General features: G+C 39.0%; 1 protein-coding gene and 1 long non-coding RNA gene across 2 annotated transcripts; both read right to left on the bottom strand.

Annotated features, from left to right (window-relative positions):
• Positions 1–22,372: 22,372 nt before the first annotated feature.
• On the bottom strand, positions 22,373–27,685 carry LOC111899188 (uncharacterized). Its single transcript, XR_002852809.3, has 3 exons — positions 27,335–27,685; positions 26,276–26,344; positions 22,373–25,270 (listed from the first exon to the last, which is right to left on the bottom strand). It is a non-coding gene; the product is annotated as an uncharacterized LOC111899188 (long non-coding RNA).
• A 702-nt stretch (positions 27,686–28,387) lies between these two features.
• Positions 28,388–30,269, bottom strand: LOC128133671 (uncharacterized). The gene is made up of 7 exons (XM_052771189.1): positions 30,168–30,269; positions 29,904–30,078; positions 29,658–29,807; positions 29,167–29,360; positions 28,857–29,037; positions 28,568–28,772; positions 28,388–28,490 (listed from the first exon to the last, which is right to left on the bottom strand). Exons 1-7 carry the CDS (start codon positions 30,267–30,269, stop codon positions 28,388–28,390), a joined length of 1,110 nt encoding a protein of 369 aa, XP_052627149.1.
• Positions 30,270–72,089: the final 41,820 nt, after the last annotated feature.

Raw genomic sequence — 72,089 nt, forward strand, 5'->3', positions numbered from 1 at the left:
GCGAATGCACCTCCAAATCCAAAAAGCATCCCAAAAAATCCTTGACAAAGAAGGTTACAACGCAAGGAATCACGAGTGAGGATTTTATATCTGAAAGTGAAGATATGAAGTAGCCATGTAGATAGTACCACGTGGTGTAGCCTATTAGAGGCATAGTATAGGGTGAACTTGAATGCCTATGTAATCGTTTCAAGAAATAATATAAACCCTGGTTTTGTTATATGATGTATTAAAGGATTATATGAATTGTGACTTAGAAAAAACTTCGAGACAATACTTGGGACAAGTATGAGTAGGTGTGAATGGTAGTTGAGGCCTATACTACTGGAAGCACATGACTCACACTTGGATCAGTGAAGGTCACAAGGTTACCAAGAATAGTTTCCACTCGAGCATCAAGATGGCACCTTATCAAGCCTTGTACAGACAGAAGTTCCGTACGCCGTCTTGTTAGCTTGAGGCCAGAGAAAAGCAGTTTATGGGCCCCGAGATAGTCCATCAGATTGCTGAAAAGCTAAATGTGATTAGGGAAAAGATGTTAGCAGCTCAGGATCGTCAAAATAGTTATGCTGACAAGAAGAGACAACCGATGACATTCGAAATAGGAGATTCGGTTTTGCTTAAAGTCTCACCACAAAAGGGACTTATAAGATTTGGGAAGAGAGGAAAGTTGAGTCTAAGGTTTATTGGACCGTTCAAAGTTCTTCGGAAGATTAGAAACCAAGCTTACAAGCTCGAATTACCAGAAGAACTAAATGGTATTCATAACACTTTCCATGTGTGTTATTTGAGGAAGTTCATGGGAGAAGTTCCTGACATAATTACAATTTCATAGTTAAGAATGGATGAGAATAAGACGCTAATCGATGAGCCTGAAGCAATTATTAACCATAAGACAAAGAAGTTACGATGCAAGATGGTCGATGTGACAACCCAAAATTTCCATTTGTTTTATCTCCGTATTTAAGCACTTCAAAAATTAGCCAAATTTATCCCAAAATATTTTTAGCCAGATTTAAGCCTGTTGGAATATTTTAAATAATATTCGTCACGCGAAACAAAAATAAGGAGGTAGAACTTAAAATTTGTCGTGTTTAACGGAAGTCGCGAAAAACACCGTTTGTGGTTGATGTTGGGAGGACCCCACCAAGGCCATAAACTCGACTCTATATAAGGGTTGAGTGGGTTTCTTTCCAACCTTTTCACACCTTAGGAGCCTCCTCTCTCAAGATTCTCTCTCTACAAATCGGGTTTTGGTCAAAAATCGCCCCTTCGAGCTTGAAAACGGTAAGTTAACCTTCCTAGCTTGTTGTTTAGCTTATCACACTTGCAAATTTGTGGCTTAATCATCCAAAAACCCCAAGAACAAGAGTTTACGGTCTGGGAACATCCCAAAACCGTAAACACCTTGAAAGAGGGTTTTGATGCCCAAAAACCCTCCCAAAACCTTTACAATGCCTAGCTAATGGCCTAAGGGCTTGCATGAATGATCTAAGAACCCCAAAACATGAATTTAAGAGTGTAAAGATGAGTTTACGGTTTGGGAAGGTCTCCCAAAACCGTAAACACCTTCTAAGGGGGTTAAAGTGCCGTTAACACCTTCCAATGCTTGTATAAGTGACCAGAACCTTGCCTACATAGCCTAGAACCACCAAAGCACAAAAGAAATGGACTAACATGGGTTTAAGACCGTAAACTCGTGTGTTTACGGCCGTAAACTCCCAAGGGAGTGGTCCAAGGACCATAAACTCCAAAGAGTGTCCATTTTTTAGCCTTAATCACTTCCATAGCCCTTGAATCAACTCTAGAACCTTTATTTGTGAAGCATGAAGCCTTAAAGCACTCAAATGCACCATTCCCATGAGTTTATGGCCGTAAACTCATGGGGGGGATATGGTTCCAAAACCGTAAACACCCCTAGATACTACCATTTGAGGAGTAGACTCCAAAGTGAGACCATACTCTCCTTAGATGCAACCCTTAACACTCCTAGCACTTGAATCAAGGTGTTTTCATGCATTAGAGGGTCTTTACTTGCTTAATTAGTTATTAAATGACTAATTGGACACCTAAATGTATCATTACTCGCTAAATAGGATCCAGTTGTGTGTTTAAGACCTCAATTGACACATAGCATCCTATATCGTCCGACCATCCGAGTCACCCACGTCAGGTGAGTTCATACCCCTGAATCAACCTTTTAAACGTTTTTAAATGCTTTTATCGGGGGGGGGGGGGGAATACAAGTTGAAACATGCTAGTTATCATATCAATCATATGTGATTAATAACCCGCATACAAAAGGATTTATTACACTTTCATCTGTTTTACCAAGTATAATACTACAAATGGTTTTTCCAAAACGTCTTTACTTGTTTAGATCTTTTCTCAAACTGTCTCTCACGCTGTATGTTTTCCTTCAAAACCTGTTACAGCAGTGTTTTCAACAAAGATTTTCTTCACTTAAACTGTTTTATCAAATCATTCTCAAAGTTTGTTTATGAAATGTTTTTCAAAGGTTCTCCAAAGGTTTTCAAAGCTTGTTTTACCAAAAAGACATCAAGTCGTGAATTCTTATTTGTAAAGAGTTTCCAAAGGTTTTACCAAAGTTTTCTTCTATGCTTTTATTTCGTTAAATGCATGCCTATATTGTATAGTTATATAAATAATGTTTAAAGGACTTAGTACGGCTAGTTCGCCCTATTTCCTTTTCCTCGTTGGGATGTGGTCTGGTGGGTATCGGTTATCCGTCCGAAGGTCGTTTAAATATTAGTTATATATCATGTATACATGTATAGACATAAAGATTTCCATCAACCGGTACATTTCCTTTGGGTAGCAGACATCCTTCCATTCATCATTCATATACCTGAAACATTAGTAATTATTATAGGAATAGTTAGGAGATTCTATTTACTATTTCTAGTACGGAAAATTTCAAAGGAGTCAGTTCATTCGTGAGTCTATATCATTATTCCATTACCTATAACAGAATTCGAAATACGAGATACATCCTCAGGACACAGATTCCACCGTTGTCGAGTTGGTAACCAGAGTCTCCTGAAGGGAGAGCGGGAATTGTGTGTACAGATCTATACGGGACATACACTCCCACACCCTGACTGCTAGCTACAGTCCCGGCCGACCAAGCCAAGGGGTGACAAATGTCACATTCATTCCGACGCCAGCAGGTCGTCAATTATTCGATTGTCAATCAGTATGGTTACGCGTATCTTTATGTTTACCTTATAATTCATGGCTTTAAGGTAACAAGAATTATCACGGTATTTTTGAAACTATCTTAACCTATTTTCCTAGTTATATACTAGGCCACATTATAAACCTTTAAACCAACCCACTTAGGATTACCGGATATTTTAGACTTTGCTAGCTGTATCTTTCATTCGATATTGTCTGGAGTCTATATTTCCTTGTTTTAGACTTTGCTAGCTGTATCGTTCATTCGATACTGTCTGGAGTATGTATTTCCTTGTTTTAGACTTTGCTAGTTGTATCATTCATTCGATACTGTATGGAGTCTGTGCTTCCTTGTGTTAGACTGAGCCAAGCATATCATTCATTAGATACTCTCCTGGAGTCTATGTTTTCATTTGCTTTAGTCAGCAGTATTACTGCTGAGGTATATGTTATCTTCCCCTAGTATTTTTACTTGTGATTTTCTCATAATTCCTTTAAAGTCAATATTGTATTTTGGTAATGATAGTATTTTGGGGAAAATTACTCCTTAAAACATAAATCTGTCGGGTCTTGGTAGAAGACTGCTTTTATTTAGAAAATATAGGATTTTCTGGAAAGAATTCTAATACTCTGTAGATTCTAAACTACCATTTTCATGAGGTTATTTTGAATATCAATGTGTATTTATACTAACGTCATTAAATACTTATGAACTCACTAGCATTATAAAAATGCTGATAATCCCTTTCAAAATAACTTGTATTCTCAGGTCATCGATAGACAGGTACATCCCGGGAGCTTTCGTGAAGTCAGCCTAGTACCATGTTGCATCTATATTATTCTCTGTATTACTTTGATGTTGCTTTGAAATGTAACCTATGCAAAATTATTACTATTAATGCAATGGTTGTTGTACTTTGATTACTATACTGCATATGTTGTGATACTTGACATGACGTCATCCACCCCAGAACATTTCCGCCGTTCCGGTTTTAGGGTGTGACAGTCGACTTAGTGCTTGTGCGATGGAAACATACGACTGGGCCAAACCTCAGTTAGGAAATAGAGAGTGACATGATGAGTTTCTATCTGCATCTGTTTGCTGATGCATGATTTCGGGACGGAATCATCCTAAGGGGGTGAGAATTGTAATGTCTGTGTTTCAAGGCTAAGCATTGATACAATGATGTAATAGTTAGGGTCAACAAATGTAACTTATTTTGAATTAATAAAGAGGAATTACTTGAATATTATGTAGATCATGTGATATTATGTGCTTATATACTTGTCTATGAAGATATAATAAAAATAAGCGTCAAAAATAAAAATGTTAGATAAACCCGATATCTATGAAGAAATTTGTAGTGGTTGTGACAAGGATTCTGGAGATATAAAGAACGCCAAAATCCGAGTTATAACGAAGAAGTTATGACTTGTCGAAGTTTCGCGACAAAACCAGCATGACGCTCTGTGATGTAAAAAGTGAGTATACGATAATGTGTTTTTTAGCCTTAGCGATATAAATGAAAGTCATAGTATACGTCAAGTTTTAGACCGAGTGATTTTTAGCCGACACAAACTAAACGAGAATCAAAGATCTCGTCAATCAGAGCTCAACGATAAAAAAACAGACAAAAATGGACGTTGGGTGACAAAGTTATAAATTTTTAATGGACTTTTCCTGTCCCGGCCTGTTAAAAATGTAACTTTAAAAATAAATCAAATTTAGCCGACGTAGTCTAAACGAAAGTTGTAGAGTACGTCTCTGCCTACGCGTGGATATAAAGAATGTTAAAAACGGAGCTCGTATGCGAAAGTTATGAATTTTAGAAGTCGGGAATAGAATCTACGAGTTGTCCAAGGAACGGCCCGCCCAAGAGGAAGGAACACCCCATGTTCTCGCAACACTAGGTCCGAAGTTAGCCACGATGCACCATCCGATGATCGACACACCATTGTACAAACGCACTGTGTACCGATGTACACGTAGCGTACCAACGAATTTACACCTTGTGTAGACCGAGGCTTCGTCCCTATAAAAGGGGTGCGAGGCTAGCCATTCTTTTCACACCAAAGCTTATTCTTTCTCTCTCTAACCCTCCCAAACACCCCCAAGCCTAGGAAACTTCCCTAGCAGTAGAAGAAAGCCCCGGAGCGCCCAAAGGCTCCGAGAAAAAGAGCTTTTCGGCTGAGAAGCTCTTCCCACGCAGAGCCCAGGTTTTAGCAAGACCCATTGTTTCGTCGAAGAAAATTATTTTGAAGAAGCGAAGCTTTGTTTGATTGAATCATCACCTTAACAAGTGAGTGCATAGTTACTTTCATCTTATACATAGATATGAAGTATTTTATATAAATTACGTGCTATGTGTGCATATTATATGTTTATCTTGAGATCTATGTAGGATGAAAGATTTAAACTTTTTCATATCTAAGTTGTATATGTACTTTTTTTAGATCTAAACCTTTTTCTTCAGATCTAAACTGTATATGTATTTTTCAGATCTAAACCTTTTTTCTTTAGATCTAAACTATATATATATATATATATATATATATATATATATATATATATGTTGTGTAAAACATGGGTAGATGAAATAGTTGGTGTGTGATAAAAGATGAGTTGGATGATGAGATGAAAGGTGATATAAATCATGAGATGAGGGCGAGAGGTGAAAAATAAGAGAAACTTTTACCCAAGCGTTGGCCCCATCATCTAGCAAAGTATAGATGACAACCACGGACTATTCTAGACGGTCTGGTGGAACACTAGCAGGATCGCAACCTGTAGGTGTTGTGAACGATACGTTCACCCGGTGTATTCTAAGAACCCATTGACATGTACTGCGGGTGGACTCCCAAAAATAATACGGTCGATAAATGAGATAAACCCTGACAACTATGGACTTAGCACCTATTGGATGAACCCTGGTAACTTTGGACTTAGCACCTATTATATAAACCCTGGCAACGATGGACTTCGTGCCTATTCCTTAGGACAATCCTTAGGAATAAACAATGAGGAATAGACGATTCATATAGGAGATACTTAAGAATAAAGAAGATAATAGGGAGGGGTGAATGGGTTGATTGTTTGATGATGAAACATAATTATTGTGGGTTGAAAACCCTATGTAGTCACCACGTTTCCCAACCTGACCTACTCAGTTTATTTGTATCACAGGTGTCGATATGAAGCTACATTACACCGAGAGATTAAGGAGATGTAGATCACTAGTGTAAATGAATGTAAGTGTGATTTATGCTTATATTTCTATATTAACATTGACATCCCAAAGTTTTAAAATGAATAAAATACATTTCTTCGGAAATGCTTTTATAACATATTTATCATGTTTTTTTGGAAACAAATTCCGCAACACTTTTCTTTAAAAAAAAGTTACTCTAATTTTAAAATAAAGCATAAACAAATCGGTCTTTTATGGCCATGAAAATGGGGATGTCACACACATGCTTGTACAATTCACTCATCAAATCATGTAGAACAATACGTTTTATAACATCAAGTGACTTATGCATTTATGTATTATCAATGCACAACCGACTCGTAAAAAACAATTCATATGTCTCCGTTTCAAGAATATAAGATATTATCGTCTCAAAATTACTCATGATAAAATCCATGAAGTAAATCTATGAGCGCGGGTTTATCTAATACTCAAATTCCTATTTCAGGAGTACTCATGAACACTGCAACAAACTTGTGCCATGTCTAAGCTCTTAGACAATCTACGGTCGGATTCATGACATTCTTAATTCACTACTTACTTCCAAAAGTATGATCGATTGTGGATGTTTGAATAACCTAGTTATTCGGGAAGTAAAACATGCGAAGTGAAAAACAAGAATAATCTAATTAACTATGGTCTCAAAACTTTTAAATATAAATAAAACACTTATTATTTAATCACCATATTAGTTAGACTTTATTCATTATATAATGTTTCGAGTAATCAACTTAATACTTGAATTAAAAACAAAAATTATGCCATGCTCCAACCACACACACTATGTTAAACTATGGTCCTTTCCTTTGTGAAATAGATCAATTGAACACATTTCAAATGAGCTCATTTCACAAATCCAAATCCTTATACTAGTGTAAGCATACCAAATTATTGCCACTACTAGAATTTGTTAGAGTCTAAACTTACATGTAATGATCCTTTTGTAATGTCAAAGCACTAAAGTCACAAAGACTTTACCAATGATAGTACAAAGCATTCCATTGGGGATTGGTTACAAAAACAATTCCATGGAAATGAATTTTCACATTCAAAGAGCATTCCTTTAACATCCTTCTTCCATTAAAGTTACTAATCTTATACACAGATCTCAATATCCATCTCCCAAAATGGAAATATTTCCATATTCCCACATGACTATCAATTCTGAACAAGAGTTATCTTTACTCATAACAAGTCAATATGGTTCTTCCAAAAATTACACTATACTTCCAACTGTCCACAAGCAATAAATCTTTGGTAAACCTCAGATTGTCCTTGATAGCTGTTTAATAACTTCAATCATATTTGGATCTGGTCCTTTTTCCCTCTTAATGCCTTAGGCATTTGGAAAATCTGAACGAGGGAATACTATAGCATATGCCATCAATCCTATATTTGAAGCATATGGGATTCGATTCATGATACCATGAAGAACTAATATTAGACCAGTCTCTTGCTATAATATTTCCATATATCGAATTTCCATATGTTGAAACATTTTAACATGATATTCATATATGTTAATGACTAAGTTCCATTAAAACTTCAAGATAAACTTTTAGATTTGAAATGAAGTATTAGTACCCTCTCCCTTAAGCGTTACTATAGCGAAACAATTTCCAAACTCTGCAACTTTGCAAATTGGAAACTTTGTTTCTCATAAATAGCATTGCTAACTCACAAAACTCATCACAGTGATTATGCTCCCACTAGCATAACAATTATGTTCCTACTTAGCATAACAATTATGTTCCCACTAGCTTTAACATATACCCAAAAATTAGTTGGACTTCTAAAAATCAATACCTATTGACCTTTTTACCAAAGTTTAGATTTCTGATACGTGATGCTTCGATAAGTCTTTATCTAGACTTCTCAAGCTCATACACCTTTCTTTAGATAGATTATATGTGTGTCTAAACCCTTCAGAACTTATAGCAATAAGCTCCGAATGTTCAAACTATTTGTCATTTCTCACAATTCGAACTATGAAAAGGGATGTCGTAATCATATTCAAATTTGAGAACGCAATTACCATAACTGCTTAATCTAATGACATTAATCAATCCTTGAAAATATACTAGTGAAAGCATTTCCTCACAATCATTTTCATGAAGTAGAGAGAAACCTCTTGCCACTTATATTTTATGGTGTATGTGTTCCTATCCATGTGAATTTGTCATTTCCAACCACTATCAAGGTTTATGTCAAATTCAAACTCATATGGATTGAACTTGCTTAATCTTAATTTCACACCATCTGGTAGCACAAAGGCCTACCAGTGCTTCCAAGTTATTGAGCTGCTCACTCATACATATGAATGTACTTTCACTGATCAAGATGCTTTGCCTTATGCAGTCAAATGAAAATCGTGGAACTCATAAGCATTGCTAACTCAACTAGAATGGTCATGGAAACAAGAATGTGTCAACACGATAGGTTATCAACCTTAGGTTGTGTTCTAATGATTACTAACAGTTTTATTCTCGATTGTCTCCCGAAACTTTTCAAGATCAACAAGACTCCCACTAAATTCTTGACATATAAGATTCTCTGTCAAGGAACATTCCTCGACAAACAAATATTCAAGAGTTAGTGTGGGGTTTTATCAAGAAACACTTCATATAATTGGTGTTAGTTGGTATTTGTTTTAACCAAAGCATCAAAACTACCAATTTCAAATGTGCTAGAGCAAGAAAACATTTCTACTACACATTTCATGAGGTATTATAAACCTACTTAGAACATGTTACTCAAGGTACAACTCGGAGTAACTAGATGTGACAACCCGAAATTTCCATTCTGAACAAACCATTTCAATCCAATAGAAGTTAGAACGGTTACAGTGAATACTCAGATTTCGAGTATAAGTTTGGCAGTTTTCAAGATTTTACACTTAAGAAGATATTAGGAGAGTGGATGCACTAGTGTTTTGTGCAACACTGTTATTCCAAGACTCTAGGACATTAGAGTTCATTCCAGGAATAAAAATATTTTTCTGCCAAAAATATTTCAGGACTATAAATAGATTTCTGAACTAAATTCATTCATTATTCACATTTCCAACTAGAGAAAAGTCGTTTTCTCTCTCACGGATCTTCGAGTTTTCATCCCAAATCGTGAGTACACTTCTCTAGTTGTGTTATAATGCTTGTTTTATGCTTATTAACATAGATTATATGTCAAATATATGAGATCTGGGAGTTTACCGCCCAAGAACATTCTTGGGGAGTAAACTCCAAAATGAAGCTTAATGGCCATCTAGTCCAATTTCCTTGTTAGGTATCTAGCTTAGGATAATATGTATGAACATTTGAGACTAGAAATCAATCAAGAACACCTAGCTTTAGGAGTTTACGGCCCAAGAGTTTCTTGGACCGTAAACACCAATTTCAAGGGCTTAAATGTGCCCTAATCAACCCCAAAGGCTTAGGTTTTATTATAGACATATACCCTAAAGTGATTAGAACCTAGAAAACACATGGAAACACAAGTGTTGAAGAGTTTACAGCCAAGAGTAGTTCTTGGGCCGTAAACTCCTATAAAGGGGTCAAAGGACACCCTAACTCCTTCCTTAAGCCAAGAGACCAATTTGGGCATGTACCTAAATGAGTTTTGGACTAGCTAAAACACTTAGAACACCAAGAGTGAGGGATTTTACGGCCCAAAAGGTTCTATGGCCGTAAACTCCATAAAATGGTGCCATAAACTCTTCTAAAGCCAAGTACCAAAGCCTAGTTTAGATCCTAGAAATGTTTGAGACTTGAAAACACCATAAAAACCCTCCCAAGGGAGTTTACAACCGTAAACTCCAAGGGAATGTGGTCTCTGGGCCGTAAAATCCCCAAAGGAGTTAATATGGCACCCAAACACTTGTATAGCCTTGAAACAATTCCCCACTAGAGTTGTAGTAATTCTAAGCTTCAATTAGGGATCCTAAGGAGAGTTTACGGCCAGGAGTTTACTCCCCTGGGCCGTAAACTCCAAAACATATGGTCATTTGACGATAAACTTCCATTAGGGGCATTGCACTCCTTTGTTGCAACCCATTAGCCTCCTAGCACTGGACCAGAAGTGTTTTCCTCGCACTTAAATGTTATTACTTGTATAATTAGTGTTTTAATCACTAATTATTTATATACATATGTTTTCATATGTAATTAGGATCATTGTGTGTGTCTAAGTCTTCACTTGACACCAAGCACTTGTCCGATCCTTCCGTACGATAACAGTCTGTTCAATTCTAGTCACTTACTGCAGGTGAGTTCATACCCCTTAACTAATGTTTTAAACTATTTTTAAATGTTTTATGGGGGGGGGGGGATACAAGTATAATCATGCTACTTCTTATATCAATCACATGTGATTAATAAGTAGAATTATGCTAGTTATTCCATCAATCACATGTGATTAATATACAACATTCAAATGATTTGGCTACTCATTAGCCGTTTTACCAAACAGTTTCCTTCAAATGATTTTTATAAACATTTTATATGTTTTAAACTCCTTATTACACTGTACATCTTACTCTGTACATTACCTTTCAAACTTATTTACAACTGTGTTTCAAACAAATGTTTCCTTATACTTAAACTGTTTTATCAAACTTATGCCTTCAAATTGTTTTATAGATTGACATCAAGTCGATCTTTTCTTAAAATAATATTCATGTTTCAAATGTCTTACAAAACTTATTTATGCTTTTATATTATAAATTGCATGCCTCAATATGTATAGTTATATAAGAAATGTTTAAAAGACTTAGGAAGGCTATCCACCCTATTTCCTTTTCGCGCTTGAGATGTGGTCTGGTGGTGTAACAACCCGGAGTTGTTCATCGCCAAAACCCCGTTCTACCCGTATAACTCGCCGTATGTCGAAACGTTCCGATGTCGTTTTTGGGTTTAGTTAGTTAAATATATATGTTTATTTTAATCCAATGAGTGTCCAAACCTTTTAGGAACTCATGAATCTAGCCCAAAAATATTTATTTCATAATTTTTAGAAACGTCCCCGCCGGGTGACGGAAACTTAATCGGGTGCGACCTAAAGCCTCGTTTAAGGTCAGTATCGGGTAGAATTTCTCCGTGTCCAAGTTTTGGGAACTATATAAACGTGTTTAAACATTCATTTGAAGCTTTATCTTCCTCTCTCTACTCTCTCTCTAACCTCTCTCCTAAAATCCAAGTTTAAGAGTCCAAAACTCAATTTTAAGGCCTCAAATCTTTAAGGTACCTTCCTAAACTCATTGTATAGCATCTTTGACCTTCAAATTCGAGATTTAATCATAATTTAAGACCTTGTATATGAGTTTACGGCCCTGGAAGGAGCTTAGGCCGTAAACTCATAATAAGTGGGTTTTTATGCCTTTAAACCCCTCCTAAACAATTTTGGGACTTAGATATGGCTTAATGACTTTATGGAATGGACCTAGAATGCCTTAATCTATAATTTGGGGACTTGTATGTGAGTTTACGGCCAAGGATGGTGTTTAGGCCGTAAACTCATAATTAAAGGGTTTTTAAGCCCTTAAACCCTTCCAAAACCTCAACAAGACATGGATATGACTTCTAGAATAATTGCTTTAGCCTTGGAACACTTTAAACATAATTTTTGGAGGACTTATATGAGTTTACGGCCAAGGCATGTGCTTGGGCCGTAAACTCCTTGAAACATGGTATAAACTCATTTTAAGGTGTTAGAAATGCCACTTTAACACCCTAAAGCCTTAGAATAATTTTTAAATGTGTTACAAACAAGTTTTTGGCCTTAAAACACAAGATATCCCTCTATAGGAGAGTTTACGGCCATGAGGGGGGTCTCATGGGCCGTAAACTCCAAAAACCCCTCAAAAGTTCCATAAAATTTCATATAAGGCCTTGAAACAATTTTAGCAATCACATGTGATGTGTTTGAAATCCAAAAACGCAATTTTTCATGGGTTTATAGGAGTTTACGGCCATGAGTCCTATGCTAGGTCGTAAACTCCCTTAAATGTGTCTATTTGGTGGTTAAAAATTATTCCAAGTCCTTAAAACAAAGTCCAACATTTATCCCTAAGTGTTTTCAAGCCAAATTGTGCCATAAATCACCCCACCATGAGTTTACGGCCGTAAACTCATGGGGAGGGGGTCATTAGGGCCGTAAACTCCCTAAGGAGTGTTCTTTTGGAGTCCCAATTCAATATCCTAGCTATATGTGTCCCCAAACGCCACTCGGGTCCCTCCAAACACTTGTATCGGGGTGTTTTCGCGACTAGAAACATTTGTCCCTATCAAATAATCAATCTAAGTCCTAATTAGATACAAATGTGTATCTTTACATTATACTTAGGAACCTCGTGTGTTTGCAAGCCCCGGACCAACGTTTAGCATCCGAAATCGTCACATTTCTCGTCCGGTGAGTTCATACCCCTACGCCTTTTCCGTGTTTTTCAATGTTTTCAGGGGGGGGGGGGGGGGATACAAGCAAACTATAACTGTTTTCGAATTATAACATTGATGTGTTTCAAATAATATCTGGCAAACTTAAAAACACCTTTACTCCTTATGTATTATGTTGAGCATAAGGAATGATTTATCAATTACAACTAAATGGATTTTTTTTAAGAAAATAACCAAACTAATCAAATTATTATGGGAATAATTTGGGGTTCTATAGTTCTCTTTCTATCATGTACTGATATCTGTATAAAGTTATTAGATAAACTATGTATGATTCAGTTTATCTCCGTATCATTTGAATGTATTGTCAGATAATTTCATTGTATGTATCTATATTCACTGTATTATGTTTCATAATCTGTTGTATTTTCGATATCGTATGAGAATCCTGTGAATAGTTTAGTACTAGTTTGTGAGTAGTCACTACCCTTTATGGATGATCAGTAAATCCTCCCCGGAAGTGTAACCAGAGTCTCCTGGAGGGAGAGCGAGGAATTTGTGAATAGATCTATTCGTGACTGACAATCCCACACCTTAACTGCTAGCTACAGTTAGGCGGGCACGCTTGGGGTGACAAATTCTGGATATCGTCCGACGTCTGACTAACGCGAAGGAGGTCTCGTTGTCGTATCAACATGGTTACCCGACTCACAATATGTATTAACATAAGTTTATTCACAGCTTTGGTTTTAGAATCTATATCTAGTTCGGGATAGTGATCCCATGGTTTTATCAAAATATTTTGTAGCTAGTCCGGGATGGTAGTCCCATGGTTTTCAGTCTATCAAACTTGTATCTAGTACGGGATGATAGTCCCATGATTTCAATCTATATCTTGTACGGGATGGTAATCCCATGGTTTTGAAACTATATCTAGTACGGGATGATAATCCCATGACTTTATCCAACTATCTTATATCTAATTCGGGATAGTGATCCCATGGTTTTATCAAACAATTTCATATCTAATTCGGGATAGTAATCCCATGATTCTCAATATATAGTTTTGTGTAATAAACTATACTCTGTGTTATTCAATCAATCTTGCATTTAGGAAAATATGGGATTTTCCTGGGGTTAACATATAACACATAATTGAACTGTAACGAAAGATAACCAAACTAACTTTACATAAGAAAATATGGGATTTTCGTGGATAATAAACCTTTTCGGAAAACTAAAGGAAACCGATACATTTTCATAAAACAAAACCGCTTATGAACTCACCAGCTTTATGCTGATTTTCAAACTGCTTGTATTCTCAGGTCCAAGTTAGACAGGTACCCGGTGATATCTTTTGGTGAAGACGGAGTGCTCAGAAGACTCGTCTCAACTTTTGTTTATATGATATATGTATAACACTTGTACAATTTACTTTTGAAATAAATGTAAAATTTCAAATATATGTAATGTAATGGTTGTTTAATGTGATTACTATGTACATTGGATTTGATACTCAACGTGGAGTCAACCCCGGAAATGTTTCCGCCTTTGGTTTTTGGGGTGTGACAGATTGGTATCAGAGCCCTTGTTTATAGTGAACGGAGTATACCAAACCTTACATGGTATAAAACTATAAACATTAAAGGGCCTCAGTGCTCTGAATTAAAAGTATCTTCAAACTATAAGTATTTTAAAAAAGTATACAACTATACCGAACCGTCGAAATCCGTAACTACAAGTAGAACAAAACATAAGTAAATGGGTGTTGTACGCTGCGGTTAAACCTGGGCAGCTATGTATTCGTGTCTAGGATCAATATAGCCTAGCCAACTATATTCATTCGAGACACGGCCAACATGTGCTTAGGAGTGACTGTGGTACGCAGCATGCCTAAAACTTACCCAATATCCCAAACAACGAATCGTCGCTGCAGCGAACCATGAAATACTATGGGAGTATTTCTCGAGCCGATCCTTTGTAGAAAATCCTCGTATACGCGTTGTTCCTTGATCATTCCTCTAGCGATAAAATGTTCTGTCTTGATAACTCCTTCCTACTTTATCGCTTAGTATGATGTTATATTTGTCTTAATGAGATATCCCCTGTTCCTTATCTCTTGATTCATTTCAGAGGACTTATGATCCTCTCTTTCCTAATCTTTTTCGATCAAGATGCCTCCAAGAAAGAGACCCAGCTCAAGGAACAACAACAATCCTCCTCCGCCACCACCTCCTATTCAAATCGATTTGGAAACACTTCAAGCAACCATTTCTGCCACCATATCAGCTCTCCTACCTCAACTAAACCCTAGTGATTCAGGGGGTGGAACCCAAAACCCAGAAGATAGCCAGGGACACCAAAAAGGGGGTTCCTATAAAGACTTCATGAACGCAAAACCGACATTCTTCGATGGCACAGGGGGTGACATTGCTTTAACCCGGTGGTTCGAGAAAATCGAATCAATCTTTGAAATATGCGCCTGTTCGGAGTCTGATAAAGTAAAGTTTGCCGCCTGCACCTTCCTAGACAAAGCCCTGACTTGGTGGAACGGCCGAGTAAAATCTTTAACTTTACCTGTAGCGAATGCTATGGGTTGGGAAGCTATGAAGGAGCTTCTTCTCGCAGAATATTGCCCTCGGGGTGAACTCCGGAAGCTAGAACACGAACTCTGGAACCTTAAGATGAAGGGTTCCGACATAGCTGCTTATACTTCAAGATTCGATGATCTGGCGTTACTCTGTCCGGGAATGGTTACCCCGGAGAGTAAAAAGATTGAGAGGTTCATCTGGGGGTTGACCCAGCCAACAAAAGGGAATGTCTTGGCTGCAAATCCAGACACATATGACAGTGCTAAATGTCTTGCAAAAATCTTGATCGATCACGAAGACAACTCTGATGAGGAAGCTACCACCCCCGAGCCAGTCGCCAGTGGAGGCGGAAACAAAAAGAAATCCTGGAACAATCGGAAGGCCCCAAGTACGCAAGGGTCTTCTAAGAAACAGCAAACAGTAGCAGTCCATGCTGCTACTGCCCCTGTTGCTGTTTTAGCGGTTGGTTCCACAGCCCAAACTCCCGCCAGTGGATATACTGGTACCCTTCCTTGGTGTAGTAAGTGCAACTACCACCATCGCATTCCTGGTCCATGTCGCGAAAGGATCTGCGACAACTGTGGCAATAAGGGCCGCCTTGCTCGAACTTGTAGAAAACCAGCCAAATCAATGAACCAAACATCCGGAGTGGGAATTAGTCCAGCCTGCTACAATTATGGTGAAGCAGGGCACTTCAAAAGGAATTGCCCCAAGGAAGCTACAACCACTGATCCCTCTGTCGCCGCAGGTATACTTCTCTTTGATAATTCTTATACCTGCAACTCTTTTCGATTCTAGTACAAAAAAGGAAACCTGTTATCTATCTATTCGAACATCTTCTAAACTCAATCCTTTGTATGTAATCGAATTGTGTACCGTCGAGATGACTAACCAGTGAGATAGAGAACACTAACTTCGTACCTATAGATTGAATCCTCAGTCCGGAGGACTATTCTGTTCCATTCGATCTAAAAGGAGGAAACTTTTCACGAAAATACTTTGATGCTATGTTTAACATGAAATGACCGAGTCTCATTCATGTTGTTATATATCCTTGGTTTAACAAGGGTCGCCCGTCTAGATCTTTTCTCGACCCGGTACTCGTGATCTTCGGCATCAAACCTTCGTATCATTCCATGCCTTAGAACTCAAAAGTTTTCCCGATATGAATTACCACGCATCCCTCATTTCTATGATCGTTGAGAAACGGGAAGTTAGCAGCTCTTTCCTCTAAATGTCTATCCCGAAGGATTCCCGGGAGTTTTTTTCGAACGTCTAGTTTAGTTTCACATCAGACCCTTCGAGATCTTCATAGAAATCGATTCTGCAATCTTCAGATTTCGGATGCCCTTAGAGCTTGATAACATCTATCCAATACATCACATCTCGAATCCTTAGAAGCACCTACTCGACGAAACCCTAGTGATTCCTTTGAGGAAACTGAAGTCGTTCAGGGTTGGAACTTCCATGAGAGAACTGATTGATATCGTAGATTGGGAGAGAGTCAATGTGCGAAACAAAGACACGTCCCGATAGTAAGAATTCGTTAGAACGCCCAGTAGGGACCTGATTCCACTTGAGAAAGTGAAGATCTGAGGAAACAAATCGATTCGTGTTTCATTCCAAATTCATGATCTATATCTTATTCTTTGAATTTCGGGACGAAATTCCCTCTAACGGGGGTATAATGTAACAACTCGGAGTTGTTCATCGCCAAAACCCCGTTCTACCCGTATAACTCGCCGTATGTCGAAACGTCCCGATGTCATTTTTGGGTTTAGTTAGTTAAATTTATATGTTTATTTTAATCCAATGAGTGTCCAAACCTTTTAGGAGCTCATGAATCTAGCCCAAAAATATTTATTTCATAATTTTTAGAAACGTCCCCGCCGGGTGACGGAAACTTAATCGGGTGCGACCTAAAGTCTCGTTTAAGGTCAGTATCGGCTAGAATTCCTCTGTGTCCAAGTTTTGGGAACTATATAAACGTGTTTAAACATTCATTTGAAGCTTTATCTTCCTCTCTCTACTCTCTCTCTAACCTCTCTCCTAAAATCCAAGTTTAAGGGTCCAAAACTCAATTTTAAGGCCTCAAATCTTTAAGGTACCTTCCTAAACTCATTGTATAGCATCTTTGACCTTCAAATTCGAGATTTAATCATGATTTAAGACCTTTTATATGAGTTTACGGCCCTGGAAGGAGCTTAGGCCGTAAACTCATAATAAGTGGGTTTTTATGCCTTTAAACCCCTCCTAAACAATTTTGGGACTTAGATATGGCTTAATGACTTTATGGAATGGACCTAGAATGCCTTAATCTATAATTTGGGGACTTGTATGTGAGTTTATGGCCAAGGATAGTGTTTAGGCCGTAAACTCATAATTAAAGGGTTTTTAAGCCCTTAAACCCTTCCAAAACCTCAACAAGACATGGATATGACTTCTAGAATAATTGCTTTAGCCTTGGAACACTTTAAACATAATTTTTGGAGGACTTATATGAGTTTACGGCCAAGGCATGTGCTTGGGCCGTAAACTCCTTGAAACATGGTATAAACTCATTTTAAGGTGTTAGAAATGCCACTTTAACACCCCTAAAGCCTTAGAATAATTTTTAGAAGTGTTACAAACAAGTTTTTGGCCTTAAAACACAAGGAATCCCTCTATAGGAGATTCTACGGCCATGAGGGGGGTCTCATGGGCCGTAAACTCCAAAAACCCCTCAAAAGTTCCATAAAATTTCATATAAGGCCTTGAAACAATTTTAGCAATCACATGTGATTTGTTTGAAATCCAAAAAGACAATTTTTCATGGGTTTATAGGAGTTTACGGCCATGAGTCCTATGCTAGGCCGTAAACTCCCTTAAATGTGTCTATTTGTTGGTTAAAAATTATTCCAAGTCCTTAAAACAAAGTCCAACATTTATCCCTAAGTGTTTCAAGCCAAATTGTGCCATAAATCACCCCACCATGAGTTTACGGCCGTAAACTCATGGGGAGGGGGTCATTAGGGCCGTAAACTCCCTAAGGAGTGTTCTTTTGGAGTCCCAATTCAATATCCTAGCTATATGTGTCCCCAAACGCCACCCGGGTCCCTCCAAACACTTGTATCGGGGTGTTTTCGCGACTAGAAATATTTGTCCCTATCAAATAATCAATCTAAGTCCTAATTAGATACAAATGTGTATCTTTACATTATACTTAGGAACCTCGTGTGTTTGCAAGCCCCGGACCAACGTTTAGCATCCGAAGTCGTCACATTTCTCGTCCGGTGAGTTCATACCCCTACGCCTTTTCCGTGTTTTTTAATGTTTTCAGGGAGGGAATACAAACAAACTATAACTATTTTCAAATTATAACATTGATGTGTTTCAAATAATATCTGGCAAACTTATAAACACCTTTACTCCTTATGTATTATGTTGAGCATAAGGAATGATTTATCAATTACAACTAAATGGATTTTTGTTAAGAAAATAACCAAACTAATCAAATTATTATGGGAATAATTTGGGGTTCTATAGTTCTCTTTCTATCATGTACTGATATCTGTATAAAGTTATTAGATAAACTATGTCTGATTCAGTTTATCTCCGTATCATTTGAATGTATTGTCAGATAATTTCATTGTATGTATCTATATTCACTGTATTATATTTCATAATCTGTTGTATTTTCGATATCGTATGAGAATCATGTGAATAGTTTAGTACTAGTTTGTGAGTAGTCACTACCCTTTATGGATGATCAGTAAATCCTCCCCGGAAGTGTAACCAGAGTCTCCTGGAGGGAGAGCGAGGAATTTGTGAATAGATCTATTCGAGACTGACAATCCCACACCTTAACTGCTAGCTACAGTTAGGCGGGCACGCCTGGGGTGACAAATTCTAGATATCCTCCGACGTCTGACTAACGTCAAGGAGGTCTCGTTGTCGTATCAGCATGGTTACCTGACTCACAATATGTATTAATATAAGTTTATTCACATCTTTGGTTTTAGAATCTATATCTAGTTCGGGATAGTGATCCCATGGTTTTATCAAAATATTTTGTATCTAGTCCGGGATGGTAGTCCCATGGTTTTCAGTCTATCGAACTTGTATCTAGTACGGGATGATAGTCCCATGATTTCAATCTATATCTTGTACGGGATGGTAATCCCATGGTTTTGAAACTATATCTAGTACGGGATGATAATCCCATGACTTTATCTAACTATCTTATATCTAATTCGAGATAGTGATCCCATGGTTTTATCAAACAATTTCATATCTAATTCGGGATAGTAATCCCATGATTCTCAATATATAGTTTTGTGTAATAAACTATACTCTATGTTATTCAATCAATCTTGCATTTAGGAAAATATGGGATTTTCCTAGGGTTAACATATAACGCATAACTGAACTGTAACGAAAGATAAGCAAACTAACTTTACATAAGAAAATATGGGATTTTCGTGGATAATAAACCTTTTCGGAAAACTAAAGGAAACCGATACATTTTCATAAAACAAAACCGCTTATGAACTCACCAGCTTTATGCTGATTTTCAAACCGCTTGTATTCTCAGGTCCAAGTTAGACAGGTACCCGGTGATATCTTTTGGTGAAGACGGAGTGCTCAGAAGACTCGTCTCAACTTTTGTTTATATGATATATGTATAACACTTGTACAATTTACTTTTGAAATAAATGTAAACTTTCAAATATATGTAATGTAATGGTTGTTTACTGTGATTACTATGTACACTGGATTTGATACTCAACGTGGAGTCAACCCCGGAAATGTTTCCGCCTTTGGTTTTCGGGGTGTGATAGGTGGGATATCGGGTATTCATCCGAAATTCGTTTAAATATTAGTTATATATCATGTGTACATATATAGTCATAAAAGGTCCTTCCAGTTCATCATATGCCCTTGGGTAGCAAGGGTATACATCCATGTTCATACGTACCAGTTAGATTACTAGTAAACTACCATAGGGATAGTTTAGGAAGATACTAGAACAATTACTAGAACACGATATCATACAATGAGTCAGTTCATTCATGAGTCAATACTTTCTAGAACATTACAGTACATTACATATACAACTATACTAGGATGATTACATTACTATACTTGCTAGGTAGAGAGCACGTACATTACAGTTAGAATAGTTCATTACATTACTATACTTGCTAGGTAGAGAGGACGTACATTATAGTTAGAACAGTTCATTACATTACTATACTTGCTAGGTAGAGAGCACGTACATTACAGTTAGAACAGTTCATTACAGTACATATACAAGAATACGTTAATTATTGTGATTTAAATCGGAGCATGACTTAAATGTCATGACTCGATTTGTATCCAGAGTCTCTTGGAGGGAGAGCGTGAGTTTGCGTATAGATCTATACTGGATTGACAATCCTACACCTTGCTGCTAGCTACAGCCGGACCTGTAGGTCTGCGGGTGCCAAACGTCATTCCGTTATTACGACCATTCATTATGTCGTTGTTACTAGTCGATAGTATGGTGCAATGTATCACATAATGCCTTAATATAAATCCGGTTTAAGGTAGTTAGTACGGCAGTAGTTCTTATAGCACTACACAATAGTACTATTTCTTTTTCCCATTACATTCACTTCGTGAACATTCACACGACGCACGGAATTGTAGAAACTATATTTTTGGATAATGATAGTTATAATTGGGAAAATGCATACTCTTACAAGAGACACACTTTTAGCACAGTTAGGTCTTGGTAGAAGACTACATTCAGAACAATTAGGTCTTGGTAGAAGACACCTTCATATACTAGTAGGAATCATAGGGATTTCTAGGGTTTTTCAAACACTTACAGTTCATATACACTTTCAATACTTACAATACATATACTTACAAATTCTTACTTACAAATTAAGACACTAAATACTTATGATCTCACCAGCTTCAAAGCTGATACTCGCTTTCAAAATTACTTGTATCCTCAGGTCATCATAGACAGGTACCGATGCAAGGAGAAAGGAAGATGGAGCTTGTTCAAGACTTATCTTTCATTTTGATTTATGCTTTAGTGTTTATCAAAATTTGACATAACACATTTGTATAATAATTATATTATTAATGCAATGGATGATGTTGTTGCTTGTTTACTACTTTACATTGTTGTTGATATTATACATGACGTCCTCCGCCCCAGAACGTTTCCGTCGTTCTTGGTTTTGGGGTGTGACACTAGAGTATGACAGTAAAACTTGATTTTGGAATGAATTATGAATCATCTTCTTGATTTAACCATTTCAACAATTACTTCATTCCTCTTCTTAGTCATATAAATGCACTATGGCGTCCTTAGAGGATCAACTGTGACATGGTTCCATAATCATTAAGATGATCATAAAACATAATACTAAAGTACTCTCGTTTCCTTTCAGATTGGATAAAATTTTATCTTTCTGCCCAATGGATTATTCTTATTCGTTCTACTATACCTTAAAACTTTTCAAGGTATCAGAATTATACTTAATCTTATAAACATAACCATATTTACCGAACCATTAGTAAATCATGATGAATGGAATTTATCGTCCTTTGTGATAGATCTAACTGGTCAACATCGATGTGTACTAGATCCTTTAGTCCTTCACTTGACTCACATACACATGTGAACATGGATTTAGTCTCAATTTCCCAAGGATCAAGATTCTCATACATCACACAATTCAAATAGCATGACTCCAAGTTTCTGTCCAATTGAAACTTGGGTGATGAGAATCCTTCCTCACTTGGTAGATTATGACACTACCACAAGCGATATAGTTGAGAATCAAATCCATTCTCAACATTGCTAATAATAGAAATGTAAACACCAATTTTCATAAATGCCATTGAAAGTAACCATAAAGAAAATAAGATAAAACCAAATTTTACTTTATTGATAATGTGAGGAAAACTTGTCCTTACAACACAAATACATATGAAAACTATGTTTCTAAATATTCGTAAGCAATTTATCATAACTCCTAAGTAGCAGCTCAAAAATCTGATCATCGAAGCATGCGACCGAAATCCATTTCTCACGATCAGACTCAATTTTCTCCTCTTTTAAGCTTCCTTCTTTCTCTTCGATAATACAAAACATCAAAATGTGATCAACGTATCATGTAATAAGAGTCTATAAATAGGAACTTAATAGAGTTAGATAGTGGACGTACCTGAAGCAGAGTTATACAATTTGACTTTATCATCTCTAAGATATCTCAGGTAGTCTGGGCAAGTTTGCTTCTGGTTCCCCTTCAATTGGAACTAAAGACAGATGGAATCTTTAGGAATGACACGTGAAACTATCTCAGCATCGTCCTTTCTCTTACGGTCAAACTTTTTGATCTTATCCGATTTCTCTCTCTTAGGAGAAGAAATCATTTCCGGACTATCATCGTTGTCATTTCCTACGTCCATGGAAATTTAGGAGGTAGATCTTCCAAACAAATTCGCTTGACCAGTGCGTCATATAGTAGTCCTTAACGAATTAACTATATGACTCAGGAAGCGATTGAAGAACCAACTCAACAACTAACTTCCTTAGGAAAACGACACCAAACATTCCTGTAACATCCGGAATTTCAGGTATTATATTTATTCGTTGAATTTCAAGTTTTGTGGAAGAACTCGGCGAGTTGATGCGTAGACTCGCCGAGTAGGGACACGAATCATTATCCGGGTGGATGGCTGGACTCGGCGAGTCGCCCCAAGGACTCGGCGAGTCCATGCTGTTTAATGAAACCCTAATTCCTCGGGTTTGGGGCCTATTTAAAGGGCATTATGGCCGTCAATTGCGGCTACCAGACCCCAGAGAGAAACCCTAAGTGAGCTAGAGCGTTTGTGAGAGGAAAGGAGTCATTTCTTGATCATTGTTGGTGTTTTTGCAAATAGAAGAGGACCAAGACAAGATGAGGCTGAAGAGGGTGCTAATCCAGTGATTCCAAGGCTCAGAGACTTCATTTTGAGGTATTCATTCGACCCTTCTTCAGTTTATGGTGTAATTCTTAGAGTTAGGGCTTTTTAGCCCCTTTAGAGGATGGTTATATGGAGTAATTGGTCCCTTCTCGTATTGGTGCTGTAGATCTGGACCCAAAGAGGTCCAGAGACCCTTTTCCCTTGAGCTTTATGGGTGTTAATGGAGGTTATGAGCTTAGGATGTCATTTTAGAGGCCATATCTTCAAATAAGGCCTTTGAGCCTTTGCATGAGCACCAAGATGTTAAATTTACGTGATTATTATGCTTTGGGAAGCTGGATCTATGGTTTACAGGAGCGGATCTGACCTCAAGAGGTCAGTTCAGCTTGAGCATGGCATGGACTCGCCGAGTCCAATAGCCGACTCGGCGAGTAGGACGAGGGTTTTCCCAATAATCACACAGTTGGTGACTCACTGAGTTGGGGAAGCGACTCGGTGAGTCAGAGGGAATCTAGAGGTCAGAGTGCACGATGGTACTTGCCGAGTCAGGAGCCGGACTCGGCGAGTTGGGTCGGGATATTTCACAGATTGTGATCAGTGATGTTTTGCAGAGTTGAGGTTGACTCAGTGAGTCGAATGAGGACTAGGAGAGTAAAGATCACGTGTGGACTCGCCGAGTCATAGTTGTGCACTTGGCGAGTTTGGTCAAGGTTGACCGTTGACTTTGTTGACTTTTAGGGTTAGTCAATGTTTGGACCTTAGAGACATCAGAAGGGTGGGATAGTCTTTTACCCTTCCTAGAGGATGTATAGAGAGAAAGAGATTAGCCTAGCCCTGAGGGTGGTATTAATTAGAGTATTTATTTCATGTGATTAGGCAGGGGCTAGACCAGAGTTACCGAGTCAGAGATTTACTGAGATATCCAAGGTGAGTCTTCTCACTATACTTTACCTTGAGTAGGTAACTAGAGTTATGTGATACAGTGTTTGTATGCTATATATGTGTTATGTGTTGCACTGCATTATTCTATGTGATTTATGTTGTGCATGTTTACAGAGTTAGAACCTGAGGGTTACAGAGTTTGGGTGCACGGACCCATAGAGTTATAGCCTCGAGTGGCTAATATGTGTTATATGTGGTATTTTGGGGAACTCACTAAGCTTTGTGCTTACAGTGTTTTATGTCATGTGTTTCAGGTACTAGTGAGGATCGCGGAAAGGCGCCGGCTTGATCAGTACACACACGGGATTTTTATGTTATGAGATCTTAGGATTGATATATGTTATGAATTGAGTTTTAAACAATGATATTTTTATGAATAATGAATGAATTATGTTTTTATAAAATGCGAAAAATTGTTTTGGAAAATACGGTGTTACAATTCCCAGTCTGTTAATGTGCGGCTTCATCTTCAGGGCGTGTGCACACACATAATTTCCATCTAGGTGTTTGCATGCCAATAGGGCTTGAGTGATCTTGAACTTTTCAAGTCGACGAAAACGTGGGTCAAGGAGAATCACTGGAGGAGGTGGAGGAAGAAAAGTATGATTTACAGTTCCACGAATGCACGAAGAAGGGAATGTTCTTTCACCTTGATCAACATGTGTAAAATCATCTTCAAAAGGAAAACTGTAACGTCGTGATTTTCACCATAATTTTATTTTCTTTTTAAAACATTTATTTAACAAAATACGTTAGCGGAAGACTTAGTTTCCTTTTTAATTCAAAACATTTTCAAAACCACGCGTTACCATTTTCATAAACAACATTCAACCATTTAATTATTGCAAAAAGGAGTTCAAAGGAAAATAAAAACCAAATATGTTCAGGTGGCATCTTTATTAAAACTAACTACCCAAAAGGAACCCAACCTCACCAAGCCATGCTCCTAAGATACCTGTACCAATCAAAAGGCATCCAACAAAGAAACAAGTGTTAGCAACTGCCACGTGAGCCGACAACTTGTACACAACCAAAAAGAGAACACACAATTCCCGTAAAGATCATCCATGCAAATCGTGATAATAACATTGTCAAGAAAAACAAATAACATGATATTATAATTTATTTCAATCATATAGTTTTCAACTTAACTCAACCGATTATTACATATAATTTAATTCACCGTTTATTATATGTAATTTCTAATTCAACCGATTAACTACTTTGGGGTTCCTTAGGGAGGGTCTACCCGACAACTTAACCCTGTTCACTACTCGTGTGCTCAGCCAGTTTAGTGGTCTAAGTGGCTCATGACTTCCACCTGAATACACCAACCCCAAGACTTCCACTTTCGCTACTCCGACTTGCAAAGTACAAGTACTTTACGGTGTCGTTCAGGATCGGTACAAACGGTGCCAATTCCAATGATACACCTCTCGATTCCCACGTAATGTTTGATCCGGCCACACCATAAAGCCAACACCACTCCAGTTCCCGTACACCGAGGTGCACACGAACCACGTGTCACACGACCATCTAGAAAAGTTCGTGTAACTAATCACCGTTATGGCTTAAGCTCTTTCAACCCATTAGGCTTGCAAGGTTCTACCCATGTCACCGTTATACCCCGCAAAAGCATGCATACACCATAATAATCATATTACTCTTACAGCTTAAACGAGTAATTATCATGTAATGAAGTTCATTAAGAGGTCACCATACATTAGCATATAACTACAAATTCATGAAACACCGTATCCGCATGCAATTTACAACGTTCATATAACATGAATATCACCATAGCAACTGATGCCAAGGAATAACCACACATAAGATGCAACCAACATATTTTCAATAATTATCACAAAAATCTAGCATGAATCCTAATTTGCATCAACAATCCACCTATGAGATGTGGTTTTCGGTTATGTACTAAAGTCAACAAAAATTGTCGACTCACCTTATGTTTGAAGCGAGTTCTCCTTTTTATTTCAAGCCTTGACCCTTCTTGAAGTTGTCAAGTTTTCACCTAATAATCACACATATCAAACAATCATCAAAATGGGGTCCAAGTTTCATTAACACCTTTAATTTCTTAATGGGTTACATATTTTTTTTAAGTTTCACAGCTTGAGCACTGCTCAGTGTTTTGGTCATAAAACAGAATATGTAACTTTGATTGAGCTGAATCTAGACTTTTTGAAAACTAGACTCGATTTCCTACATTTTATCCAGAGACGGGTATCGGCCAATTATGCTCAGATTAGCAGCTACAGCCCTTGCAAGATGGGGAAAAGTTGCTGTGCAGATTTCCAATAATTGCCAAGAATCAGCATATGATTTATGACTTGGACAAAGGATTAAAGACACACGAATTAACACACCAAAAGCTTGAATGAAGGTATTAAGACATAAATTAAGTGGTTTATGAAAAGGCCAAGAATTGACTAAAAGATTATTGAAAATAAGATGCCCATAAACACCAAACACCAAACATCTTCATACACCAATAAAGACTTAGTTCACATTCAAGATACATATAGGGATGAACTTTGAGTGAACTTTTAGACACAAATTATGGGGTTTTCAAGTTTGTTGTTTCAGCCTCCAAGTCATGGTTTTGAATACCATAAATACAAACAATACTACCAAGAGTTGTGAGAACTTTCAAGCTAGACTTTTGATGAAATATTTGCTAGTCCAAACAACAACATAGTCACCCACATATCAAGGCCTCAAGGGGCTGCTTTGAGGGTCTTTAGGAGTGTTCAAAACATGATTTTAATGAAGAGAATTCTTTACATAGGAACATACATATTTTGGTGATTCAAGAATCAATAGGCAATTCACCAAAAGAAAAACAATTCAATCCATGATTGTAGTAAATTCATCAAATAGTGGGAACAAAAACATGATTTGAATTTTGAAGTGAAAGAGAGCATGATTAAACCCCAACACAGCAAGTAATTTGAATCTAATTGAAGTATGAACTTCATAGGAAGGAGATTCAGGGAATTACCAAGATGAATGACCGATTCAACAAGTTTGGAGCAAGAAATCAGAGCCACATCCCTTGCTATTGTGATCGATACCCCACAACAAGACCGATTGGGACTTGCTTGCTAATGTTCGCAACCTGCCCCTGCCCTCATCTTCTTCTTTCTTTCTTGCAGTCGATGCACCCCCTGATAGAAGGGGTCAATCGATTTTTTCTGCTCCTTGCTCGACGATCAGAACAACATGCCAAGAACTGATTCTTTTTTGTTATGCGCACACACGAGCAGAAGAAAAGAAACGCACATGCGGCCATTCATTTTTTTTCTCTCTTAGATGATGGACGCACAACACCCAAATCAGATGGGACGAGGCTTCCCTTAGTCGTGCATATAAGCCCAAGAAAACGTATGAATCCCGATGGACGCAACCTTAAATGCAATGTTTTAAAAACCGGTTTTTTAGTTGAACCGGTCTAATGACCGATTTGCGGTTCAACCGGTTCAACCGGTTTTATGAATTTTTATGTATTTTTTTATTATCTACATACATATTAATATATAAAAAAACAATAATTTAACATCCAAAAGTTCAAACATTAAAATAAGTATGACAAACAAGTTGTAGATCAATTCAAACACACTAAAAAACACATAATCATAGGTTCTACATCAATCCAAATGGATCAAAAAAAGAAACGTAAAGCCTAATAGTACTAAAACTATATATATATATATATATATATATATATATATATATATATATATATATATATATATATATATATATATATAAAGTATCTCATCAAAATCAAATCAAATCACGGATTTTAAGACATTGAAGTGTTAAACGCATCAATTTCACGATCACTTAGTAAATGAAATTCACTATCAACTTCATTCTCATCAAAAATATGACCAACTTCGTTTTCTACAATATAAAAAAACAATGTTAAGGTTAAGTAGACTAGTAATAAACAAATTACAATAATACACTAATATATATTGAAAGAAGTGTCACCTTGTGTTTGAGAAGTTGGTTCATATTCTTGTTCGTCAAGCATATTTTCTAAATCATTTTAATCAAGTTCTCCATTTGACTCTTCTTCTACCATCCAAAATTCCATCTTATCAATACATTCATAGTCAATAGGATCATAAGATCTTTTATCAACCCTGAGTCTACAAAACCATTCAAAAAAAAATTTTAAAAATGTAAAATGCCAAATAGATAAATATTTTATTATAATTTAACATACCTATTTTGTAAACATAAGTTGTAGTGCACAAATACAAGATCATTAAGCCTTTGATGTTCCAACCTATTTCTCCTTTTTGTGTGAATCCTTTCAAAGACACTCCAGTTACGTTCACAACCGGAAGAAGATGCGGTTTGACTTAAAATTCTAATTGCAAACTTTTGCAACATAGGCGTATCCCCACCAAATAACTTCCACCACTCATCTACAAAAGAAAAGGTTACAAAAACAATATTTCATAATAATATATTTATTATTTATTAATAATATATAAAAACTTAAGGGTTACCTGGACGTGTACTTGTACGAGAAGCAATGGCACTAGGTCTACCAAAAGTACCTTCACTGTCACGAAACTTTCCTAGAGACATTGTAAGATCAATAATGCCGCTACCAGAAAAATTCTTCTCAACCATATCAAGAACGCCTTGAGATATCTCTCTTTTTGAACAAAGATTCTCACGATCATACTGGAAAAATGAATTTAACTAATACGCTGCACAATGAATACTTTTTCTTAACATCCTATCCCAACGTCTATCAATTATGTTAGTATAAGGCTTGTATAATTCTTTCTTTTTCTTAAATAATTCCTTAACCTCTCTCCTTGCGCGATGCAGTCCCTCATAAACATAACCCAATGCAGGTTTTTCATCCGAATCACATAACCGCAAAAGCCTTAACAAAGGAGTCATCACTTTCACCGTAATCAAACAATTTTTCCAAAATTTTTTGTTCAAGACAATTTCTTTGCATTCAACCGCATTTCCCACTTTTAACATCTTCTTAAACTCTGTAGATATAACCATTTCTTGTAAATCGGATTTATGATCATACAAACTTTTCAATGCAATAAAAGCGGTACCAAAACGGGTAGCACCTGGACGGATGATTTCAGTCCAACCAACTCTTTTTCTTAACCAATTCAAGGGCCATTTATGGTTATAGATAAAAACAGTAACCCTAGATGCAAGAGTGACCAAACGTTTCACATTATCCAATTATGAAACATCCTTTAATACAAGATTAAGACAATGTGTTGCACATGGAGACCAAGTAATAGAAGTATATCTTTCACATAACATATTACCAGCAAGTTTGTAATTGGCAGCATTGTCAGTAACAATTTGTACCACATTCTTTTGTCCTACCATCTCAACAATCTCAGCAAACAAATTACACAAATTCAATGCATTGCTCTCTATATCAGATGCATCAATAGATTTAAGAAATGATATCCCTTTAGGACAATAAACCAAGAAATTAATCAAATGGTGTTGCCTAATATCCCTCTACCCATCACTCATAATCATGCAACCACTTTCAATCCGCTGACTTCTATATGAATCAATTAACAATGAAACAGATTTCTTTGCATTTGACAATAAGTTTACCCTCGGAGCATGATAATTAGGTGCTTTGTACCCATAACCAATACTTGTTATTTTATCTATCATATGTTGAAAATATGGAGAGTTACAAGCATTCATAGGTATACATGCATCATAGAACTACATTGCAATAGCTAAATCCACATCATCTATTCTTTTCTTAGTTTGCATGGCAGATTTAATAGTGGGTTGAGAAGGATCATTTATACCTTTTGTAAAGAAAGGATGAACACTTGATGTAGCTTTCTTTTTCCCCTCTTTAACAGATCGTGCTTTGGCATTTCGAACTTGTGTTTCTTCAATATCTTCATCGTCATCCGAGATAGTAACACTTGAATTTTGTTTGAATTAATACTAACCTTCTATATCTTTACGTGATTAAAATAGATTTTAAATCCCAAATTACATCATTTACACCCTAACTTTTCTCCTTTGCTCATATTCCACCCTCTAATTTTGTTTGAATTAATTCTAACCTTCACTTATATTAAACATTTTGTTTATATAATTTAATTTATCTATATAGTTTATAAATTTGATTAATTCTTTTAGCTATTATTTAACACCATTTTATCTAATTTATTTTAATTTTATATTCATAGAATATAAATAGCTATACAAGTCGAGTAATGGAAAACTAACATCGTTAACAACATGATTTCCGGGTCGTTACAAAAACCATTTCCAAAGGATTGAGGAAGACCATAGTTGTAAGAACTAGACATGTACAAAAGGGAGAAAATTCAAGTTAGTTGATTTAGATCCTTAATATAACACCCAAATGAAATATTAAGGCTAGGACCCAACACAATAATTTACAATTCAGAATAGGGATGTTGTAATCCAATTGGAAATTATTTTAGGATAGGTAAATGACGATTTACCAATTCCACCACAGAAATGAAATTTTAAATGAATTAGGTTTTAGATGAAATTCGTAGATCTTTCGAGATTCATTGAACTTTTCAGTGACATGTTTAATCTCGATTACACTCACTTTGTGACTAGGATGTCGAGGATCACAAACGAGATGTGAATAACCATGCAAATTAGCTTGGTGCTCTCGATGTCATTTATAACCTAATCATTGTGTCGGTTAACCACACACGTTCCATTAATCAATGATAATTTATGAGAAACCCATTGCCAACAATATTGGTCCCATATTAGTGTGTTGGTTAACCACACACGGTCCACTAACGACCAATAAGGTGCAATGTGCAATTTCATGGGTTAGCATTAAATTCACATTTGTAACGCCCCGATCCTCAGGTATTAATTAATTAATAACTTCCGGATAAATCTCCACTCGACGAGTTGGTCGACCTACTCATCGAGTAGCAGTGGGGTGAGAACGCGTGGTTAGTGACCTACTCGGCGAGTCCACTATTGGGACTCGGCGAGTAGGAGCTGGCAGATGAAACCCTAAATCCCGGGGGTTTGCACCCCTATTTAAAGAAACCTCAGCCTCCTTTGGGACCCCTTACAGTCTTTGAGAGCCCTTGAAACCCTAATTCGTGTGTGTGTGCCTTGGTGTGGGTTTGAAGCTTTGAAAAGAGGATCTTGGAGGAGGGAGGCTAAGAGTGCAAAGGAAATTGAAGCAAGAAAGGAGTGGGAAGCGGGTTTTGCCTCAGCTAGCATCGTTTGAAGGTATCAAATTACCATTCTTACTTCCTTTTCTTCCCTTTGGTTGATTCTAGGGCTTTTTATGGACCATCAAGTTGGGATGTTGAGCTATGAGCTAGATCTGAAATTGTAACTTCAGATCTGGACCCTCCTTGGATGCTAGAGTCATAAAGTTGATGTATTGGTTGTGGTTGGAGTCCCTCTTGGACTAGAAGCTCCATTAAGAACATAAAATAGACATTTGGAGCCTTTATAACCATGCATGCACGTGAAGTTTGCAACTTTACGTGGTAAGTATGCTCTAGAAGCTTGGATCTGTGATTTGGAGCCGCTGCATGGCTCAAAAGAAGTTTGTATGGAAAGAGGAATGGATGGACTCGGCGAGTCTCAAGGATGAATCGGCGAGTCACATGAAGATGGTCATTGAACTCGGCGAGTTGGATGAACAACTCGGCGAGTCCGATGAAGATCACCATAAAACTCGACGAGTTGAAGAACAACTCGACGAGTCGGATGGTTTTTCCCTTGGGTAGGCATGCGTGTGTACCCGTCGAGTTACAAGGAGGAAACTCAATGGGTGGACCTTAAGGATTGATCAGGATTCGAAGGGACTCGACGAGTCACTCCAATGACTCGGCAAGTTGGAATGTGCCCCACGGACTCGGCGAGTGGCCGAGTGCACTCTGCGAGTTGAGGTTAACATGGACTGTTGACCTTGACTGAGGACTCTGACCTTGATCAGGAATTACTAAGAGGTTATGAGGTGTCTCATCAGAGTAAGAGCTTATGAGTATTTTGTGTCATGGTTATAGGTGGTGGTGCCGGTGTCAAGTTATCCGATAGTTGGAGTTTGCATTTCAATCGACATCTGCGAGGTGAGTTATCCTCACTATATCGATAGGGTCTACGGCACCAAGGCCGACCCTCTATAATTTACATCCTGGTTTAGGATGGTTGCTTTGTTATTGCCATGCTAGATTTCATCCTGGTTTAGGATGGGTGTTATATATTGCCTTGTTAGAATTCATCCTGTTTAGGATGGTTGTTATACTAGAGATCGGTTAGATCGGTTGTTATGGTATGCTACATATGATTCGGATCTGTTAGATCGGAATCAGGATAGATAGTATGTTATGCTTTTATGATCCACAAGGATTGGTATGTTAGTGACCTGTTAGGTCGATACTCTAGCTACGAGTGAAACTCTATGATTAATCGACAATGAGATAGATATGTTTGCTATGTGTATATGCCAGTATATGATAGTACGCGTACATGGTTAGTTGCTTGTTGGTTGGGTTGAGGCGGTCCTGCTTTGTGATGAACGCCAACACACCCTCTGAGCGGCCCGGGGAGACTATAGGCCCACGCGGCGGACCAGTCATGCCGAAGGCTCGGGATAGATTCAGATAGACTGTAGGCCTAGTAGGGCGGACCAGTCCAGCCGATGGCCCAGTATGTATGTTGATTGATTGATCATTATGGCCGTGGTTTCTGTCAGTATGGTGTTGGTATTTTGGGGGTAGCTCACTAAGCCCTTGGGCTGACAGTTTTCAGTTTATTGTTTCAGGTACTTCAGGAGAGCGAGGGAAGGCAAAGGTGTGACCGTACCACTCCTCATCCTCATGATCTATTTTGGGACACTCTGATGATAAACAAATTGGAAATGTTTTGTAAAAACAAATACTATTTGACTCTTTTGTTAGTATTAAAAGTTTAAATTTGGCGTAAATTTTTGGGTGCTACAAGTTGGTATCAGAGCCTTGGTTTGAGTGAATTGGAGGAACACTCGTGTGAACCCAGTCTCAAACCAAGGAGGTTTTCGGAAAATAAGTTTTTTTTAAATGGTTTTCAAAATAAAGGATGGAGGATGCAAAGGGTACGATCAGTCGGAGCCTATAAGTAAGCCCCAAAATACCATACAGTTATTTGATATTCTAATATGTTAGAACAACATGCTAGTGTTAGGCTAGGTATTTTCAGGAATCGCATGATAGATTGGCCTGATTGTATGATACCTATTAGCCTAGGGTTTCTTGTATATGGGATTGACATCATAACTGTAGATGATTAGTGTATGCACCACGGCTGTGGATAGTCAAGATCTTATAGCCTGAGAATGTCCGATTCGACCTTAGTGTGGGATTGGATATTCAAAAGTCTATCGGGTCCAGCGCTATGTGCAGCCAGTGTACACTAGCACTGCAGGGGATGATGGAAGTTTCATGGATGTGCGAGTGGTGCAGAATTGCAGGATCAGTTACTAGTTAGGCGATTTCCCATGTTAGTGAGGGTCAAGCGCATATTATGTTAAATACAGTTTAAGGCATTGTGGTGATACTTGAGACAAATATGCGTAGATGTGGAAGGTAGTAGGGGCCCATACTACTAAAAGCACAGGACCCATACGCGTATCAAGGAAGTCACAACCCCTAGGGATTCAGGGTAATTGGTTTTCTCTCATTATATGATCTGTCTGATGCATTGAGTGTGTTTTCAGTATGGTGGTGACGAGACGTGTTGCTTCGGGGTCCGGATCAGGATCAGGATCAGGGTCAGGAGACGGAGGATTGGAGGTGCCGGTAGCACCTGAGCCCGTGGTTCAGATAGGGACTGAGGAGTTGGATGCCCGGATTCGGGAGATCATGCACGATGAGATTGCTGCTGCTTTCCGAGCGCAGCTGCCAAAGATGTTTGGGTCGATTAAGACCGTGATGGTCGAGTATTTGATGAGCGGTATGCCGCTCTAGCAGAGACTGCTACCGCTGCAGCCACTTCGGCTGTAACTGCTGCAGGGGTTGGAGGAGGAGGAGTCGGCAGGGCTTTCTAGTACCGGGACTTCGACAATACGAAGCCCCCGACATTTGACGGTACACAGGATGTCATTCGGGCTATGAGGAGGTTGTCTAACATGGAGGGATGTTTCTTCACGTGTTCATGCCCTGCTGACCAAAAGGTCAGGTGTGCCCTGAACCTGCTGAGGCTTAGGGCGAAGGACTGGTGGAGGCTAACGATGCGTTTGTATTCGGACGATCAGAGGGCTGCTATTACCTGGGAGCAGTTTTGGGATATGTTTCGCACCCGCTACGTTCCGCGCGTGGAACAGGAGTGGCTTGGTCAGGAGTTTTTGACCTTGAGACAGGATGGGGAGTCTATGATGGATATTACCCGTATGTCCACGGAGAGGGCTATGTTTTGCCCGGAGTTTGCTTCAGAGCAGTCTCAGATGAATCGTTATCTGAGTATGCTCAAGATGGATATTCGACAATTTGTGTCTACTCAGCGATGTGATACCCTCCTGGACCTACAGGAAGCCGCGCGGTGGCGTGAGTTGGAGATAGAGCTGCAGCTAAAGGAGCAGCGTCAGGCACCGGCACAGTCTCAGTCGGCACCTAGGTGGTCTAAAACCACTGATACATGGTCCGAGGGTCATCAGAGCCGCAATTGTGGAAAGTGTGGCAAGGCTCATTCAGGGGTTTGTCGAGCAGGAGGGGGATGCCACAAATGTGGCAAAGAGGGGCACTATGCCAGGGACAATCGTCAGTCCGCCCCTCGAACAGATATGAGGATTTTTTACCATTGTCATCAGGTTGGTCATGTGAAGACCAACTATCCGCAACTCGCCGCCAAGCCGGCGTAGGGTTCCACGCCAGCTACTGTGAGGATTGGAGACGGGAGGGCAGTCAATTGGAGCCTCCGAAGGCTCAGGGTCGCGCCTTCCAGCTCACGGCCGAGGAGGCCAAGGCAGAACCGTATGTGGTTGTTAGTATGTTACTATTCTCTATCTCAGTTATTGTATTTATGCTATGCTTATTGGTTGTGCCTATGATCAGGTACGTTTTTAGTAAATTTTTTGCCTGCTTTGGTATTATTTGACTCGGGGGCGAGTTGGTCGTTCGTATCTCAGACCTTCTCTAGAGGGTTCAGTGTGCTGATAGATGATCTTAAGTGTCCGTTACGAGTTTCGATCGCCAACGAGCACGGGTTTCTGCTTCCTAGGTCTACCGAGGATGTGAGTTGGAGATTTTCGGGGTGTCTTTCCAAATAGATTTGATTCCTATCCCCATGGGGGATGTATGCGTGATTGTAGGAATGGATTGGCTTAGCCGCTTTGGCGCCATGATCGACTGTGAGGGACAGCGGGTAGTGGTTCGAACCCCAAGTGTGGGAGAACTGGTAGTATATGGTGAGGGCACCAGGTCGGGATTACGGTTTTGTTCGGCGGCCAGGGCTCGACATATATTCAGCACGGTTGTGCCGGTTATTTGGCGTACGTGGTAGATACGCGGGTTAGGGAGCAACTCTCATTTTCAGAGGTCCCTGTGGTAAGAGAGTTTGTTGATGTGTTTCCGAAGGAGTTACCCGGAGTGCCTCCGGTGAGGCAGGTTGAGTTTAGGATTGATCTAGTGCCAGGTGCGGCCCCAATTGCCAAGGCGCCGTACCGTTTGGCACCGCCAGAGATATAGGAGCTATCATCTCAGCTACAGGAACTGTTGGGTAAGCAGTTCATTCGACCGAGTAGCTCACCCTCGGGAGCACTGATCCTCTTCGTCAAGAAGAAGGATGGTTCTCACAGGATGTGCATTGACTATAGGGAGCTGAATAAGTTAACGGTGAAGAACCGTTATCCGCTCCCAAGGATAGATGATCTTTTCGACCAGTTGCAGGGTGTATCTTGGTTTTCCAAGATCGATTTGAGATCAGGATACCACCAGGTTAGGGTGAGGGAGGAAGATGTAGAGAAGACTGCGTTGTAGACTTGTTATGGTCATTACGAGTTCGTGGTGATGCCGTTTGGACTCACCAACATGCCAGCAGTATTCATGGATCTGATGAACCGAGTCTATAGACCTATGCTCGATCGCTCGGTCATTGTGTTTATAGATGACATCTTGGTGTATTCCAAGACCCAAAAGCAGCATGAGGAGCACATCAGGGAGCTGTTGGAGGTGTTGCGACGAGAACGGCTTTATGCCAAGTTCTCGAAGTGTGAGTTCTGGTTGCAAGAGGTTCAGTTCCTTGAACATCTCGTTAACCAGGATGGGATTTTGGTTGATCCGGCCAAGGTGGAGGCGGTTATGCAGTGGGAGACTCCGAGATCTCCCTCGGAAATCAGGAGTTTTCTGGGATTAGCAAGGTATTATCGGAGATTCATTTGTGATTTCTCCAAGGTTGCCTTACCCCTCACTCGTCTAACGAGGAAGGGAGTGGATTTCCGGTGGGGCCCGGAGCAGCAGAGGGCGTTTGAGACACACCGGCAGCGGTTATGCGAGGAGCCAGTGTTGACACTCCCCGAGGGAGTGGACGATTTCGTGGTATATTGTGATGCGTCCATCACGAGCTTAGGTGTAGTCCTCATGCAAAGGGGGCGAGTTATAGCTTATGCATCGCGGCAGTTGAAGCCGCATGAGAAGAGATACCCCACGCACGATCTTGAGTTGGGAGCGGTGGTCTTCGCTCTCAAGGTTTGGAGGCACTATTTGTACGGGGTCCGTTGTACCATATACACGGATCACAAGAGTTTAAGGCACATAATGGATCAGCCGAACTTGAATATGAGGCAGCACAGGTGGCTGGATGTAGTCAAGGACTATGATTGCGAGATCCTTTACCATCCTGGTTAAGTGAATGTGGTTGCGGACGCTCTGAGCTGCAAGTCAGCAGGGTCTTCTACCCCATCCAGATGTATGAGGATAGCGGTGGATTCCCCGCTAGTGGGTTTGGTCAGGGATGCTCAGATCGAGGGTATGAAACCGGAAAACTGGAAATTGGGAAAGATTAAAGGCGAAAGCGCCCTGTTTGTTCAGGATAGCCGCGGGCTATTGACCTGATATGGTAGGGTTTGGGTTCTGATCACCGGAGAAGTTAGGCAGACAGTGATGGAGGAGGCTCATAAGTCTCGTTTTTCTATTCACACGGGGCTACCAAGATGTACCGAGATTTGAGTTTAACTTATTGGTGGCCTAGTATGAAGCGAGATATCTGTGACAACCCGATATTTCAACTCTATGTAATGACCTAAAAAGTCAAGTATTGTAACCACTTTTGTGATAATGAAATTAACTTTGAAAATAAAATGTCCAAAAAGTTTCTATTTAATTACCTACTATCTTAGATGTCATTAAACCGTGATCGTACGTATATTGAAGTTATGATTTTTCCAAGTTCGGATTAGCGACAGACAGCTAAAAACTCGAATCGGAGATCGAACGACTTTTGACCAGAATGACCTAAACGAGAATCGAGGGTCTCGACAATGGTATTTCAGGGGTAAAAGGTCTGGCAAAAACAGACGTCAGATGAAGAAGTTATGAATTTCTAACGAAATTTCCTTAACGCGACCTTTTAAAAATAAATAATAAAAATAATTTCAAAATTTGCCGACGGAATCCAAACGAAAGTTGTAGAGCATAGTCTCACCTACGCGTGGATATAAAGAACGTCGAAAACGGAGTTCGTATGAAGAAGTTATGAATTTTAGAAGTTTATTAAATAAATAAAATATAAATTTTATTATTTAACCTTGGTATTATCCGAAGGCAAGTAATCAGATAGGGCCGAGTTACGCCCAGCATAAGCTCGTACGCCCAGCGTACTCAAGGCCTAGGCCTTGGATCGTCCACGTCTCGCCCTATGCGAAGCTAGCCCCCGTCCCATCTGAAGTCCGAGGCAGTCGAGGATCCTGTCATGCATGATGCACGCGTACGCCCAGCGTACCGAGGCGGTTCCCACCCCCTATAAAAGGGATGCGAGGGTTCCGAAGAAAAGGGGCATTCTCTCTCATTTCTCTTGCGTTGTTGCCTCATTTTCCGTGTCCCTGCTAACCTGAAGCCCCGGTCACTTTGCTCAAGTCCCGAAGGTCGTTTGTACTCCCGAGATTCCCGAGAATCCCGAGAAAATCCGTTTTCCCGAGAAGAAATTATGCCCGGTTTTCATCTCGCCTTTCTTCGATCTTTCAAGTGAGTTCATACCCCTTAATTAACCCTTTTAAATATTCTAAATGCTTTTATATGCTTTCAGGGGGGGGATACAAGTAAAACACACGATTATTATCGTGTGTTATATAAAGAATTATTATACACTTTTATTCAACCGAATCATATGTGATTTATAAAATTTATAGGGAACTTTCGTATATAAAATATATTACGATAACATTATATCTTTTGAAATGTAAAATGTTGTCATATATGTATAAACTAAACATTTTGCTTAGATTACATGTATACGTGTCTATCTTAGACACTATAAAAATCTATACTTTCATAACAAGTGATTCATTTTCTATGTATTTCTAAACAAACGAGACACACTTTTAGAAAGCTATAATAGGTATAGTTTTACGAGAATATTGCTAACTTTTACATACTAGAAACACAATTTTCAAGAAGTCACTTTCATATACAAGAACAAACGAACATTTTAACACGTAAATCTGTTTTTATACTAAGTTTTGTGAGGCATTAACTTCACGTACGTTCGAGTACACATTTCAAATCCTGTATTATATACCAGAATCCCTTGGAGGGGGAGCATGGTGTTTGTGTATAGATCTATACGGGCTTGACAACCCGCGCCCTGACTGTTAGCTACAGTCCACCATTTGGGGTGACAAACGTCATAACATTCCAACGCCTGAAGAACGTTGTGTATAGGCAATCCGAGTCAATAGTATGGTTATAAAACTCACATGGGGTATTAAAAATACATTGATTTACGAGGTTTTTCAAACATATTGGATATTTTACACGTACATACATTTTCTAGAAACAAACATTTGTCTTGATAGAAGGCTACATTTATGCTAGTAGAAAATATGGGATTTTCTAGGAACAAACAAACAAAAACAAAACATTTCATTTCATACAAACATTGTCATTTAATACTTATGAAACTCACCAGCTTAAATGCTGATCTACTCTTTCAAAACTACTTGTATGTCCCAGGGATTCAGTAATTACAGGTATCAAAATAGCTTTTGAAGAAGGGATGTTGCGTCGTCAGTTTAAATTCATATTTTGGCATCATATTGTAATTGGTTTTGAACATGTACTTTTTAACAATGTAAACTTTCAATTATATATATGATGGTTGTATTGCTTTCTTTACTATGTATTCTTTTGTTATGCTACCACATGAAGTCATCCGCCCCCAAACGTTTCCGCCGTTCCGGTTTGGGGGTGTGACAGATTGGTATCAGAGCAATGTTTATAGTGAACTAAGTATATCGAACCACATAAGATATACAAACTATAAATGCTTAAAGGACTAATACTCTCTGATAAAACATTTTTTTTACGCCTAAGTCGCGTTTCGTTTAACTTTTAATGTTAGTTCGTTCAAGTACAAATACATGCATACAACAAACATGTTTTCATGATTATAACTATATAAGAAGTATTTAGACAAGTTGGACACTACGATTAAGACTCGATATGTGTAATCGGATTTGGGACAAATATAGCATGATCAACTATATTTGTCCGAGATCGGATCAATATATATTGAGGATTGCTCGTAGTAGGCAACAAGTCAAAACTTACCAAAACATCACGGGAATCAAACACACGAATTTAAATACTATAGGAGTATTTATTACTTAGGATAGATTAACATACTTGTTTAGTCTTACATGTTCCAAACATTATTCGACTCTTATAACCCTATTCTCGTACAGTCAAATGGATGGATTTCATCACCCCGGCGACCCCTACTATCCCAACCAAGGCAACGGGGGATGGATCGAAGAGGATCCCGAAGAGGACAAAGAACCCATAGAGTTGGATGATGACTCCGGTACCGACTCAGAGCCGGAAGTGATCAATCCACCACCCGCACAACCTCCCGTCTTCGTAAGGAACTTTCAAGAACTGACTCCCGTCTGGGGATGTCACCTCCACCATTGGAGCCAACAACAAAACCTACGCCCTCCCTACGGCATGTGCCGAGACTTCTACGATGTCCGCGGCGGATGTTCAGCTGATCGGGCACTACTAGTAATGGTGGGCAAGCTAGCCAATCAGTCCTACCAATCCGGAGTTCAAGCTAGCCGGATTCGGGATGTCAACGTAGAAGTACAGGTTCACACTTCTGACATCCGTAGGCTGGACAGAATTCAGGACAATGCCCAACTCCAAACCGAGGCATTCCAAGCACAAATGATTGCAGCCCTAGCCGAATTGAGGGAACAACAAACCGCTTTTGATAGGCGTCTAATGGAATCGAAGCAATCGGATGCGGAGTCAAGCTCCAAGCACAACCTACGTCGCAAGTAGTGCTTGCCAAAATCTCAAATTTTGTTATAAGTTAGGACCTCAGATAAAAGTTTTTAAATTTCTTAAACTTTGTAACCGGAGACCCTTATATGGGTCAAATTTTCTTGATCATTGTATCAACTATTATATTAATATAAGTGGCACTATTATTACTACGTGGAGTATTTCATTCAATCCTTAAAAAGTTATGGAAAAACCAAATGCTTGTTTCATATTTTCAGTCTTAAAAATAACTTTCATTCTTCTATTTTGGGACTTGTACTATCATCTGTCGTTGGGCTATAGAAATCTAGTTCATAAGACACATACAGTTTCTATACTAAGGAATTCTTATCTTTATCTTTTCAACCTATAGTTGAAGGATGCCTCCGTGCAGGAACCCAAGGCGAAACAACGGTGGGGAAGCACCCATACCACCACCACCTCCACCTCCTCTATTTGATGCTGTCATGTTCCAAGCAGCAGTCACCGCAGCTGTAGCAACTGCCATGTCACAGATCAATAACTCAAGTACAACTGGCTCGGGAACTGGCACACACCCATCCAACCATGGCGAGAGTCATGGGCAATCCCGAGAATGCACCTATAAGGACTATGCTAATGCCAAACCCCGGATGTTTAATGAAACTGGTGGTGTGATGGCTCTGAGGCAGTGGATCGAAAGGACAGAATCAGTCTTTGAAATCTGCTCCTGTCCCGAGCACAGCAAAGTCAAGTTTGCAACCTTCACACTTACTGATAGGTCTTTAACTTGGTGGAATGGCCACGTTAAGGTACTTACCCTGATAGTGGCGAACTCCATAAGCTGGGAGAGGTTAAAAATCATGCTGATGAGAGAATACTGTCCACGATGAGAGATTCAAAAACTCGAGCACGAACTCTGGACTCTTGGAATGATTGGTACCGACATAGCAACTTATACCAAGAAATTTTGCGATCTGGCAATCCTTTGTCCAGATATGATTGCTCCTGAGAGCAAGAAAATAGAGATACATTTAGGGACAGTCGCCCCAAATTCGATCAAGCGTGTTAGCTTCAAAACCTGACACTTTTGAAAGTGCCAAGGAACTGGCACAATCCCTTGTTGATTACGAAGGTCATTATAACTCAACAGTTGCTACACCAGAACCACAAAAGGGAAACAACAACAACAATAACAGGAAGAGAGTATGGAATAAAGTGAAGGGTGTGTCTTCCCAAGAATCCGCGAAGAAACAACAACTGGTTTCAGTGAATGCTGCTACTGTACCTACTACCATCCCTACAAATCCCTACCCAAAAAAGCCTTATGGGGGTAACCTTCCAAAGTGAACCAAATGTACTTATCACCATCATCGACCTTGTCGGGAAATGCAGTGCTCCAACTGCAACAGATAGGGACACACTGTCCGTTTCTGCAAGGATCCCGCAAAGCCGATCACTCAAGTTCCCAACGCGGGTGTAGGCCAAACTTGCTACGGTTGTGGCGAGGTGGGCCACTACAAGAGAAACTGCCCAAAGGCAGCAAATACCGGCGGGGTGGGACGAGTTTTGGCTATAGGCCACGATGAAGCCGTAGCTGATCCGACTATAGTTGCTGGTACGTTCCTTCTCGATAATTCATATGCATGCATATTATTCGATAGTGGAGCGGAGAGAAGCTTCGTGAGTCAAAACTTTATTCACTTACTTAAACATAAACCTAGCAAGTTAGAAAAATCATTCTCTGTAGAGATGGCAAATGGAAAACCAAAAATCACTAACTGCATATACATGGACTGTACGTTAACTTTAGACGGTCATTCTTTCCCAATCAACCTCATGCCGGTCCAAATTAAAAGTTTCGACGTCATAGTCGGCATGGATTGGTTATGTCTTTTTCGTGCCAACATCCCGTGCTTTGAGAAAGATGTTCGTCTTAGTCTTCCTAACGACGAAATATTAGTGATTTACGGTGACAAATCAAGTACAAACCTTCGCATCATTTCGTGCATCCAAGCTCGAAAGTGTTTGCGAAAGAATTATCATGCATTTCTTGCGCACATCGTTGATACGAGTCAGGAATTAAGAGACATCAAGAGCATTCCTGAAGTATGCGACTTTCCCGATATCTTGCCAGAAGAACTACCGGGATTACCACCACAACGCCAAGTCGAGTTTAGAATCGACTTAGTTCTAGGGGCTACCCCAGTAGCGAAATCGCCTTATCGCCTAGCACCAACAGAGATGCAATAACTTTCCAGTCAGCTTAACGAACTCCTTCAAAAAGGATTCATTAGACCAAGTTTCTCACCTTGGGGAGCACCGGTCCTCTTTGTAAAGAAGAAAGACGAATCGTTCCGCATGTGCATCGACTATAGAGAACTGAACAAACTTACTGTTAAAAATCGTTATCCTCTACCCCGTATTGACGACCTATTTGATCAACTTCAAGGAGAAAACTACTTCTCAAAGATAGATCTACGATCCGGATATCACCAATTACGAGTACTAGAGGGGGATATTCCCAAGACAGCCTTCCGAACTCGTTATGGACACTACGAATTTGTAGTGATGCCGTTCGGATTAACCAACGCACCAGCAGTATTTATGGACCTAATGAATAGGTTGTGCCATCCTTACTTAGATCAGTTCGTCATCTTCTTCATCAATGATATACTTATCTACTCCCAAAGTAAGGAAGAGCATAGTCAGCACCTACAAAAAGTCTCAGAAACATTGCGATCGGAGAAGCTCTATGCGAAGTTCTCTAAATGCGAATTTTGGATCAAGAGTCGAATTTTTGTGCCACGTTGTTAGCGAGAAGGGGATACATGTGGACCCCTCCAAAATTAAGGCCATTGAGAACTGGTCGGCACCAAAGACACCTACAGAGATTCATCAATTTCTTGGTCTCGCTGGCTACTATCGCAGATTCATAAAGAACTTCTCTAGCATTGCGAAACCTCTTACTACCTTAACCCAGAAAGGCGTGGCCTTTGACTGGGAAGCGAAACAAGAGAAGGCGTTCCAAACACTGAAACAGACCTTGTGCACCGCGCCGATACTATCCCTTCCCGAAGGAATAGAAGATTTTGTAGTGTATTGTGATGCATCAAACCAAGGACTTGGTTGTGTTCTTATGCAGAGAGGGAAGGTTATTGCTTATGCCTCCCGACAGCTTAAGACACACGAAGTGAACTATACGACACACGATCTTGAGTTAGGAGCAGTGGTATTTGCTCTGAAGATCTGGAGACACTACTTGTACGGAACAAAGAGTACTTTTTTCACCGATCACAAGAGCCTTCAACACATTTTTGACCAGAAGGAGCTCAACATGCGACAACGACGATGGGTCGAGTTACTCAATGACTATGAATGTGAAATTCGTTATCATCTTGGCAAGGCCAACGTGGTAGCTGACGCCCTCAGCCGAAAAGAATACACCGGGTGGAGAGTCAAATCTTTGTCTATGACTATCCATTCCCACTTATCCACACAAATTAAGGAGGCTCAACTGGAAGCATTACAACCTGAAAATGTGGCGGGTGAATCCCTGAGAGGAATAGAAAAGAATCTAGAAATCAAGGGTGGCGGAGCGTATTATCTCATGGATCGAATCTGGACACCGAAACATGGTGGTTTCAGAGACGTAGTCATGACCGAAGCACACAACACGAGATATTCCGTTCACCCAGGTTCAGATAAAATGTATCTGGATCTTAAGAAACTATACTGGTGGCCTAACATGAAAGCAGATATTGCTACCTTCGTAAGTATATGCCTTACTTGCGCTAAGGTTAAGGTCGAGTATCAGAAACTGTCTGGATTACTGCAGCAGCCGGAGATACCAAAATGGAAATGGGAACGGATTACTATGGACTTCGTAACTAAGTTGCCCAAGACGACGGGTGGACTCGATACCATATGGGTCATCGTCGACAGATTGACCAAATCCGCGCATTTCCTACCAATAAAGGAGACTGACAAAATGGAAAAGCTTACAAGAACTTATTTAAGGGAAATATTGTGACTGCATGGTGTTCCGATATCCATTATCTCCTATAGAGATAGTAGATTTACTTCAAGATTCTGGCAGTCACTACAAAGTTCCCTGGGGACTAGGCTAGACATGAGTACAACCTACCACCCACAAACAGACGGGCAAAGTGAGAGAACAATACAAACTTTGGAAGATATGCTGAGAGCCTGTGTAATTGACTTTGGAAAGGCATGGGACATCCATTTACCCCTTGTCGAGTTTTCATACAACAATAGTTATCATACAAGCAAAAAGGTTGCTCCGTTTGAAGCCCTCTATGGTCGAAAGTGCAGATCCCCTCTATGCTGGACTGAAGTTGGCGACACCCAGTTAGCTAGAGGACGAGTTCCTGAAAGCACTCTCACCGGTCCGAAAATCATACGGGAAACGACAGAGAAGATCGTTCAAATTCGTGAACGGTTGAAAGCCTCTAGAGACAGACAGAAAAGCTACGCTGACCAAAGGAGGAAACCTTTGGAATTCCAGGTAGGAGACCACGTTTTATTGAAGGTCTCACCGTGGAAGGGCTTAATACGCTTTGGAAAGCGTGGGAAACTAAATCCAAGATACGTAGGGCCTTTCGAGATTCTTGCTAGAATCGGCCCTGTGGCTTACAAGCTTAATCTACTGCGTGAACTTAGTAACATACATCCAACCTTCCATGTCTCGAACTTGAAGAAGTGTCTGTCTGATGAGACTCTTGTTATTCCTCTCGACGAGATCGAGATCAACGAGAGCCTCAACTTTGTGGAAGAACCGGTAGAAATCATGGACCGAGAGGTCAAACAAACGAAACAAAGTCGCATACCCATCGTGAAGGTTCGCTGGAACGCCAAGCGGGGACCTGAATTCACATGAGAACGCGAAGATCAGATGAAACAAAAGTACCCTCATCTTTTTCATATTCACTAGTATCTTTACTACTTTAAATTTCGGGACGAAATTCCCTCTAACAGGGGGATGATGTGACAACCCGATATTTCAACTCTATGTAATGACCTAAAAAGTCAAGTATTGTAACCACTTTTGTGATAATGAAATTAACTTCGAAAATAAAATGTCCAAAAAGTTTTTATTTAATTACCTACTATGTTAGATGTTATTAAACCGTGATCGTACGTAAAAAGAACGCCCAAATCTGACTTCGTATATTGAAGTTATGATTTTTCCAAGTTCGGCTTAGCGACAGACAGCTAAAAACTCGAATCGGAGATCGAACGACTTTTGACCGGAATGACCTAAACGAGAATCGAAGGTCTCGACAATGGTATTTCAGTGGTAAAAAGTCTGGCAAAAACAGACGTCAGATGAAGAAGTTATGAATTTCTAACAAAATTTCCTTAACGCGACCTTTTAAAAATAAATAATAAAAATAATTTCAAAGTTTGCCGATGGAATCTAAACGAAAGTTGTAGAGCATAGTCTCACCTACGCGTGGATATAAAGAACGTCGAAAACGGAGTTCGTATGGAGAAATTATGAATTTTAGAAGTTTATTAAATAAATAAAATATGAATTTTATTATTTAACCTTGGTTTTATCCGAAGGCAAGTCATCAGATAGGGCCGAGTTACGCCCAGCGTACTCAAGGCCTAGGCCTCGGATCGTCCACGTCTCGCCCTATACGAAGCTAGCCCCCGTCCCATCCGAAGTCCGAGGCAGTCGAGGATCCGATAATGCGTGACGCACGCGTACGCCCAGCGTACCGAGGCGGTTCCCATCCCCTATAAAAGGGATGCGAGGGTTCCGAAGAAAAGGGCCATTCTCTCTCATTTCTCTTGCGTTGTTGCCTCTTTTTCCGTGCCCATGCTAACCCGAAGCCCCGGTCACTTTGCTCAAGTCCCGAAGGTCGTTTGTACTCCCAAGATTCCCGAGAATCCCGAGAAAATCCGTTTTCCCGAGAAGAAATTATGCCCGGTTTTCATCTCGCCTTTCTTCGATCTTTCAAGTGAGTTCATACCCCTTAATTAACCCTTTTAAATATTCTAAATGCTTTTATATGCTTTTCAGGGGGGGGGGGGGGGGATACAAGTAAAACACACGATTATTATCATGTGTTATATAAAGAATTATTATACACTTTTATTCAACCGAATCATATGTGATTTATAAAATTTATAGGGAACTTTCGTATATAAAATATATTACGATAACATTATATCTTTTGAAATGTAAAATGTTGTCATATATGTATAAACTAAACATTTTGCTTAGATTACATGTATACGTGTCTATCTTAGACACTATAAAAATCTATACTTTCATAACAAGTGATTCATTTTCTATGTATTTCTAAACAAACGAGACACACTTTTAGAAAGCTATAATAGGTATAGTTTTACGAGAATATTGCTAACTTTTACATACTAGAAACACAATTTTCAAAAATTCACTTTCATATACAAGAACAAACGAACATTTTAACACGTAAATCTATTTTTATACTAAGTTTTGTGAGGCATTAACTTCACGTACGTTCGAGTAAACATTTCAAGTCCTGTATTATATACCAGATCCCTTGGAGGGGGAGCATGGTGTTTGTGTATAGATCTATACGGGCTTGACAACCCGCGCCCTGACTGTTAGCTACAGTCCACCATTTGGGGTGACAAACGTCATAACATTCCAACGCCTGAAGAACGTTGTGTATAGGCAATCCGAGTCAATAGTATGGTTATAAAACTCACATGGGGTATTTAAAATACATTGATTTACGAGGTTTTTCAAACGTATTGGATATTTTACACGTACATACATTTTCTAGAAACAAACATTTGTCTTGATAGAAGGCTACATTTATGCTAGTAGAAAATATGGGATTTTCTAGGAACAAACAAACAAAAACAAAACATTTCATTTCATACAAACATTGTCATTTAATACTTATGAAACTCACCAGCTTAAATGCTGATCTACTCTTTCAAAACTATTTGTATGTCCCAGGGATTCAATAATTACAGGTATCAAAACAGCTTTTGAAGAAGGGACGCTGCGTCGTCAGTTTAATTTCATATTTTGGCATCATATTGTAATTGGTTTTGAACATGTACTTTTTAACAATGTAAACTTTCAATTATATATATGATGGTTGTATTGCTTTCTTTACTATGTACTCATTTGTTATGCTACCACATGAAGTCATCCGCCCCCTTACGTTTCCGCCGTTCCGGTTTGGGGGTGTGACAATATCGCTTGGTACGTTGAGAGGTGCTTGACCTGCAGGATGGTCAAGGCCGAGCATCAGAGGCCACATGGTAAGTTGCAGCCTCTGGAGAATCCCATGTGGAAATGGGAATGGATCGCGATGGATTTCATCACAAAATTGCCAAGAACGGCAAGGGGATTCGACGCTATATGGGTCATCATGGATCGATTGACCATGAGTGCCCATTTCCTAGCTATACGGGAGAGTTCATCGGCGGAGAAGTTGGCCGACCTATACATCCGTGAGATTGTCTCTCGCCATGGGGTTCCAGTTTCCATAATTTCCGATCGGGATGTCCGATTTACTTCCCGTTTTTAGTAGAAGTTCCACAAGGAACTAGGTACGAGGCTGCATTTTAGTACAGTGTTCCATCCGCAAACGGATTGGCAGAGTGAGCGGACCATTCAGACTCTCAAAGATATGTTGAGGGCGTGCGTCATTGATTTCGGTAGAAGTTGGGATTCCCACCTACCGCTTGCAGAGTTCGCCTACAACAACTATCATTCCAGTATTGGTGCCCCGCCTTTCGAGCTGTTGTATGGGTGGAATTGTAGGACCCCGGTCTGTTGGGGCGAGGTTGGGCACAGGGTGATTGGTCGGATAGAGGTAGTTTTGCAAACTACCGAGATGATACAACAGATTAGACAGCAGTTGCAGACCGCTCAGAGTCGACAGAAGAGTTATACTGATCGATGCCGATCTGAGTTGGAATTTCAGGTGGGTGACAGGGTTCTCCTGAAGGTCTCGCCCTAGAAGGGTGTGATCCGTTTCAGGAAGAGGGGAAAATTGGGTCCCCGATTCATTGGGCCATTCAGGATTGTTGCCAGGGTTGGCAAGGTGGCTTATAGGCTAGAGCTTCCGGAGGAACTTAGCCGGATCCACAACACATTTCTTGTTTCGCAATTATGAAAGTACGTCATGGACCAGGAGGCAGTGGTATCGTTGGATGACATTCAGGTCGATGAGCGCCTGAACTATGTGGAGAGGCCTGTAGCCATTTTGGAAAAGAAGAAGAAGATTCTGCGGAATAAGGAAATACCTTTAGTAAAGGTGCAGTGGGAACATCGGAGGGGATCCGAGTGGACGTGGGAGCCAGAAGCAGAAATGCGCGAGCATTACCCAACATTGTTTTCTTCTGCGGACTTCGAGGATGAAGTCTAATTCAATCGGGAGAGAATTGTAACGCCCCGATCCTCAGGTATTAATTAATTAAGAACTTCTGGATAAAGCTCTACTCGACGAGTTGGTCGACCTACTCGTCGAGTAGCAGCGGGGTGAGAACGCGTGGTTAGTGACCTACTCGGCGAGTCCACTATTGGGACTTGGCGAGTAGGAGCTAGCAGATGAAAACCTAAATCCCGGGGTTTGCACCCCTATTTAAAGGAGCCTCAGCCTCCTTTGGGACCCCTTACAGTCTTTGAGAGCCCTTAAAACCCTAATTCGTGTGTGTGTGCCTTCGTGTGGGTTTGAAGCTTGGAAAAGAGGATCTTGGAGGAGGGAGGCTAAGAGTGCAATGGAAATTGAAGCAAGAAAGGAGTGGGAAGCGGGTTTTGCCTCAGCTAGCATTGTTTGAAGGTATCAAAGTACCATTCTTACTTCCTTTTCTTCCCTTTGGTTGATTCTAGGGCTTTTTATGGACCATCAAGTTGGGATGTTGCGCTATGGGCTAGATCTGAAGTTGTAACTTCAGATCTGGACCCTCCTTGGATGCTAGAGTCATAAAGTTGATGTATTGGTTGTGGTTGGAGTCCCTCTTGGACTAGAAGCTCCATTAAGAACATAAAATAGACATTTGGAGCCTTTATAACCATGCATGCACGTGAAGTTTGCAACTTTACGTGGTAAGTATGCTCTAGAAGCTTGGATCTGTGATTTGGAGCCGCTGCATGGCTCAAAAGAAGTATGTATGGAAAGAGGAATGGATGGACTCGGCGAGTCTCAAGGATGAATCGGCGAGTCACATGAAGATGGTCATTGAACTCGGCGAGTTGGATGAACAACTCGGCGAGTCCGATGAAGATCACCATAAAACTCGACGAGTTGAAGAACAACTCGACGAGTCGGATGGTTTTTCCCTTGGGTAGGCATGCGTGTGTACCCGTCGAGTTACAAGGAGGAAACTCAATGGGTGGACCTTAAGGATTGATCGGGATTCGAAGGGACTCGACGAGTCACTCCAATGACTCGGCGAGTTGGAATGTGCCCCACGGACTCGGCGAGTGGCCGAGTGCACTCTGCGAGTTGAGGTCAACATGGACTGTTGACCTTGATTGAGGACTCTGACCTTGATCAGGAATTACTAAGAGGTTACGGTGTGTCTCATAAGAGTAAGAACTTATGAGTATTTTGTGCCATGGTTATAGGTGGTGGTGCCGGTGTCAAGTTATTCGATAGTTGGAGTTTGCATTTCAATCGACATCTATGAGGTGAGTTATCCTCACTATATCGATAGGGTCTACGGCACCAAGCCCTGCCCTCTATAATTTACATCCTGGTTTAGGATGGCTTCTTTGTTATTGCCATGCTAGATTCCATCCTGGTTTAGGATGGGTGTTATGTATTGCCTTGTTAGAATTCATCCTGTTTAGGATGGTTGTTATACTAGAGATTGGTTAGATCGGTTGTTATGGTATGCTACATATGATTCAGATCTGTTAGATCGGAATCAGGATAGATAGTAAGTTATGCTTTTATGATCCGCAAGGATTGGTATGTTAGTGACCTGTTAGGTCGATACTCTAGCTACGAGTGAAACTCTATGATTGATGGTCAATGAGATAGATATGTTTGCTATGTGTATATGCCAGTATATGATAGTATGCATACATGGTTAGTTGCTTGTTGGTTGGGTTGTGGCGGTCCTACTTTGTGCTGAAGGTCAACACACCCTCTGAGCGGCCCGGGGAGACTGTAGGCCCATGCGGCGGACCAGTCATGCCGAAGGCTCGGGATAGATTCAGATAGACTGTAGGCCCAGTAGGGCGGACCAGTCCGGCTGATGTCCCAGTATGTATGTTGATTGATTGATCGTTATGGCTGTGATTTCTATCAGTATGGTGTTGGTATTTTGGGGGTAGCTCACTAAGCCCTCGGGCTTACAGTTTTCAGTTTATTGTTTCAGGTACTTCAGGAGAGCGAGGGAAGGCAAAGGCTTGACCATACCGCTCCTCATCCTCATGATCTATTTTAGGAAACTCTGATGATACACGAATTGGAAATGTTTTGTAAAAAAAAATACTATTTGACTCTTTTGTTAGTATTAAAAGTTTAAATTTGGCGTAAATTTTTGGGTGCTACAACATTTTTCCTAAAGTAACTAAGATTGAGAATTTTATATAAGTGTTTAGTTACTTTATAAATTATTATACTTTTAATGAGAATTTAATGTCCTATCCTACCCATTCAGCTAACGATCCTCCACTAGTCAAGAGTGCGGTTAAATTTCAAATAGGAAAATAATCTTATAATTATCCAAATTTAACCATATCCTTTAATTATGATAAGGATATCATATTACCTTTCAGAAAATTCAGTTTTAGGTATTAAAATCGAATTATGTTAATTATCTTAATCAAAACGAGATCTAAAAATCGAAAAATCAGGGAACTGACAAGTCAACTCGTCGAGTTGCACAATAAAATTGTCAAGTTCATCCAACTCGTCAAGTTCATACATGAACTCATCGAGTTCCAAGATCAGACACCAAAAAAAACAATTTTTTTCTTCCTTGGATAGTTCACTATTGCATTAATTCAGTTGAAAAACATCATAAGCTCTGATACCACTGTTGGGTTATAAGCATATATACATTCCTATGTGATCATGCAACCCTAATTGCTTTGAATCTAAGTTTTTCACTATTGAACATGAAAATTGAATTCCAAAGCAATAACCCTAGAAACTAGCGGTACAATTTCGAAATTCATATACAAATTAGGGTTAGAAGATTACCTCACTTGTTATGTAGCAATAACAAGAACACCTTTGAAGATCCTTGACTCTTGAAAGCTTAGTGCACCAAATGTTGCACCTCTAATGGCTCACAAACACCTAATGCAACAAGATGAGAGGAGAGACGCTAGAAAAATCGACTAGGGTTAGAACCTTATGCTTAGGGCCGAAATTCTAATGACCCGAAGGGTTTATATATGGCTGAGGGTTGCTAGGGTTTTTGGAGGAAACCCTAATTTCCTGCTTAACGTTTAAGCAGCCCATGGACCTCTTACCGGTAGGCCTTGGACAAAATCTATAGGGCCTCCCTATATGATTTCGTCCACTGCTAATTAAAGAGTCCAGTAGCACAGTTTCACAACTATCAATGATTTTCAAAACATTCCCTCCATTATTAATAAGTTCCTTTAATCCCAAAATTAATATCAAATTAATTTTTGATTAATTACTAATTAATAATATGATTTCTAATTAATATATTAAACTTGTAACATATTAATAAAATCATTTTGAGTACCAATTTATTATATCAAATAATAAATTCTACTATCTCTCCACTAGTCATCCTGTCAAGTTGCATGAGTGAATACAACCCAAAAGGACCATGCTACAATCAAATCAAATACATACCAATTATAGTTATGGGCTTAGACACCTAATCCAACACAAAACACGTGATTTCTTACAAACCACAATGTGGATTTCAGTAGTTTACTCTATTATATATTAGCTTCTAAACGTGTATTTGACATTTGTATGAGAGACGATTCGTATAATATACGCTATTATATATTAGGTTTGAAATCGTATACTAGATTAATTTATTAAAAAAATGTGAAATATCAAGGTATTGTTGGATTAGTGTCTAAGTCCATAATTATTTTTGGTATGTACTTGACCCGATGGTGCATGGTCCTTTTGGGTTGCCTTCACCAAAGCAACTTGATAGGATGAATTATGAAGAGAAAGGATTAATTATGATTTATTAATATGAGAATAATATATTAAAGGAGAAATCATATTGTTTAATTAATATTAGTCAAGAATTAATAAGAATTAAGTTTGTGGCTAAAAGAGATTAATTAAACTTAAGGGACTAGAACTGTCAATTGTGTGATAGTTGAATATTGAGCTAATGGACTCCTTATTAAGGGGGTGGACGAATTCTATGGGGAAACCCATTAGAAATTGTCCAAAGGCCTTTAAGAAAAGGGTTCATGGGTTGCTTAGGGCCTAAGCATCCAAATTAGGGTTTCCTTGTTAGATAACCCTAATAGCCTCACTATTTAAGGAACCCTTAAGCCCCAAAAACGTGGTGAACTAATTGGTTAGGGTTTCCACACGTTTTGGGCAGCCTCCTTCTCTTCTCTTCTTCATCATCTTGCTCTTGGTGTTTGTGAGCCATTAGAGGAGTGACATTTGTGACTCTAAGCTTTCTAAAGTCAATACAAGAAGGAATTGAGATTGTTATTACTATATAACAATTAAGGTATGATCTAAACTCTTATTCATATGTTATATTGATTAGATCTAGGGTTTTAAGTCTTGGATTAAAAGCTTGTACAATATAGAAACCTAGATCCAAGCTTTAGGGTTTGCATGAGCACATAGGATATCTTTTGGCTATAACCCATCAGTAGTATCAGGGCCTAGATTGGTTTCTATTGTATTGATGCATATTTGATCGAAATCAGCTCTAAAAATCAAATTTTTTGGGTTCTAAGGGTTTGAGTCGCCGAGTCACTTGGTGCAATCGCCGAGTCAGGTGTACGCGACGAATCCAAGTCCAGACTCGACGAGTCGAAACGTTTGACAGCTAATTTTCGTGATTTTCTTCTTGTTTTAGCTTGGGATAATTACCATAAACATGTTTTTATTATAAAATCTGAATTTTATCAATATTTGGTGATTATCCTTACCTAAATAAAAGATAATTGTCAAAATTTAGATAATCTTTTGTTTTATTAGATAAAATTTGATTATTTGTAATTTAGATTTGAATTATCTTGTATGAAAAGTTTCAATTTTTCCCCTTAAGGTTTTATAGTTTAAATTTGAACTTAAAAGTTTTGTTTTGAAATTTAAATAGTTGAAACCCTAATGTTTTGAAAAAGGTTTCAAAACTTGCCCTCAAGTTTTGGAATTTAAATTTTGATTAAAAGTTTAATTTTGATGTATATTTAAATTCTAAACCCTAATGATTTGAAATGTTTCAAAACTTGCCCTCAAGTTTTGGAATTTAAAAGTTGATTAAAAGTTTAACTTAGGAATGTTAAATTCTAAAACCCTAGTATTGTTTTGAAAAGTTCAAATCACACCCTTATGGTTTTATTAATTAATTAAGGTGTATAATTAAAAGAGGTTTAATAAATCCATAAAGTCTTGGTTTACAATTTAATTGAATTAATAGTATAATTGTTAAATTTGACCACGTAGTATTTTAAAAGTATAAAATACACCCTATACTATATATAACATTAAAAGTCTAACATTATATATATATATATATATATATATATATATATATATATATATATATATATGTATGATTAAAAGTCAGTCTTACCGTTAGTAGGTCTAATTCACGAAACTAGTCTATCAGGAGTGTTTATGGAAATTGCCTATAAAATGGCGATTGAATGGGTATCCACTCTTACCCACCGCACTCTTGACTAGTGGAGGGTCGTTAGCCGAACGGGTAGGATAGGACAGAACTTTCCATTATAAGTATAATGAAATACAAAAGTAACTAAATATTTTACAAATTCCCAATCTTAGTTACATTAGGCAAAAGTGAAATGATGCAATTCCATGAAATTACAGTTTGTGCCCTTGCGAAGACGTTAGTGGAGCGTGTGTGGTTTACCGGCACACTAAATAGTTCTAAGCAAAGGTAGCAAAGGGTGACTCAATGTTTTTCATAGTTCGGTGGAGCGTGTGTGGTTTACCGGCACATCGAATAGGTGACTGTAACATGTGGGGGCACCATGTAAGTTTGCATGGTTATTCACACCCGCTTTGTGATCCTCGGCATCCCAGTCACAAACTAGAGGGGCATATCGAGATTTAAACATGCCGTTGAAATGTTCAATGAATCTCAAAGGATCTAGGAGTTTTCATAGATTTAAAACTTCAATTTCTTTTTCGTTTTTCATGGTGGAAATTAGTGAATCATCATTCACTTACCTTCAAATATTCTGGAACTAGATTACGGCATCCCTTTTCTAGGTTGTAGCATATTGTGTTGGGTCCTATCCTTAATATCTCATTTGGGTGATTTATTAAGGACTCAATCAATCAACTAACTTGAATTTATTTTCTCCCATTTTGTAGATGTCAAAGTTCGACAACTATGGTCTTCCCAAATCCCGTGGAACAAGCATTCCACACGAAGATGATATTCCACGATTCGATCGAGGAACAAGAGATCATGCTTCACTTCCTCCTCCTCCTCCAATTATTCTCCCTAACCCACAAGTTCTAAGAATTGAAAGGTTCAATGTCACTAAAGCCCTGTTGGAAATGAAACACGAAGATGGTAAACCCGTGTGTGCCCACATTCTAGGAATGAAATCACACATCGATAAGTTGAACATGTTGGGTGCGTCATTCCCTGACGATTTGGCTATAGGTTGGGTTCTACAGTCACTCCCTAAATCATATAATGAGTTCAAAAGAAAGTATTATATGATGGATCATGACGCAAACCTCATTGACCTAACCTACATGCTCATTGTTGCTGAATCAGAATGATTTGGCAAAGCAATGGAGCATATTTGTTGGGAAAGTCAACCAACCATGCTTCCGAGGACGTTCTAGGAGAACCGACTTGTATTTGTTGCCAAGAGAAAGGGCGTTGGATACAAGTCTTCCCTAAGAACCTGAAGAGTCTAGAAGATGGGAGAGTCAAAAAGTATGGCTGTGCTTCAAGTAAAATCCACTATCTAATTCCATTAAGTTCCTATTCGTTGATTCTTAATACATAATGTGATAAGATTGCATTTGAATGTTTTGCAGGATCAGTGAAAAGAGAGGAAGCTTGATGAAAGAGCAAGATGAATCAAATCACGAAGAAATGGATCTCAATCGCATGGATTTGAAGATTAGATTTTGAGCTTAGAAAGTTATGATAGAGTTGTTAGGAATTTTTCTTTTGACTACATAGTTTTCAGTTGATTTTGCATTGTAAGGACAAATGTTTTCCACTGCTTTTATGAATAAAATAAATTTTTGATATGACTTATTTATTTATTTATTTATTTCCTTGCAATGAAATCATTATGAAAATTGATGTTTGCATATTTCTAAAACGAATGGATAAGATTCTTAATTATGTTAATAGTGGAAATGTCAAGAATTTACCAAATAAAGAGAGTTTCTCATCGCCCAAGTTTCAATTGGACAAAAACTTGGAATCATGCAACTTGGTTGCACGATAAATGAGAAATTTCATATTTGGAAATTAGACTAATTCGTTGACAAAGTGTCAAGTGAAAGACTATTAGATCGAGTACACAAAAGTTGTGTGTTGATCAAGTCCGCCACAAGGGTAACAAAGATATTCGTCATGATTTACTAAAGGATTAGTAAATATGATTATGCTTATAAGATTAAGTGTAATTCTGAATTGATTGAAAAAAAGGTTTAAATCAATAGCAGAACGAATAAGAAGAATCAAGTAGGCAGAAAGATAAAAGTTTCTCTATTCTAAGAAGAAGGGAGAGTACCTTTTATGCTTTATGATATGACTTAATGATTAAGAACCATATCTCAATTGATCCTCTAAATAAATCTTAGTACAAGTGTATGTATAAGAAGAGGAATCAAGAATTGAAGAAATGGTTAAATCAAGAAGTCAATCATACTTCATTCCAAAACAAGTCTTAGAGTTAAGATTGTGACATTAAGTGACAAGTCTTAGGAAGGTTTATAACATTCATCAAATGTAGAATTTGGAAAAAGGCTTTCCTATTCTCACACATTTGAAATTGGAAAGTTGTGATGTCTTGGATAAGACAAAGACCAACTAGGACCAATTTTATGAAATGTTTTGTCTTGATAAAGACTACACTAACTCTTGAATATTTGTTTGTCAAGAAATGTTTATTGACAAGAGAATCTTATATGACAAGGAGTCAGTAGGAGTCTTAATGGTCTTGAAAGGTTTCAAGAACAAATCAAGAATAAACCTTATCGATCATCACTAGCACACGAGTAGAGGTTTACAACCTATCGTGTTGACATTACCTTGTTTCTGTGCCGTTCCAATTGAGTTAATTATGCATGTGAGCCCTATGAGTTCTCATTTGAATGCATAAAAGGAAAGGACCTTGATCAATTGAAAGTACATTGATAGGAAAGGGTGAGCTGCTTAACTACTTGGAAGACATGGTGGGCAGCTGTGTTACCATAAGGCAAGAAATCAAGATTAAGAAAGTTCGGTCCATATGAGTTTAAATTTGTCGTAAACTTTGATTTTGACAAATTCACATGGATAGGAACACATACACCATTAAAATCTAAGTGTCATAAGATTCCCTCCTTCATGAAAATGACTGTGAGGAAATGCTTTCACTAAGAAAGATTTTAAGAAGATAGTAATTGTGAAAATTGTATTCTCGAATTCGATTATGGTTACGGTATCCCTTTCCATGATTCGAATTATGAGATTTGGCAATTAGTCTGAATTGTTTCAGACACACATATGAGCTATCTAAGGCAAAGGTGTATAAGTTTAAGAAGCATTGATAAAAGATTATCAAAGCATTGGGTATTAGAAATATGAACTTAAAGAAATTCAATAGGCATTGTTTTTCAGAAAGTTAAGTTGTTTCTGAATACATGTCAAAGCTAGTAGGAGCATAAGTGTTATGTTTATAATAATCATCGTGATAGTGGGAGCATAAATGTTATGATTTCATGATTATTAAGGCAAGTATTGCAAGTTAGCAATATTAATTATAGAAAACAAGAGTCATACTTTGCAAAGTTGTAAGGATTGAATAGTTGTTTTGCTATAATTAAGGGAGAGAATATTATGCTTCATTTCAAATCTAAAGGCTTAGGTTATGGAATGTTAATAAATTTAGTCAATGAAACATAGTGCGTTCTTAAATTTCGATTATGATTACGGCATTCCTCTTCATAATTCGAATTGTGAGAACGTAGCACGTAAAATATTGTGGTAGAAGATTGATAAAGTATTAAATCTTCATGTAAGACATTATGCATCGTGTCCCATATGCTTCGGGTATAGGATCGATTGTAAATGCTATAATATTTGACCATTCTAAAGTTTTCCAAATGTCTAGTGCATTTAGAGGGAAAAGGACAAGAATCGGTTTTGACTAAGATAATTAGACAACTGTCAAAGGACAATCCAAAGTTCGCCGAGGATTGGTCGCTTGTGAGTAGCTGGAAGCATGATATTGGATGGACCATATCGACATTATTATGAATAGATAAGATTCTATTGAGAATGAGTTGTCATATGGTAAGTATGGAAAGGTTTCCATATTGGGAATTGGATATTGAGAATCAATGTCTAGATTATAAATTTTATGCAAAATGATGTTCAAAGGAATGTACTTTGAGTGAGAGACATCACATCTATGGAATTGTCTTGTAACAATCTCCGATAGAGGACTTTGTAATTTCATTGGCAATAGTCATTGTGACTTTAGTGCAGTGACATTACAAAAGGATCATTGCATAAAATGTTAGAATCTAACATATTCCATAAGTGGCAAGAATTTGATATTCTTTCACTTATGAAAATGGATTAGGAGTTGTGAAATGAGTATGATTGGAAATGTGTTCATTTGATCTATTTCACAAAGTAAGAACCATAGGTAAACATTGTGTGTATGCTAAGAGCATGGGACAAGTGTTGTAATTCAAGTAAGAAGTTGATTACCCGAAACAACAAATAATGAGTAATCGATATGCTGATAAATAAAAGGTGTTTTATTTATACTCAAAGGTTTGAGGCCATATGGGATTAGTATTATTCTCATGTTTCACTTTGCTTGTTTTGACTTCCTGAATAATTTAATTGGTTGAGAACAGTCAAATTATTCGAACGGGCCACAGTCGTTCATATGTTGGAAGTAGGTATGAATGAAGACTGTCGTGAATTGGTGTGTGGATTGTCTAAATAGCATTAGACATAAGCAAATGTTTGATGCAACGTTCATGAGTGCTTATGAATATGATTTGAGCATTGGATTAAACCCACGCTCACTTAGATCACTTCATGGATTGTTATCATAAGTGATTAGTGAGACAATAACATCTTATATTCTTGAAACCGAGATGTGTGAGTTGTATCTTACGAGTCGGTTACACATTGATAATATGTAAACGCACCAGTAACTTGGTGTTATAAAATGTATTGTTGTGTGTGATTTGGTGAGTGAGTGCAAGCAAGCATTGAGTCAAACTTTATCCGTTCCTTTTATCCAAAGTAGGATAAAAGCGATATCTGTGGGCCCCTCGATGATTTAGTGATGGCACCTAAGCGCTTGGCCAAGCCGGGACTAAATTGATGTGTTCAATTGTAGTCTGTTGTCAGTCGTCATAAATCTGAATTTGGGAAATAGCACATAGACAGAGAGAATGATTTAGATCCATGTCTCAGTCTATACGATGTCTAGAATGGAGGAATATATGATCCCTTATCTAAGGACTCGCATATTTGATAAGATCAGAGTTGACAGTGGCTTTGGAAAGCTACGATTGCAGATCAGGATCTGAAGTCATACGTAGAATAGTTATTAGACTTATCTAAGTGGGAGACTGTTGGATTAATGTCTAAGTCTATAACTATTTTTGGTATGTACTTGACCCGATGGTGCATGGTCCTTTTGGGTTGCCTTCACCAAAGCAATTTGATAGGATGAATTATGGATAGAAAGGATTAATTATGATTTATTAATATGAGAATAATATATTAAAGGAGAAATCATATTGTTTAATTAATATTAGTCAAGAATTAATAAGAATTAAGTTTGTGGCTAAAAGAGATTAATTAAACTTAAGGGACTAGAACTGTCAATTGTGTGATAGTTGAATATTGAGCTAATGGACTCCTTATTAAGGGGGTGGACGAATTCTATGGGGAAACCCATTAGAAATCGTCCAAAGGCCTTTATGAAAAGGGTTCATGGGTTGCTTAGGGCCTAAGCATCCAAATTAGGGTTTCCTTGTTAGATAACCCTAATAGCCTCACTATTTAAGGAACCCTTAAGCCCCAAAAACGTGGTGAGCTAATTGGTTAGGGTTTCCACACGTTTTGAGCAACCTCCTTCTCTTCTCTTCTTCATCCTCTTGCTCTTGGTGTTTGTGAGCCATTAGAGGAGTGACATTTGTGACTCTAAGCTTTCTAAAGTCAATACAAGAAGGAATTGAGATTGTTATTACTATATAACAATCAAGGTATGATCTAAACCCTTATTCATATGTTATATTGATTAGATCTAGGGTTTTAAGTCTTGGATTAAAAGCATGTACAATAGAGAAACCTAGATCCAAGCTTTAGGGTTTGCATGAGCACATAGGATGTCTTTTGGCTATAACCCATCAGGTATATGCATGATGTATTTTTTAAAATAAAATTTCGAAATAAATACAAATGAACTGATGAATAAGTAATTAGTTCGGTTATACTTATAAAATAAACTATTCACATATTTTAAATAATTGTTCTTATTCAAAAATTTATATGAATGCAACATTAAATATCATATTCATAAACTATTTAAAATATCATTCTATGTATAAAATTCAGTAAATAATTTGATAAATATAACATAAAATTGTTTGATGTGGTGGGCATATCATTAGATCTTCTACTATACAAATAATTTTTTCTATGTTTTCGGCTATCTTTAGAGTTGTTGGATAAATGTCATTTATAAGTTGGGGCTAGCCCGCTTGGTTAACATGTAAGTTCCTAATCTAACAATTAAGTAGGAGACTATGGGTTCAAAACCAGACAAAAGAGATATTTAATTATTTGTCATTCAAAAAAAAGATAAATACCATTTGATATTCAAATATAAAATAGATTAGAAACTTATATGTTGATATTCACATGTATATTTGGGTTGACATTTTGATTGTCATCCACAACATATGTATACTTGCTTGATAAAAAAGTTTGATTCTTACTACTAAAATTAGAAAGCACTGAAAATGTATCCTCTCTAATAAATGAATGTTTTTTTTGCCACTTGTCACATTCTTATTTAATTTGCCGAATGTCATTTTGTGGTTGTTGGGTTGAAGATTTGCTCAAGTGTTGCGTCGTTGGGCTCGAATGTTTATTTATTTTATTTGTATTCCGGTTTGGGCCTGTCCAACCGAGACCCCATTATGTTTAATATATAAGTATATGCTTGCATGCATATTAGGTTAACGATTATTCAAGAGCGTAACGATAGTATTACAGATTTCTTTGATCATTCTTGTAACCTACTAATCCTCTACAGTTGATGTTCTTAATCGAGCTCTTCTGAGGATTTTGTTTAATCATTCGACACGTTTGATTCACTCTTGTCTCGTTCTTATTTTCGTGTTCTTATAGTTTTATATTTACTTACCTGTTTGAGATCTAATCGATCTTCATAGATTAAAGTTTTTTTTTAATCTCATCAATTGGTATCAGAGCGGGAGGCTGTGTAATCGATACACATCTTTTCTGTGAAAAGGTTTCAATTAGGGTTTTTCCGCAACTACCGATATTTATTGAGCCGTCATCTCATTATTGACGAATCTTGATATTTATTGTTTTGCCCTAATCTGCTTTATTACAAGTCTGATCTTTGAACAGGTTTTTTCGATCATAATGGACGAGTCGCAATCAAATCCAATCAATATTTCTAACAGCATTGGTTCAACCACGAAGATTCCAATCCTATACACCCATGACTATGAAGTATGGGCGCATCACTTCGAAGACTACGTGATAGGATCTGAGGATAATGGGTACCTCATATGGGAAGCCATCATTAATGGACTGTTTTCTCATTCTGCAACGTCCAGGACTATTAAGACACAAAAGGAGTACAATGATCTGCTGAAGGATGTGAAGGATATTGCACAAGATGAAAAGGACAAATTCCAGTGCAATATCAAGGCGCTAAGGTTGATCAGATTCGCCCTTCAGTCCGACACCTTCAGGTTGGTCAGCTCATGCACGACGGCAAAGGAAGTTTGGGATAGACTTCGCGAACTGTATTCTACAGACGAGGATCTTGAACATTCTATCCAAACCTTGCTCTTATCTGAGTTTGGAGAATTCAGGCAAGGAGCCGAAGAAACAGTGACCCAGACGTTCGATCGCTTCAATCATCCTCTCAGCAAGATGATCAAACATGACATCGAAAGGAAGCTTATCAAGCAGAAGGTTACGTTCTTAAATGGTCTGAGGTCTTAATGGAGAGCAGTGGTGTCTACAGTCAAAGCCCATGAGCAGTTTAAATCATACTCTTTGGCGAAACTGGTGGGTATTCTCAAATCCTAAGAGAAGATTGTGCTGCAGGAGAAGAACGTTGTTTCAAGCCTTGGTTCGTTGGCCCTCCTTTCAAAAAGTAAAGTTGTGAAGGAGGATGAAGACCTCAACTTGGAGGAGTATGATCTCACGTCTGAGGATTATGCTATGATGGTGTCCAATCCCAAGAGGTTCATAAAGAAGAGATTCCCCAGCAATAAAAACCGAAACTGGCAGGGGAGTTACAGTTCAGAAAAGGTTAACAATGAACCGAAGGTTGAGGAGCCCAAGAAGGAACCGAAGGTGGATGGCGATTCCGGAGTAAGCTGTTACTACTGTGGTGGGAAAAACCACTATGCTAAAGATTGTGTCCTTAAGAAGATGGCTGAAAAGGATGATGAAAAGGATGAGGAAGCTGTGTTGCAGAAAAGGCTGGATGAGTTGAGAAAGAAGAAGTCTACCGCTAACCCTTCTATTAATGCTCTTATTGTGCAGGGTTCGGTTGCTGATGACGAGTTCGGTAGCACGGAAGTTTGGTCTACCGACTCAGAAGACGATGAAGTGAGGAAGCCTACCCATGGAAAGGCTTATGTGGCAAAGGAGGAGAGCAGTGGAGGAAGATGCTTCATGGTGTCTGATGTATCTCAGATGAGGGGATACAACACTGATGGTGGAAGCGATGAACCGAAGGGGCAGGAGGACATGTGCTTTACGGCCAAACCACTCAGCCAGCAGTTCAATGAGCTTGATGAACTGATAAAGAAGGTACAATCGGTTTTCATTTCATTTAAAGTACCACAATCCTCATATGAGAAAGAACTAAAAAACGTTAATACAAGAATTTCTCATTTAGATAGTAGCTTAACTCAAACTCGAGTCACCAATTCTAACCTAACTGATCAATCAAGCAGGGTGTCTTCGAAGAGTGAGGAGCGGCGGATGTGGATCGAGTTGAAGGAGTCTGAATTAGTTAAAATAAAAGACGAAAACATTTATTTACAAAGAGACAATTTAAAGTTGTTAAAACAGCGAAATGTTTTTTGTTTAATTGCAAAACGTCTATATTCTAATATTACTCAGCTTCACTTGGACTGTGAAATAGGCCAAAAGATCCATCGCATGATTTTGCCCTTCCTTGAGTTTAAGGAGGATGAGATCGATGCTGAAGCCTATAATTGTGAGAGTGTGATATCGTCTGATGATATCAATCCGACCTACATGTATGGACTGGACAAAATTGAGTCCTTCATTAAATCCAAGGACCACAAGGACATACTTAAAAACCTTTTGGATGAAAATGATAGACTTAAACTGAGAACCGAAACCATACAAAAATTTGACTCTTTAAACGCCAACGTAAGCTCAGAAAACAAAATTGATGTTGGAAATGCATCTGAGCTTAACGAGGACGACAACATGAGTGAAATTTCTGTAGAGGACACGGTTGACTGCTCAGAATTTGTTAAAAGCGAACCTGAAAACCACAAGAATCTTATTTCTGAAAATTCAGTGGAGTTCGCGCGATTGTCCCAACAAAAGTCCCCGATCTTAGCAGAGAAAGCAGTTGTGTATCAAAAGGTCAGGACCACTCCAAATCAAGTATACAAGGTCACTGGAGTAACCGAACATCAGACGGCTGAACTCACAGCTATTGTAAACGAAGACAATGCTGATGGCTGTGATGAGTACTTCTGGTCCGCTCCAATAGATAATGCAAACGAAACGGTGGGCTTATCTGAAAGGACCTCCTGGATGAGTAAAGGTAGATACATACTTGAACCCTTGAATAAGCCAGATAATTTCGATGAGCCAAGCACCAGTGGTACGAAAGACATTCCTAAGGAGGATGAAAGTTCGGCAAAAGAAGACGTTCCCTCTACTCCCTCAGCTCAAAGTGAAACTCCTTCAGTTCAAAAGGAACCAGCCAAGGAAAAACCGAAAATGAAGGCTAATATTCATCATCAACCGAAGCAGATGAGGAATAAGAAACGTGAAAGGAACCAAAGATACAGGAAGAATCTCTCTGAAAGGAGACAATTCTCGCAATCCCAGAATGCATACTTCTCACATCAAGACAAGAATCTGAAGTATGAAAACAATCCTGTCGGAAAGCCTGAGAGCCACAACAACCGAAAGCCAAGGTTCGGTTCACAAAAGAATACCAACCGAAAGCAAAGGTTCGGTTCTGAGAATGACTTCAACCGAAAGCAAAGGTTCGGTTCAAAGAACGATTCCAACCGAAAGCAAAGGTTCGGTTCTGAAGTCAAAAGAGAACAAAACTCTAAGGTCAGTCCCTTCAATGATCAAAAGCAAAAGGGTCACCTGAAGTCCTCTCAATCCAAACCCACTCCTTCTAGTTCATCTATTTCTTCTACTTCCACCAATTCATCTCCATCTTGCTCTAAAGCTAATTCTGTTCGTTCTCAAAAATCTCATTCGTCAGCTGAACAAAAGGGCAAACAGAAGGTCAATGAATCCAAACCAGAGTCCAAACCGAACGCACCCAATCCTAATAAGATAAAAGTTTTTACCATTAAAAGGAAAGATGAAACAACACTCATAAACGAACATATCTTGTTGACATCTCTCTTACTGTTCCTGTTCCCATGAAAAGCTCACGTGGACCCAAGAAACTTTGGGTTCCTAAATCTGCTTAATTTTTGCAGGTTATAAGTGACGAGCAGTTCGACGAAGAATGGTACATCGATAGTGGCTGCTCGCGTCACATGACAGGGAGGAAAGAGGAGCTCAGGGAATACAGATCTCTTGCAAATGGTGGCAATGTCAAGTTTGGAAATAACTCTTTCGGCACCATAAAGGGATACGGGATGATAACAAATGGTGACTTTACTATAAGGAAGGTGGCTTATGTGGAAGGACTCCAACACAACCTCATCAGTGTATCTCAGCTTGTTGGAGGTACAGGTCTTAAAGTCTCATTCGATAATGAAGGTTCTGAAATTATTGAGAAAAAGACAAAGAAAGTAATTCTCAAGTCGGAACGAAAGGGTGAAATGTTTCCTCTAAATCTTAAACCCATTAAAGGAAACCCAGCTATATGCTTGTTATCAAAAGCTCAATCTGACGAAAGCTGGTTGTGGCACCGAAGACTCTCTCATCTCAACTTTAAAGATATTAACCGACTTGTCACTAGAGGTCACGTTAGGGGTCTTCCATTGCTCAAGTTTGATAGAGATCATTTGTGTGCTGCATGCGAAATGGGGAAGCAGAGACGTCAAAGTCATCCATCTGTAATTAACACAAAAGTTCTTGAACCACTGGAATTACTTCATATCGATTTGTGTGGTCCTTCATCTATCGAAAGCATCGGTGGTAGCAAGTATATTCTTGTTATTGTTGATGACTTTTCACGATTTACATGGGTGTTCTTTTTAAAGCTCAAATCTGAAGCGACTCATAAGCTGAAAATGTTCATCAAGCAGATTGAAGTACAGCTCAAGAAGGTCGTTCGCAACATTAGGAGCGACAATGGTCTGGAATTCAAGAACAAGGAGTTTGAAGAGTTTGTAGCAGAAAAGGGAATAAGTCACAACTTCTCAGCTCCCTACACACCTCAACAGAATGGAATAGTCGAAAGACGAAACCGATCTTTGTGTGAAGCTGCCCGAACAATGCTAAGTTTCGCTTCCTTACCTCTTTATTTTTGGGCTGATGCTATTTCTGCTGCTTGTTTTACACAGAACAGGTGTTATCTCAACAAGCGATTCACGCTCACACCTTATGAGATACTAAACAACAGAAAGCCCAATGTGAAATTTTTCCATGTGTTCGGCTCACGGTGTTTCATCTTTAACTCTAAAGAACACCGCAACAAGTTCGATGTCAAAGCCGACGAGGGAATCTTTCTGGGCTACTCTCTCACATCTAAGGCATACAGGGTCCTAAACAAGCGTTCGAGAAAAATTGAAGAGACATATTATGTGACCTTTGACGATAGCTATGTCAAAAAGCTACAGGCCAAAGAAGACACCGCTGGGGAAATCTTTCCTCAAACTGGCCAAGTCACAGTCTCAATCGCTAATCTGTACGAGAAATTTCTGGAGCTCTTTGATGAACCAGAGAAAGCTTCTCTCTCAGAAGCAGGTGCAGCAGACAACAAGGTTGACCACATGAAGCAGATTGTCGAAGAAGCTGCAAGGAGAATGAATGAAGGAGGATCGACTTCTAATCAACCTCCATTCAACAATGCTTCTGTCGAGGGGGAGACCAGCTCACATGTCGAGGGGGAGCCAAGCTCACATGTCGAGGGGGATCCAAGTTCTACAACTGCAACCGAAGGTGCTTCAACGCCTGAAAGTCCAGCACAACAAGAAACCTCTGAACCTCAAATTTCTCAAAGCTCATCAATCGAGGGGGAGCATGATGATATGACGCTTGATTACGATAGCCAATCCGAGCCAGAAGAAATGATCAATACTGAACTAGACCCTACCTTTGATCCAAACTATCCTCCTCTTACCAAATGGACCAGAGATCATCCTATCTTTCAAGTAGTTGGAGATGTCTCTGAGAAGGTTCTGACCCGATCACAACTGAAGGCAAAACAGACATCCTTATTTTCAAAGGTTGAGTTTTGTATGTTTAACTCATTTGTATCAAAAGTTGAACCGAAGACAGTTAACACTGCCCTCGATCACTCTGATTGGGTTCAAGCAATGCAAGACGAACTGAACGAATTTGAAAGGAACAAAGTCTGGCGCCTTATTCCAACTCCTCCAGATGCTTCGGTGGTTGGTCTCAAATGGGTCTTTAGGAACAAAATGGACAAGGAAGGGAATGTTATAAGGAACAAAGCTCGTCTGGTTGTAAAGGGATACTGTCAGGAGGAAGGAATTGATTATGAAGAAACCTTCGCTCCTGTAGCTAGGCTGGAATCTGTAAGAATATTTCTGGCATATGCTGCCCACAAAAACTTTGAAGTTTTCCAAATGGACGTCAAATGTGCATTTCTTAATGGAGAACTAGAAGAAACCGTGTATGTGGAGCAACCTCCTGGGTTTGTGAACGAAAAGTATCCAAACCATTGCTATATTCTGGATAAAGTTGTATATGGCCTTAAACAAGCTCCGAGAGCCTGGTATGAAACGCTGACTAAATTCTTAAAGATGTCTAAATTCAAACAAGGTTCGGTTGACCCAACCTTCTTTCGCAAAAAGGAAGGTAACCACCTTATGATAGTTCAAATTTATGTCGATGACATCATCTTTGGCTCTACGAATCCCAGCTTAACAGCTGAATTCAGAAAGTTGATGGAGACTAAATTTGAAATGAGCTCAATGGGTCCTATTAACTTTTTCCTTGGTTTAAATATTAGACAAGGACCCGAAGGCATCTTTATCAATCAGGAAGCTTACACGAAGACTCTACTAGCAAAGTTTGGTATGATGGGAGACTCCAAAGTCAAAGTCCCAATTGCATTTGGCACCAAGCTAACTCCATCCCTAGACAAACCGGCTGTTGATATCACGCTCTATCGTCAAATGATAGGCTCACTAATGTATCTTACTGCTAGCAGGCCTGACATCATGTTTTCTGTGTGTTATTGTGCTCGATTTCAGGCAAACCCACGCGAACCTCACATGCTTGCAGTAAAGAACATTTTACGCTATCTCAAGCGAACCACCTCCTTAGGTCTATGGTATCCATCCAACTCAGGCTTCTTCGTTCAAGCCTATTCTGATGCTGACCTTGGAGGATGTGGACTCGACCGAAAAAGCACTACTGGTGGCTGTCAATTTCTTGACGGGAAGTTGGTCAGCTGGCAATCCAAGAAACAAACGTGTGTGTCGTTGTCTACTGCCGAAGCGGAATACATAGTCGCTGCTTCTTGCACCTCACAAGTGATTTGGATCTAGAGTCAACTTCGAGACTATGGACTCAATATGAAGAAGATCCCACTATATTGTGACTCTGAAAGTGCAATTAGGATCTGTCATAACCCAGTGCAACACTCTAAAACCAAACACATAGCACTGAGGTATCACTTCATCAAAGATCACGTGGAAGATGGAAACGTCGAAGTTCACTTCGTAAGAACCACTGATCAACTGGCTAACGTCTTTACCAAAGCTCTTCCTGAAGCATCATTCAATAGAATATTGCAAGGGCTAGGTATGATGGAATCAGAGTCAGTACCTCACACTACCTCTCAACCTCAAACATAAGAAGCGAAACCAACCGAACGCTCGGGTTCGGTTAAACCATCTCACTCGCTCATCACTTCAAAGGTAGTTTTTCTTGGTTGTATATTACTTGTACAAAATTGTTTTTCTTAGAGTTGAAAATATTTTCCAATTGCATGTCTAAAATCCTTGGTTTCTTAAAATTTTCCAAAACCGAAACCTACCGAAGGTTCGGGTTCGGTTTTTCAAAATTTTGTTGAACCGAAACCTACCGAAGGTTCGGGTTCGGTTTTTCAAAATTTTGTTGAACCGAAACCTACTGAAGGTTCGGGTTCGGTTTTTCAAAATTTTGTTGAACCGAAATCAACCGAACGTTCGGGTTCGGTTTTTCAAAATTTTCTGGAACCGAAACCAACCAAACGCTCGGGTTCGGTTTTTCAAAATTTTCTGCAACCGAAATCAACCGATCGCTCGGGTTCGGTTTTTCAACTTTTTCCCAACCGAAACCAACCGAACGTTCGGGTTCGGTTTTTCATTTTTTTTTCCAAAGTCTTTTTTAAGACTTATTTTTTTCTTAATATTTGTTTAATTTTATTCATTTTTTTTTCTTTTATTTTATTATTATTTCTTTCATAAATCTCAAAAACTCCAAAAAAAAAATATTTATTTTTTTTGATGTGTGTTCGTTCGTTTATGGGGTTATAATTGATGAATTACTTAAGTGTCTCTAGAAGCATGCTGCTGTATGTGTCCCAAGCCTCATAAGATTTTGAATAACAGCCTTCATGACCTGGTATACACAAACCTTGTCTTCCCAATAAGGCTACCTCATTTATTCTAATCATGAGCTACCTCACTCTCTTCTTACATGAGCTAAGAGTTTTTCTGCTTGGTCCTTATTTTCGCAGCAGAGGTACTTTAGCTTCTTACACCATCTCCATTACACTTCTCCATTACATTCGTTTCATCAACGTAACCCTTGAGACTCTCAGAAATTACCACTGAGGTTTATGGTTACACAACATCTGTGTTTATGATCTCAGTTTCGTGTCACTACGAGCTGAGTGAAACCCAAAATTCAACACCACAACTGAATTGACGGTGATCAATTAATTTGCTCAAGTTTTCACCAAAGAATTGACGGATAACCTTTCATGAAATCTCAAATTTTATTTTGTGTGATTCCTATGAAATCGTTACATACCATAACATTTCTTCCCTTGGGATCCAGTTTTTATTTTTTTGAGATTTTATATTTTCCAAGCCAATTTCAAATACATTCCTACCTACTTGTTCAACAGACTACACCGGTCTCACAAGTACTTTGATCACTTTCTTTCTTATTTCAAGATTAGAATTGTTGCATCAAAGCGAAAGCCACCCGAAAGTAGCCTAATTAAACGAAGCCTTTCAACATTTCTTAAAAAGTGTTTGATCGTAATTCAACGGGAATCCACATTAACACTTTAAGGTCTCTCTTGACCTTGAAGGAAGAGATTCGTGCCCGGGATCATCAGTTTCGTGTCATTATTGACATCACAGTTAATCCTAAAAAGAGTTGCTTTATTTCTTTTCTTTTTACACTCTTTGCACGAAAAACCTTGATTTTCCAAAATTCTGTTACTAATTAATTTCAGGCTGATTTATTGAATTGGTGGTTAATAATTAAGACGTGGTCAACAATCCTCCACGTGGGCAGTTAATTCAAAAGATGCGATTCAAAAAGATAAGGCGAAGAGTTGCTGACTCAGGCGGGAAATTAAAAGGATTGAATTTCAACCGGCAATTAAAATGGGCGCGTGTGAATTTGAAACGGCCACACTTTTACTGACAAAGTGGACGCGTGTGCGAAATCCAAGCGTCATCTCTCTGGCAATTAAAGGCGCGTGAGGAATTGAAACGGTTTTCTCCCTGAAACGGCGCTTGTTGGGCGGCGTGATCCTAGGAATCTGACACTCTCTCTCCTACGTGATCATCGCACGCCTCAACTGTCATCCTTCTGTCACTCAGGAAACCTTTTCGTATTTCCATAAAAGATTTGAAAGGATTTTTCTCTCTCCTATAACCCACTATAAAAGGCCGTCTTCACCACCATTTACCTCTTTACTGCCTCCGAAATTTCAAGCGAACAAATACTCCCAAAAAGCTTTCCTGTTCATCATCTTCTTCATACCTTCAACAATGGCTAAATCCTCTTCTGTCCATGCTACCTCACAAATCCTTCCCATCCGTCCACAACAATGTTTGGTGATTGATCTCAACCCTCTGGCGTATGACTCCTACATGTCGTCGATCATTGAGTGCTTGAAGTACTCTCAAATAGCTCCAGCTCTCTCAAGGATTGAGTCTGTACCAATGGTGGCTCTCTCACAGGTGTATGCAACTGCGTATGACGACAAAGCAATTGAGCGGGTATTCTTTGAAGTTGTCGATCACAAGACCTCGATTTCAAGGCAGCGATTCTGCACTCTGCTAGGGTTTGCTGCTGACTCTTCAAGAATCCATCCGGAATCGATTCCAGTGGGCCATCTTTACAACATGTTTTATAACATGGGGTACACGGAGGCGCTCGTCTCCGTTGCGAAATTCAAGAAGTCATGCTTGCCGCCGCAGTGGAATGGCATGTTCACAGTCCTCTTCAAGTGCTTGTCGGAACGGAGCTCAGGATCTGACGGTGCCAATCGCCTTTTCTTGTTGATCATGTATGCGGTCTACAACGGGATTAACTTGGACTTTGGGTTGGTCCTCTGGTAACAGCTCATCCAGAGCCTTTCTTCTTCATCTCGACATTCTGAGGTGTCGCTGGCCCGATTCTGGATCCTTATCACCAAGTGGGCGATGGATAAGCTGGATATCCCTACTGCTGCTGGTGCAGTGATGTCTTCGGTTGGTACTTTTCATACCACCAAGATAATCGTCTCTGATGCGTCCAAATTTTCCTTCATTGGCTCAATTTCGGAGACAATGTATGGCGATGTTCCTTCTGACAGCAGGATCATCAGGACGATCAAGGAGTTCAAATAGTCAGGGCCAAGGGAACTCACACCGGAAATGCTCAAGTCCATCCACGATGCTGACAAACCGGTGCCAAGGGGCAAAAAGGCGGACAAAGGGAAGCAAGCGACCAAAGCTACTAAGGGTCCTTCTCCCAAGAAGAGGAAACAGACAAAGGCTGCCCAGTCCCCGCAGCCGAAGAGGAGGAAGACTCAACCGAAGCGCAAGCTTGTCATCCCTTCCTCTTCAAGTGAATCGGAAGGTGAGAGTTCGGGTTCGGACGGCTCTCAAGGAGGCGAAACCCCTCAAAGAGGCAATACCCCACCCCGATCCCCTACTCCAGACATGGAAATCCATCATTCACCCATCCCTTCACCCACACAAACTATCCCTACTTCCATTCCGACCATAAACCCCACTACCACTATTCCCCCAACCTCTT

The sequence above is a fragment of the Lactuca sativa genome, chromosome 4 (assembly GCF_002870075.4).
Source record: "Lactuca sativa cultivar Salinas chromosome 4, Lsat_Salinas_v11, whole genome shotgun sequence".
Lineage (NCBI taxonomy): Eukaryota > Viridiplantae > Streptophyta > Magnoliopsida > Asterales > Asteraceae > Lactuca > Lactuca sativa.

What these genes read in the sequence shown, in the direction of transcription:
- LOC128133671 (XM_052771189.1), bottom strand. Translation starts at nt 30,269, where the DNA reads ATGAAGATATTGAAGAAACACAAGTTCGAAATGCCAAAGCACGATCTG. An exon ending in TGCATCGCGCAAGGAGAGAG is followed by an intron (nt 29,038 to 29,166) that starts GTTAAGGAATTA and finishes TCATTTTTCCAG; the next exon opens with TATGATCGTGAGAATCTTTG. An exon ending in AACTTATGTTTACAAAATAG is followed by an intron (nt 28,491 to 28,567) that starts GTATGTTAAATT and finishes ATGGTTTTGTAG; the next exon opens with ACTCAGGGTTGATAAAAGAT.